The sequence below is a fragment of the Nomascus leucogenys genome, chromosome 12 (genome assembly GCF_006542625.1).
Source record: "Nomascus leucogenys isolate Asia chromosome 12, Asia_NLE_v1, whole genome shotgun sequence".
NCBI lineage: Eukaryota > Metazoa > Chordata > Mammalia > Primates > Hylobatidae > Nomascus > Nomascus leucogenys.
Window position 1 is genome coordinate 69,824,061 of NC_044392.1, and position 63,482 is coordinate 69,887,542.

At 34.3% G+C, this 63,482-nt stretch overlaps 1 pseudogene across 1 annotated transcript; it reads right to left on the reverse strand.

Moving 5' to 3' along the window:
- Nucleotides 1-37,412: 37,412 nt before the first annotated feature.
- On the reverse strand, nt 37,413-38,125 carry LOC100597215 (annotated as a pseudogene). The gene has a single exon (XR_001114181.2). The product of XR_001114181.2 is annotated as a septin-2 pseudogene (transcript).
- Nucleotides 38,126-63,482: the final 25,357 nt, after the last annotated feature.

The window sequence follows — 63,482 nt, forward strand, 5'->3', positions numbered from 1 at the left end:
TTTGTTTTTTTCAGAGGGAGTTTCACTCTGTCACCTAGGCTGGAGTACAGCACGGTGATCTCTGCTTACTGCAACTTCCACCTCCCGGGTTCAAGGGATTCTCATGTTTTGGTTTCCCGCTATCTGGGACAACAGTTGTGCACCACCACCTCCGGCTAATTTTTGTACTTTTAGTACAGATGGGGTTTCACCATGTTGGCCAGGCTGGTCTTGATTTTCTGACGTTAGTCAGGCACCAAAGTGCTGGCATTATAGGCATGAGCCACTGCGCCTGGCCTGTTACTATTACTTAAATTACATCAACAGATTTTAAAAGCTGTAGCAGATTTACAATCTGCTTTTTTTATTAGTCTCACTTCTTACATTTACTAACATTGCAACTTAGATATACTAAGAAAATACTCAGTTTTTATTTTGTTTTGTTTTTAATCCCCAAGCCACTGTGTTCTTCTTCATAAGCCTTCACTTTTTTTTCATGAATTTTGAGTGACACGTTTTCACCTGCCCCTCACAGTTGCCCATAGTGTACTCATTTTGTTCCCTCTCTAGAACTTCCTACACAAGTGGACTTTTGCCAGTCCACTATCACGTTTTAGGCTTCTCCATCGCCTTGTAGGTAAAGGATAAACCACTATCTCTATTTCAAACTACCATATACATGGGAAAATCAAACATACTTTCAGTGTTTCAGGATTCTCCTCTGCAAGAGTCCATATTTTAATATAGAGGACATAGGCTCATGTTCTCTGCTTGTTTTGCAGTGAGGGTTCAAGTGTATCATCTAAAGCCCTCTTATCAGTTACACTATATCTGGGCTGGTATTGGGAGTTAGATGAAAGAATTCCAAGTAATATATTTGAGCAATTTTTTGCAGCAACAGAAGTTGGAATACCCAGATTTTAGAGGCTGCATTTCCAGCAATAGAGTTCTAAGTTTAGTATTCGTTGTGCAAGCAACAAAAGTGGCAATGTCAATCTTCTGTAGAAGATCAACAATATCTTCATGTGAACAGTTCTGTCATGCTACTTTTGATAATTTTTCATGGCTACGAAGACTCCAATTCTGGTTCTTTACCCCTTTGATAAGATTCATGTGCTAACCAACATATTTTAGTAAAGCTAATTTCTTCTTAAATTAGCCAGAGTTACTAGCTGCTATTTCAATTTTTTGATTCAATAAAATATAAGATATGATTTTTAAAAAATTCAAAATTTTGTTATATTACTGCTTTTTATGTAAAGAGATAGGAATGCAGAAGACTTTTATTTTTATTGCTTATGTTTACACATTTATATAAACAAAATTTAATATAATACATGTCTACACCTATACAAAGTTATCCTTTGTATATACCAACCAAAATGTGATAAATCAATCCCCATTAGAAAAAATCATTCAGAATTAATAAGCTAGTGTCACCAGCAGGAAGATACTTAGTTTTAATATTTGGACAAATAGTAATAAAGATGAAATATACTTCACAACACCGAGAGAGAATTATAGACTTAGATTTAGGGCTTAATTCTGTCACTACTAACCTCTATGCCCTTTTGCAAGCCATTTAATCATTTTTTGGTCCAATTTATTTCTCTGTAAATGTATTGAGTTACATGGGGCCCTCATAATACCTCTTCCTCTAAATTTTAGACTTTGTAATACAAATTCCTAAAAGAAGTTAAGTAAATATTATGGGTTTAGCACATTTGGAATGTTAAAGTAAGTTTTTAAAGTAAATATTTACAAGTTAATCTGAAATTACAGAACTGGCCAAAGAGCAGTTTTGGAGAGTGGCCATTAAATATAGAGGAACCATACCTTATCTTAATGCTGTAAGAACAGGTAGGCCTTTATTAAAACTTCCAAAATTGAAAGCCAATTACTTTAAAAACTTTTTCCCTGCACATTCATTGCTGAAAAACAGTTAATCTATCTTTAAAAATACAAAAAAATGTCTAAATTGGCATGTGTCCTGGAAACTGTTTTTGGCAATATTAGTGAGGTAGATTGTGTCTTTCCTCAATTTCACTTTTCCCGTCTGCACCAGTTTCTCATGTGACAGTTTCTCTCTATAGGTTTCTGGCAACCCAACCAACATCAGTTGCTGTAAATATTATCATAAGAAGGAATGAAAGAAAGCTTATTTCTTTAATGTACAACTAAAATGTTCAAGTTTTAATTAATATCCAATAACTAACACAAGACAACACCTTTTTTGATAAAGCCATATGAACCTTTTTAAACAATCAAGGATTTGCCTTTATCCTACCAATTAAATCTCAGCTGACTGAATACTCCCTTTTCTTTTTCTTAGAAGAATGTGCAGATCCTAAAATAGGTACAGATATTTATTTTCTCCAAGGTTATCCTTGTTTTGCTCATTTTGAATCAGAGACCACTTAGATTCCTAGCTGGAGTCCTGATTTATTTTTCAACAACTGCAACAAGACTGCTAATATGATATACTCTATTTATTGCATTGGAGTTCCAATTCTCCCAAATCCAAGTCCTGCATTTGCCCCATTTTTGCCATTTCAGAGAGTCATGAAGACAAATTTTAACACTGGCCTCATGTACATAATATTAAGAAAGCTCAAGCAGAATTTATAGGCAAATGTGATTACCATAGCAAGTTATATTATAAACCAGTGACAGTCAGCAATGGTGGTACTACTAACTAAAGGTCATTTTATACATTTGCAGGGATTTTCTTCGTTTCCTCAATAACATGAAGCTGCTGTAACACACATTTAATGATGAGGGATCGTAGACGTTAGATTTGCTGCATGACGCCTGTCATCTGTCAACATCCATTGCCATTACCACTCACGTAACTCTTCCCGCTGCTCTCCCTTCCCCAGTATAGCCGGAATTGAAGGATTAAATCTCAGGATTTCCTTGAAGATAAGTTTGGATATTTTTATTTCGGTTAATCCAATGAGATTCTGTTGCCACATATTTGGAAGGTGGCCATAATGTGAATGCCATCTTTCCGTGACTACTGTCATTCACTGTTAAGAAAGTTGTTGTTTTCCTACATTAGATTTCATTGTCTGTTAAGTGGCTTTACATTTGTCAAAAAATAATAATAAAAAAAGAAACATAGCTCTGGCTTCTTTATAAGACTCACTGACACCAGCTTTAGGTGTCCACACTGCAGTATTCTTTGCCTAGAGACTGCTATGTCAGTGCTATCATTCCCAGATCTAGACCAGCAGAACTAGTCTTAGAAATAGAAACTTTGTAGTAGGAAATTATGGAATTGGGTATGTTTGGGGGAAATACATTTCAACAGGACCAGGCTAGAACGTGTTTCTTCTGTCATTCCAGTGCTTTTGTAAACTCCTAGTTTTCTATATTAAATCCATTGCCATTTATAATACATTTAATAGTTTATGTTTCCAGTACTAAATTCTTATTTCATTCATATTATGAACAAGAATGCTCATTGTGGTTCATGGTTCACAGAATAAAGGATTCCTCTTTATTCCATGAGATTTTTGGGTATTCTCCAAGACCTTCATTTTATTTTATTTTATTTATTTATTAATTTATTTTTGAGATGGAGTTTTGCTCTTGTTGGCCAGCCAGAGTGCCATGACATGATCTGAGCTCATTGCACCCTCCACCTCCTAGGTTCAAGTGATTGTCCTGCCTCAGCCTCCCAAGTAGCTGGTATTATGGGCATGTGCCACTGCACCTGACCCTTCATTTTATTTTAAATATATATTTATATTTGGCATATGAATATCTAGAAAATACAAATCTAATAAATAGTGACAAAAAGCAAAGCTGTTATTACCTGGGGCCCCAGGATGGAGGAATGGTTTCAAGAAAAGCAAGAGAAAATATTGAGAGATGATGGAAATGTGTTCTATTTTGATTGTTGTGGCAGTTATACAGGTGACTGGATTTGTCAACATTTAATGAAATGGATACTTAAAATAGATGCATTTTTATTCATATAAAGTATAACTTGGTAAAATCAATTTAAAATGATTAACTTCTGCATTGTGTCATTTACCAAAACGCTTTTTCATACATGAACCGTGTTTAAAATTATTTGTGCCTAGAATTTAACTGTTTAAAATATATAAATGCTATCAATTTTTGCACAGTTTTAATAGAGACAGAATTCTCCAGGAGTAGTACTGCCTTAATTGATAGAGCTTGCTTTGGAACTTTTCCAAAATATTTTAGTCTTCCTAAATATCATATCAACAGCGTTAACGTATTTGTCAATAAAACACGCTAAACTAGTTTTCATCTGTATCTTTCATATTCACAGTGATTCTAAATTTAAGAACAAACATCTGATATTACATCAGGCCTTCTAATGTAATTATGCAAGATTACTTACACTATGGAATTATATAATATCATATTAAAATACTTTTTATTTATTTCTCTTTTATATAACAATAAATTTTTGAGATATACATTTATATTGTGGTAACAGAGAGCTTTGACTGCTAATCACACTGCTTATTCATTCATTTTAAGAGTATGTAATAAGTATTGTCTGAAGTGCTTAGATTACTGCAATATTAATAATAATAATAATAATAATAATAATAATAATAAAGAAATCCCTGGCTGCACAGATTTTGTCTTCTACTAGGGTAAACTGATAACAAAAATAAATGGAAAGTCTGGGCATGGTGGCTCACTCCTGTAATCCCAACAATTTGGGAGATTGAGGCAGGCGGATCACCTGAGGTCAGGAGTTCAAGACCAGCCTGGCCAACATGATGAAACCCCGTGTCTCCTAAAAATATGAAAGAAAAATTAGCTGGGCATGAGGTCCTCTATCCTACTGACCACAGTGTTCCCTGAGCTATTAAGAACTCTTGATTTTTTGTCAGAGTGTGGGCGTTATTTTTAGTATTGCTCTCTCTTTCTTTCTCTCTTCTCTCCATTTTGCAATTGGGTTTGTAAATGATTCATTTGATGTTGCTCAGTGTAAGTCTAGATGATAAAATTTATTTTCATTTGTTTATTAAATTCTAAACACTTGCCAGAGAAAAAACGAAAATGCTGCTTTTGAGAGATTTTATTTATTTCTTCATCATGCCCACAAACTTATCTAGCACACAGAATCTTCATGAAAATTGCCTAGGCTGATTGTTTAAGATATGCATGCCTCAACTCATCATTTTAACAGAGATAATTAATTAACATTTCTGTGGGCATAGCTTGAGAAATTGTATTTTTAAAATGTAACCCAGGTGACTTTTTGCACTAGTACCATCATCCAAAAGAAAAGGAGTTTGTATCTGATTGGCCTCTATATCTGCACTCCTGGTCTTTGTGCCTATAGCTAGGATGAAGTGGAAAGGTGCCTGAGCTCCCCACTGAGGGGAAAAATAATAGTCATCCCTAATTTCATAACTAGAATACACTCTGTTTTTTCACTTTTAATGTGATTCTGTATTCAATATATTATTATCTTAATGTTGGTTCCCTTAGCCCTTTATTCGTAAGTGAGATTAGACCAGTTGTGAGGGAGATTATATTTGACAGGTTTGTGTTTTAGGGGAGTGATGGTTTTACAAATCATGTGGGAAATATTTCTTTCACTAAATTTTGGGAGAGTTGTGTAACCTGGACAGTATTTGTTCCTTTACATTTTGAAATAATCTATAAATCTTCCCTTTTTTTATATAAGAATATCAACATTTTTTTGATGGGGTTGTTCGTTTTTTTCTTGTAAATTTGTTTGAGTTCATTGTAGATTCTGGATATTAGCCCTTTGTCAGATGAGTAGGTTGCGAAAATTTTCTCCCATTCTGTAGGTTGCCTGTTCACTCTGATGGTGGTTTCTTTTGCTGTGCAGAAGCTCTTTAGTTTAATTACATCCCATTTGTCAATTTTAGCTTTTGTTGCCATTGCTTTTGGTGTTTTAGACATGAAGTCCTTGCCCATGCCTATGTCCTGAATGGTATTGCCTATGTTTTCTTCTAGAGTTTTTACAGTTTTAGGTCTAACATTTAAGTCTTAAATCCATCATGAATTAATTTTTGTATGAGGTGTGAGAAAGGGATCCAGTTTCAACTTTCTACATATGGTTACCCAGTTTTCCCAGTACCATTTATTAAATAGAGAATCCTTTCCCCATTGCTTGTTTTTGTCAGGTTTGTCAAAGATCAGATAGTTTTAGATAAGCGGCATTATTTCTGAGGGCTCTGTTCTGTGTCATTGGTCTCTATCTCTGTTTTGGTACCAGTACCATGCTGTTTTGGTACCAGTACCATGCTGTTTTGGTTACTGTAGCCTTGTAGTATAGTTTGAAGTCAGGTAACATGATGCCTCCAGCTTTGTTCTTTTGGCTTAGGATTGACTTGGCAATGCGGGCTCTTTTTTGGTTCCATATGAACTTTAAAGTAGTTTTTTTTTTCCGATTCTGTGAAGAAAGGCATTGGTAGCTTAATGGGGATGGCATTGAATCTATAAATTACCTTGGGCAGTATGGCCATTTTCACAATATTGATTCTTCCAACCCATGAGCATGGAATGTTCTTCCATTTGTTTGTATCCTCTTTTATTTCGTTGAGCAGTGGTTTGTAGTTCTCCTTGAAGAGATCATTCACATCCCTTGTAAGTTGGATTCCTAGGTATTTTATTCTCTTTGAAGCAATTGTGAATGGGAGTTCACTCATTATTTGGCTCTCTGTTTGTCTGTTATTGGTGTATAAGAATGCTTGTGATTTTTGCACATTGAATTTGTATCCTGAGACTTTGCTGAAGTTGCTTATCAGCTTAAGGAGATTTGGGGCTGAGATGAAGGGGTTTTCTAGATGTACAATCATGTCATCTGCAAACAGGGACAATTTGACTTCCTCTTTTCCTAATTGAATGCCCTTTATTCCTTCTCCTGCCTGATTGCCCTGGCCAGAACTTCCAACACTATGTTGAATAGGAGTGGTGAGAGAGGGCATCCCTGTCTTGTGCCAGTTTTCAAAGGGAATGCTTCCAGTTTTTGCCCACTCAGTATGATATTGGCTGTGGGTTTGTCATAGATAGCTCTTATTATTTTGAGATACGTCCCATCAATACCTAATTTATTGAGAGTTTTTAGCATGAAGCGTTGTTGAATTTTGTCAAAGGCCTTTTCTGCATCTATTGAGATAATCATGTGGTTTTTGTCTTTGGTTCTGTTTATATGCTGTATTACGTTTATTGATTTGTGTATGTTGAACCAGCCTTGCATCCCAGGGATGAAACCCACTTGATCGAGGTGGATAAGCTTTTTGATGTGTTGCTGGATTCAGTTTGCCAGTATTTTATTATTTTTGCATCAATGTTCATCAAGGATATTGGTCTAAAATTCTCTTTTTTGGTTGTGTCTGTGCCAGGCTTTGGTATCAGGATGATGCTGGCCTCATAAAATGAGTTAGGGAGGATTCCCTCTTTTTCTATTGATTGGAATAGTTTCAGAAGGAATGGTACCAACTTCTCCTTGTACCTCTGGTAGAATTCGGCTGTGAATCCATCTGGTCCTGGACTTTTTTTGGTTGGTAATCTATTGATTATTGCCACAATTTCAGATCCTGTTATTGGTCTATTCAGAGATTCAACTTCTTCCTGGTTTAGAAGAATCAAATAGACACAATAAAAAATGATAAAGGGGATATCACCACTGATCCCACAGAAATACAAACTACCATCAGAGAATACTACAAACATCTCTATGCAAATAAAGTAGAAAATCTAGAAGAAATGGATAAATTCCTCGACACATAGAAGATAAGTATTCTCTTAGTAGGGTTTTCTGGTGTAGACCCAAGGCAGTACCAAATTTCTTTTTCCAGTGATAATGGTTGTTTGCCTCTTCCTGGTATGGAAAAGGAAGGAGGAACATCTTCACAAAGAAAAGGTTATACTCTGCCTTGAGGCTTTTGAAAGGGGTAGAAAACAAAGCGTCCTGTTTATCAACTGCCTTCAGTTTAAAATAATCCTTATGCCAAATAAGCATATTTTTGGGTGATTTACTCTAATCTCCTTTAACCGTAAGCTTAACTTCTAGGAAATACTGTCTAATATACACACAAAGAGTTACTTCATTTGGATAAAATTCTTAAATTTGCTATGTATATTCAGAGTTCTATTGACATTTCTTTCACATTTAGTGAGACAGAGAAGTACAGTGTCAAATTAATAAATACCTTTTCTTGGCAGCTTATCGTAGGAAATGTAATTTGCAATGTTATTCCGAAACCTTGCAAGAATATATCTAAATAAGAATTGCCTTTTACTGTCTTTTTCCCCACAATATAACATAATCCTCTCACTTAAAAAAAAGTATTATTGTACAACAAAGTTTCAAGAACAGCATCAAATTACCCATAATGTCCCCACCCAGATATAATCATTGTTTTCATCTGTTTTTCATCTAATATTTAATTCATTTTTCTATTTCTTTTACATACTACTGAAATAAATATCTGAACATTTTAAAGCCTTTTAAAACTTGTTTTTTAATTGCTTTCCAAAAAAGATAAACTCTCTAGCAATAGAGTACATGTTTCTCTGTATATGGTTCACAGTATGATCAATGAAAATCAGAATTATAATGTTTTATGTATTTTCCATTTTGTTGCATTTAGGTAGTTCTCTTTACTTTTCTCGTACTTATTTTGATAAATTGCAATATTGTTTTATATTTAAAATGATCAAATTTGATTTTAGTTTTTAAAGTTAATTATATTACCCATGTGTATTTCTGATTCTGCTATTCTTTTTTTGTGGTCCTTTTTTACATTTATATTTTGGAAAAATACTTTATCTAGTAGGAACTTTTTTTTTCAATTTTTTTTTGCTTTTAATGTATTTATTGGTATGATTTTTTCATGTACATTTCCCCTTAATCTGTTACTTAACGTAAATAACACTGATTAATTTTTTAAATTTTATTATTATACTTTAAGTTTTAGCATACATGTGCACAATGTGCAGGTTTGTTACATATGTATACATGTGCCGTGTTGGTGTATATGACCCTAAACTATTTTTGGCTGAATACTTGAATACGATAGCTGGGTAACCATTTTTGTTTTTGTTTTTGTTTTTTTTGTCACACACAAACTTCTATTGTCTAACTGATACTTCTCTACTGTATCTCTCGTAGTTTTCAGACTTAATATGGTATAACGTACTTCCTCTTCTATGCAAACTGAACCAATTAAGAAACAAGAAACCATGCAATATAACTAGAACTCTTCTATTTTTCATCCATGATGCCAGCAGTTTACTCCTTTGGCCTACCTCTCAGCAATCTTGACTAGGCATATATTGGTCTCTTTGATTGATACTATTTTCCATGAGTTACAGTTTTCAGATGCTTTTGGAGGAAGTACTAACAGGTACAATAAAGGGATATATTTGGCTATCATAAATGAATTATCAGTAGAGTAGAAGGATTGCTATCATGTTTTCTTGTTGACACTGGCAGTGCCTACTGGAGCTTATAATCAAAAGATGCTAGAGGAGCCAAGCAGAACTACATCATTTTTCATGGTGATGACATTTGCATTAAATTTAAATTATTAACCTAATTTAAATTAGCACCATTTTGCTGAATTGAAAATGACTACCTGAGCCAATTAATAGGTTTCTCTGATGCTAATTTTGTTTTATTTTCAGTGAATTTTATCTCATATCTGAAATGCCATAGATTTTTTATTACAAAGTTGGTAGTATTATACAAAAGGTGTTTCCTAGAATGCCTTTTTACCCTTTTAAACCACGTGCACCAGATTTACATTTTAGAAATAAAAACGATTAACACAGAAAATTTATGCTAAGGGAATTTATAGATGGGAGATTATATTAATATTCTAAAAGAGAGATAATGAGCACTCTTCGTTAGTAGGTGTCTAGGAATGAATAAAATAACTACAAATTTAAAATGCCTACCTACTGCTACTTCTTTGAGTGTTGTACTACGAACAATATTAAACTTGATGTCTGTAAAATACTATCAAACTGAATCCAGCAGCATTTAAAAAATATTATACCATGACTAAGTAGAATTTATGTATTATTGTAAAACATCATATAAACAGATTTATAAACTTTACATCATCATTTCAATTGATGCAGAAAAATCATTTGACAATATCCAACATATTTTTATGATTAAAATCTCTCAACAAACAATGAATGGAAGGAATACATTCAATTTGATAAAGGACATTTACGTAAAACTCACAGTTTATATTACACTTAATGGTGAAAGACTAGATGTTTACCCCTAAAATCAGAAACAAGTAAAGGATGTCTGTGCTTGCCACTTCCATTGAACATTATACTGGGAGTTCTAGCCAGAGCAATCAGTCAAGAAAAAGAAAAAAAAAGGCATCCATATTGGAAAGAAAGAAAGCAAGCTGTCTTTTTTCTCATAGGGTATAGTCTTGTATATGAAATCCATTAAAAACATTAGAACTAATAATTTAGTTCAGAAAGGTTACAAAATACAAGCTTAATATAAATAGAATTTACTACAATATTAGAACTAATATTTAGAATCCATTAAAAGTATTAGAACTAATAAATTCTTAGTAATGTTGCAAACTATAAAATTGATAGGCAAAACCATTGGTATTTCTATATATTTTCCAGGGATGATTCACAAATGAAATTAAGAAAACAGTTTGGTTCATAATAGCATCAAAAGAATGAAATTCTTACAAATATATCTAACTCAATAAGTACAATATTTAACTGTAAAAGCTGTGAAAGATTGCTGAAATAAACTTTAAAAGATTTATGTAATTGGAAAAAACGTCTCATGTCAATGGAATAAAGGCTTAACATTTTTAAGAAGGTAATATTCCCAAAACTGATCTGCAGATTCAATGTCATTCCTATCTGGAATTTTAACTGACCTCTTTTTAGAAACTGATAAGCTAGTTCTAAAGTTTAAAAGAAATTGAAGAAAAAACAAAAGAATCTTAAAAAAAACACTTTCCAATTTCAAAACTTACTACAGAGAAACAGTAATCAAATCAGTGTAGTACTGGAACAAGGATAGGCATGTAGAGCAATGAAATAGAAACAAAAGTGCAGAAATAAACCAATACGTATACGGTTAAGTGAATTTTGACAAGAGTGTCAAGACAATTCAATGGGAAAAAGAATAGGCTTTGAACAAACGGTTGGGTTGCTCCAGTTGGGACAAATGGAAACTGGGTAGTCAAATGCAAAATAAAGTTGGATCCTAAGTCACTCCATATAAAAAAAATTAACTCAAAATAAATCAACAACCTAAACATATAACTAAAAGTCTAAAAGTCATAGAAGAAAAGATACGGTATTTTCATGACCATGGACCTGCCAAGAATTCTTAAATATGGCACCAAAAACATGAGCTTCAAAAGAAAAACAATATAGGTAAATTGGATTTCATCAAAATTAAAAATTTTTGTAATTCAAAGGACACCATCAAGAAAGTGAAAAACCAAACCACAAAATGGTAGAAAATATTTGCTAATAATATATCTGACAGACAAATTGTATTTCAAATGTATGACAAACACTTAGAACTCTTGAAATAATCTTGAAATCTGTAATAGAAAGACAAATTGCCTAACTAAAAAATGGACAAAGATTCTGAATAGACATTTCTCTAAGGAAAATATGCAAATATATAATCTCATGAAAATACGCTCAAGTTGTTAGTCATCAGGGAAATACAAATCAAAAACATGTGTCACCACTTACCAAACACTAGAATGGCTGAAATTAAGAAGTGAGATGAAAATGCTGTGTGGACATGGAGATATCAGAACCCTCACACATTGTCAGTGGACAGTAAAATGGTGCTGTCAGTTTGGAATATAGTCTGGCAGCTCTTAAATGAGTAAATCTAGAGTTACTATATAACCCGGCAATTCCACTTTTAGGCATATACTGAAAAAAATGAATATATATATATATACGCACACAAAAATTTGTACCCAAGTATTTATACAAGAATTATACATAATAGACAATATTTGGAAACAACTCAAATGTTCATCAACAGAGAAAAAGATAAACACGTGGTAAATCCATAAATGGGGCTAGGGGCTGTAGTTCATGCCTGTAATCCCAACACTTTGGGAGACTGAGGCGAGTGGATCACCTGAGGTCAGGAGTTCAAGACCTGCCTGGCCAACATGATGAAACCCCGTCTCTACTAAAAATACACAAAAAAAGTAGCCGGGTGTGGTGGCAGGCCCTTGTAATCCCAGTTACTCAGGAGACTGAGGCAGGAGAATCACTTGAACCCAGGAGGCGGAGGTTTCAGTGAACCGAGATCGTGCATTGCACTCCAGCCTGGGCGTCAAGAGGGAAAAAAAAAATCCATAAATGGAATATTACTCAACCACAAAAAGGAATGAAGTACTGAATCATGCCACATCAATAAACCTTAAAAATATTATGCTAAATGAAAAAAGCCAGTCACAAAATATGACATACTATATGCCATCTTGGAAATAAAGTTCAGAAGAAGGATATCCATAGAGACAGAAAGTAGATAAGTGGTTGCTTACCGTGTTGCTTAGGAGTATTGAGAGTTTAGAGCAGCAGTCCCCAACCTTTTTGGGGCACAACGGATCGGTTGCGTGGAAGGCAATTTTTCCACGGACAGTGGGGTGGAGAGGGAGGGAGTGGTTTCCGTTTGAAACTTCCACCTCAGATCATGCAGCATTAGCTAGATTCCCATAAGTGGCACACAACCTAGCTCCCTGCTTACACAGTTTACAGTAGGGTTTTTTCTCCTGTTGAGCATCTAATGCAGCGGCTGATTTGACAGGAGCTGGAACTCAGGCGGTGATGCTAGTTCGTCAGCTCCTGCTGTGTGGCCTAGTTCACAACAGGCCATGGACCAGTACCAGTCTGTGGCCTGGGGGTTGGGGACCCCTGGTTTAGAGGAATGATAGGTAAAGGGTAACAGGTTTTTATCGTGGTGATGAAAATGTTTTAAACTCGACTGTGGTGATAACTGCACATATCTGTAGACATACTACAAAGCATTGAATTGTACACTTTTAAAGGGGGCATAATATAATATGTGAATTTTACATAATAAAACTATTGTTAAAATATACTCCTTTGAATTCAGAATGTTCTCAGTGAATAGATAAGTCTGAGTTATAAGAATTCTTCATGGTTTGGTAAGGAAAATACTGGTTTATACAAAGATATCATTCATAATCTCAGATTTCTGGTTGTTCAAGTTATTACTTTGATTCTCATTCCCCAAATTTGTATTTATTTAAAAACTTTACTTGTATACGTGGATGAAAACATTGATATTGATTAATTTATTAGGGTTAATTTATTCTTGTCACACTGAGTCATACTGCAAAATGGAATACTAAATGAATATCCATATTCAATAAATATATTTCTCTTCCTAAAGTATTTTAATATATTTCCATAACAACAAGCACAAACAAGGAGCAATCAAACAATATGACCATTCTTGATTCAAAAAGGCTAAAACAAATACTTTACCAATTTTTTGCTCACACTGATAGAGGCTGAATTTCAGCTTGTTAGTAAAATATGTCATTCTCTCAATCTTCCATGTTTATATTTTCAAACATTATTTTGCCCAGTAATTATGAAGGCAAATAATTTGAATGATTAATCACAATTTATATATTTATAGAGATATTACATCCAGCTTTAGCATACAAAGTCAACAAACATTCATAATTTATTTTCTTCCTCATTATACTAAGGCAATCTGGGGCATCAAGCACCATCTCTGAATGAAAAGCTTTTTCTTTGGTAACCTGACAATAATTCATTGAAAATTATTTTAAATGGTCTATAGACTTGGTTTGCCCTCTTTTGGCAAAGTTTTGAAGTGCAAATGTAAAGACACTGGTGACAAATATGTATTTTTTCTGCTTTTGAAAAAGGTTACTGTCTTTTTTTCTTTCATTTTATAGACTTTCAACGTTATACTTCTGAGAACAGAAATTGTTATTGATATTACACTTAATGGTTTGGAACAGCAAATTTAATTAACCTCCAATATTAAAAATGACTCTTCAGTGATAAAAATACAGCTTACATAATTTTCTGATTTTTAGTGTTATGAAACTTAATATCCATCCTAAATTTTGAAACTGCACAAACTTAATCATACATTGATTATTCATAAAAGCAAGGAGAACACTAAAATTATATTATGCTTTCATTGTCTTCCAAGTAAATGGTCAATATTCATTTTTCTATTTAGTCCAAATGGTAGCTGCTGTTTTCTGACCTACCAACACATTTCCATTCTTTTTATTTTGGAATTGTAAGCTCATTTCAACATGCCAAATTGGTGTTTACATTTCAAATATTAAAAGATTTTAATTCCATAATTCTCTGTTACTTCCTTTCTTAACACATTTTTTTAAAACACAGAATTAACAGCTACAGATCGGTTTTTCTAAGGTAAGAGTTTAGTTTTAGATTAACAAAGGATAAAACTCCCCTTGATTTCATATTATAATACTCAGTTTTGTAGCTGCTTCGAATTTTGATGTAAACAAATAATCATTAAATTTTAGGGGAAATAGAAGCTTAGTAAATTACACTTTAACTGAATTCTGTTTTCTTTTACTTTATGAAAAAATTCTAATGTAGACTCTCAAAAAACATATTTCACCTTAAGCAATACAATCTTCAGCAGACTGAAATAATTTGTCTGATTCTGTGGCATACCGTGAAATTTATTTTATTCTTTCCTTGGTACAAAAATAATTTTTATGCTATATATTTATTCTGCTTTTGAAAAAGGCATTGTATATATTCATTTTTGATGTAATTGCTTTTTTATTTTCTAGCTTGTTCAATTTAATATTAGATGTCTTAGTTTTATAATTAGAATTTTTAACTAAAGAATAACAAAATAACTTCAAAGAGCATTAGTCTGAGAAATGTCTTTTAATTTGATCTTTAAATGCACATTCATGATTCTATTTCTTTTTGTGGTAAAAACATCTTCCAAAATTATGTATGATAAGGGTTAGAGTTGTCATCCTAATATTAGCGTATATTTGTTACACTTGGATATACTAAATAGTATGCTGATTTATATTACTAAGATAACATAAATCTTCTTAGGTGACCTGAAGTAAATTAGTTAATCTCTCTGCTCTATTTTCACATCTTGAAAAGAAGGATACTAATAATACCTAAAAGTAATATGATGATTAAATTAGATTAATACATGTAAAGTGCCTAGCAAAGTGCCTGGCATAAAATGTGCTCCCAATAAATATTAACTATTATTATTAAAACAATTAGACCTAGATATAGCTTAATATTAATTAACATTAGTTGTAGATCCTTGGGGTGATGTTAACTGTAGAAGAATTATAAACTAAGGGTCTTTCTTAGAATTTGATTTATTGCATTGCTAATTTCTTCTTTGTTAAAGAAAAAACAGGCTTTATGTATATTAAAATGATGTAAAAACAAATGATATTTAAACTAAAAGATTAAAGGAGAAATCAAGAACAGAAGGAGAAAATATCATTTAAATAATTAAAACATCAGACATAGAACTTGAAACAAATATGCTTAAGATACATGCCCAGTCTCATGATTTCCTAAGAAAATTTTTACCGTGAATAATAAGTAGGCTTGAAGGAAATGTGCCATGTAATTATGTATTCTAGAATATGATTGGATAATATATTTAAATAAATGTTTTTTAGTACTACTCAGAAGAGAGGAAGCCCTTGAATTACCTTGAATACAGAAAAGTTCTTCACGATTTCCAAGAAGCTGGGTAGCCTATATTACACATTACAATTTGCCAATTTGGATTTTCAATGACAAATGAAGAGCAATGATATGTCCAACTTGAAAAACAATTGTCTTTATATTATTACTGCAGAACTTCCTCCCTGAATACTGTAAGAGGGAGAAGAGAAAGGCATGAATCAGGCTGTACTTTAAAATAAAAACGATCTATGTGATTTTGATCAAATTATTGGACTACTGTGTTGATTGGTATCTTGTAGATTTTTGATGTTAAGAAATGAAAGAGATGAGAGAGAGAGAAGGAGTGGGGTTGAGAAAAGAGAAGAGTATGGATGGTGAGAATGAGAGGAGAGGTGAGAAAGAGAATAGAGAGGAAATTTGGAAAGTAGTAAACCTCAAAATGCTATTTGAATGAAACAAGATGTCCTTCATAAAGGATTTAAGCACTGTCAGTTCAAGATGGCCAATTAAACAAACACAGTGGCCCCTCCATCCTAGGAAACCAGCGTAGAATTAAATTCTTAGTGAATCAGAGACTTAAAAAAGGCAGATGAATTACTATCTCTCAAATAATAAAAAATAGATTATTTTTTCTTATGTTCATTGCCTAAGGTAAGCAGAACTAGAAGCTATTTGTACATGCCTTCTGTCACTACTTACACATTATTTGTGTGGTTTCATTTTAGGTACATATACTGTAAATTGACATTGATTTTAATGATGACTCTATATTTAATTGGTGAGCTCATCCTGTTGATCTTCATTGTAGTTTGTGAAATGATTCTATTCCTTGTGTTTTCTTATTTTTTCTTTTCCATATCATGGTTTAAGTTATATATTCTTCCTCTCTGTACACATTCTGAACCATTCAGTTTTTCTTTTTTTCTGTTATTCAATTATTTATTTTATTTTTATTCCATTTGATGAACACTTCTATTTATGAAAGTTGTGCATTATACATCTGTTCCTTTGATCATTACATTCACTTTCAAGTCAGTGTTTCTCTAACCTTAATTTTCACCTCTAAAAAATTATAACAATTGTAGGTGAGAATTTTTAAATTGTACACAACTCACCTTGTTTCATTTTTATCCAAAAAACCAATTTTTTTCTTCAATTATGAATTTACTAATTTTCTCATCATTTCTTGTATCTTATTTCTTGCCCCTGAGTTTACCAAACTTTTCTCAGCAGTGTATCCTACAATAGTGGTTACTTTCAGGGGTTTCAAAGGTGATGGATTTTTAACAATTTCTTAAAATGTAAAAAAGTTGTAGTTGCTGGGAATCACTTTTAACACAGTGCCGAGGTGGGTGGATCATGAGGTCAGGAGTTCAACAGCAGCCTGGCCAACATCGTGAAACCCCTTCTGTACTAAAAATACAAAAATTAGCCTGGTGAGTTGGCACACACTTGTAGTCCCAGCTCTTCAGGACGCTGAGGCAGAAGAACCCTTGAACCTGGGAGGCGGAGTATGTAGTGAGCCGAGATCATGCCACTGCACATCAGCCTGGGCAACAGAGCAAGACTCTGTCTCAAAAAAAAAACAAAAAACCCAGAAATGTAGAGATGTAATACGATAAAACCAAGGTACTTATTTCCCAGCTTCAACAATTATCAAAAGTTTAGTAATCTTGCTTTATTTATACATTTCTTACCCATCCCACCATCCCATTTACACAAATTTAAAGTTCTTAATTATGTACAGTATTTTAATATAAATCATGATGTCATGTAATTTCTGCTATTATTACGTCACTTTAATTGATAGTAATATTGAAAATTATATGGTCACCTGGCTATTATCACATCTAATAATTTTAGAAATAACTTCTTAATATTATGTATTATGCGGTTCATATTCAAATTTCCCGAATTGGCCTTGAAGGGTCCCTTGAAATCCGATTTTTAAAATTAAAATCCAGGCCAGGTGTGGTGGCTCATGCCTGTAATCTCAGCACTTTGTAAGGCGAAGAAAGGAAGACTGCTTGAGCTCAGAAACTTGAGAACAGCGTGGGCAATAGGGCAACACAGTGAGACCTAATCTCTACTAAACAAATAAAATAAAATTAGCTGCGTGTGGTGGTGTGCACCTCTAGTCCCAGCTACTTGAGAGGCTGAAAAGAAAGGATCTCAGCGCTGCAGTGAGTTATGACTGCACCACCGCACTCCAGCCTGGACAACAGAACAAAACTACGTGTCCCAAAAAAGGAATGAAAATTCAAACAAGCTCCAACATTCTCTTTGGTTTTCCATTGCATAATCCTTTTCTATTATCTAAGAGTCTTTTTATCTTCCCTATTTTTTACTGATGGAAATGGATAATTTGTTGGAAATTTTTGCATTCCTTTTGGCATTGTTTAGCATAGTTCTATCTCTTTCATTTCCTTCAAACTGATAGGTGATTTGTGCATTTTCTGTTGCATCACCTACATAAAATTATAATGATATTTGGTAGCATCCATAGAGTGAAACTAAGATCAATTTGTGATTTTAATTTGTGAACATAATCCCTCCATTACAAAGCTAATATTTTTAGCATCAATTTGTGACAGCTGCAAATATGAATGATAGTTTTGGCAGAACAACAAACTCTGGAATAAAAGATTTTGTTTTTCAGAATTAAAAGACAATTGTTAAATGTGCTATCAACTGAATTCTAATCTTTTAAAGTATTTTTATTTTCCTTTTTATAGAAAGTTTTGCAGTATATATTCCCTACTTTTGGCACTTTAAAATTTAACTATTATGTGTCAAGATGTGGATTATGTTAATTTTTGTCTGTTTGTTGTTGTGATCTTGACCTTAAACCATTTAAGTCTTTCTTCCGTTGGGATAATTTGTTTCTATGATTTCTTTATATATGACTCTGCCCTATTTTCTCTTTCATTATTTTATTTTTCAGTGCTAACTACTGAAAGAATACCTCAATCTGATTTTTTTTTATTTTTCATTTTTATTTATTTATTTATTTAGTTATTTTTTGAGACGGCGTCTCCCTCTGTCGCCCAGGCTGGAGTTCAGTGGCACGATATCGGTTCACAGCAAACTCCGCCTCCAAGGTTCAAGTGATTCTCCTGCCTCGGCCTCCTGAGTAGCTGAGATTACAGGCGTGTGCCACTTCGCCCGGCTAATTTTTGTATTTTTAGTAGAAACGGGGTTTCACCATGTTGTCAGGCTGGTCTCAAACTCCTGACCTCATGATCCACCCACCTGGGCCTCCCAAAGTGCTGGGATTACAGGCATGAGCCACCACACCCAGCCTCAATTTGACTTTTTATAATTACTTTTTATTGGTAGAATTTTGTTATTATTATTTCTTCCTTTTCTTTTTCCTCCCTCCTTCTTCCTCCTCTTCTTCTTCCTCTTCTTATTCTTATTTTTCTTCTTGTTATTATTACATAATGATTATGGCAAATATTATTCTGCCATAAGAATATTAGCTCATTCATTTATCTGGACTTTCATATTTCTTATTATTGTGTTAGTTTATTCATAGCAGTAGAATATAAAATAAAAATTATATAATATATGTTGTATAATTTTCCCTTTATTTAGAATAAAAAATATATGCACTTCAGTATTTTTTTTTACTTTTTGTTCTCAAAATCTATCAATTTATAGTATATGGTGGATATTCAATAATCTCTAGTTAATTTTATTAAAATGTCTGAAACAGACTCAGGACTCTAAGTAACTAGAAAACTCTCATAAATAGATAACTATTATAATTATATGATAAGTAAGGTTGGAACTATGGTAACATGACAAAATTAAGGACATTAAATGGGCCTTCGTGCCTGAGATCAGAGTTTTCAACATATCTAGGATGGCTGCTAAACCCCGCTGGTTAGGTAGTTACGATCTTCCCTTGAGCTCTTCTTCTCCAATTGTTGTCTTACTCTCACAAGGCTGAAGACTGGTAAGGTGGGAGAAGCCAAGGTGAAAAGTCCAAATCCTTGGGTGGGCTATTTTAAATGAACTCAGCTCCAAGGGTTTAAGGAGTAAATTCTTAAGGAGTAAATTCCTTTCCCCAAAAGGATAAGCTGCTTCTGGTTCAAGAAAAGAAATTCTTCATATGATTCTCATCAAGGCTTATGTTTTATAACAAAAATCTTAAAATATGAAGAACATCAATAATAGTGTACATTTGCGGGAGCTTTCCTTCTATTTATTTAAGTTCTAGGAAGGTAACTTAATGGCTGTGGTTAATATAGATGTCTGATTAATAATGAGTTCCAGCTATATCCACAGTCTTACACTCATCCCCTGAGCTATGGCTTGCCTTCTATAAAAATGAGAAAGTAGGAAAACCAAGTATCACAGAGTTTGGATTAGGATTCCAAGTCCTTGAGGCAGAGGTACAGGGCCTAAAAGCAATAAAGATTTCTGCTTCTTTATTGTCCAGGGAACAATCTAGCTTCATCAAAATATATGATGAGCATGAAAATAGAAAAATAAACTCATCCTTTGACAATAAGAAGTTGAATTTTAACAGCAGTAAGCTTAATTCTGATTATTTAGCGAGGTGATAGAGCACTATTGAATATATTGCATAAGCTCGATAAATATGCATTCTATGATTACTACAAAGTCTATAATACTGTAGGTGCCCCATTTTATGTTTTATAGTATGGCCATATGAATTTACTTCTCTGTAGTAAAATAGTTTGTTAGCCGCATTGCTTTTGAATGTATTACATACAAATAGGTGTTTTAGAATATCTAGGTGCCTGTAAAGTTCACTGAAGGTATTAGAAAGATGAGACTTAACTTACGTAAAACGTTTAAAGCAAATTAGATATTCTGAATGTTATTTAAAATGGCAATGAAACAGATAGCTCAGTTCAGAAAATTATTGCTTGTTTCAAAATGTATGAGAATTAATTACTATAGATTGTTGGAGAATAGAGAGAACACCTTACCACGTACTGTAGAGAGAAGAAATTTGAGTTGGTTCCTGAAACATGCTTCAGATTTATACTTGCTAAGAGAAAAGTGGTGGCAACTGTGGATATGTGAAAGTGGGAAGACTAAAAAGTATGTTCTGAGGAAGTGATTGAAACTTTTAGCCTGAGTGAATTACATTTTAGAGTTTAGGGACTCTGATAAGATCATTTAGTCTTCATTTTTGAAAGCTTTGAGTGTCAGGCTCAGAGTGCAATTTATCCTGTAGGCAATAGGAAATAACTAAACATTTTTGAGCTGAGACGTGATATGATAGAAGGTTCATTTTAGGAGTATTGACTTATCATAGTATGAAAAATGAATTGCAATATGGAAAGAGAATAGCTCTTGAAGAAGAATTGAGAAGTTATCCTAGAAGAGAGTTTAGGCTGTACAGGAATCACATAATTCATTTTTAAAACTGCTAAATAAACATTCAAGCATGAAGAGATAACAGTAAAGTACAAAGTAGAGAATTAGGAAATGATTATAATTATAATGGATAAGAGTCACTAATTAGATTTTTTTTTGGAAAAAGAAAGAATCATAAGCCCTCTGGTGGTACCAATAAAAATAAAAATTTGGTTATTTCATCTGATAAATGTACAACTACTTTTAAAAATAATAAAACATCTATAATTTTGATAGCAAATTTATAATCTCCTGAATTTTATATATATAGTGTGTATATATGTACACACACATGTATATATGGCAAAGATATAAACTTTCTTTCTAAATATTCCGTATCTTGGAAGAAGTCCACATTGCTTCCATATTTTGATATGTATAGAAGCATCCTTTAAGTAATCTATGTGATTTCAAGTGATTAAACATCACGGTCTTCCATTTGTTGAGGGATGAAAAATTATATTAATTTTTGCAATATGAAAACTATATTCCTCAATGAAGTGAAAACTATTTTTAGGGAGTATAACAGACTTTATGAAGTTAAATATTGCTGATGATTCTAATTCAAGTAAGGAGGAAAAAAACTCTCTTGTCACAGACTCATTTTTCTATAAGGTCTCCATGGGATTGTCAGAAGGCATGCAGAAGTATATTAGACCACCACCTTATTTATGACATGGCCCACATCTACAAGAAGGCTAATTGGAGTAGGAGAATATAAAATGCTCAGCACGTTCAGGACATTTATTTCAATGCATATATCACATTCCTTTTTTTTCTTGGTGACAAGCTAAATCTTTCCTAGTTCCACTGTCAAAATTGCCATGCCATGGCATCAAAAACGTGCATGAATTCAGGAGATTTTGTCTAAGATTCTTCAATTCTATGATAATATACCTGTAAATAGTGCACTAATAGGAACCGAGAATGCAAAATAAAGCCAACAATAGTCAACTTTATACATAATTCAGGAATATCTCCCCTTCCTATGGAGATTTCCCCCTTCAGTTGAGCCATGTAATTGATTTATAGCCCATTTTGCTGTGGTTATCTCTGATTTCTACTTTCGACTTGTAATTAGTTGAGTAACATCTTTTGATTTTTCATGCATAGTCTTGCTTAACTCACCCAGATAGGTGAAAATTTATCATATTTATTGTACATATTAATTCCATAAATCAACTCTCAAAATATATCCTATGTTATCATTGCACATGAAGTTTCTGATTTTTGTTGAAGACAGCAATTCAAGCACGTATGTGATTTCTTCCCCCTTTTAAAATTTGCATTGAAATGGACAAATGAATAAATGAGAGGGGAATATTTTAATTTTCATTTTGAAACAAATGTATAAATAGTATATGATAAGATCCACTGGTTAGAGTCTTTGATAAATTGAGTTTTTCTCTTTTCTTTTTCTTCTGAAGATTAATCGAGCTTCAGATAAGGATCAAAATTGTCAGTATTTATGTATGTTAAGAAAATAACTTAAAGTGAGTAGATAGAATCTCTAGCAGAATCAAAAATAACCAAACCATCTGAAAGGCTGAGGGAAACTTTAGAACAATTGTGGAAATAAGTCAAGCTCAATTATATGAAAAATTTGGAAGAGCACCAAGTTCTAACATATGTATATTTCAGGGTCTAAGATGTACTAAAAATGGTACAGCTTCATTTGACATGAATAGAATAGTAAAAAAGCAGGTTCTTCTTGTTGAAAGCTCCAAGGCCGGATAGTCATCCCAGTTATAGAACTAGGAGTCATAACCTAACTAACCACTAATTGTCACAACAAGTATGAAGAATGAAATATCTAAGATGGTGGTAAGTATATAATGCCCATTTTCCCTGGCATTATGTCAGGTCTCATTTGCAACGAGCCAGTGGGATCACATATCAAACACAGATTCATCTGAGATGACAAAGAGTACAGAATAAATTTAGGGGCAGTTGATAGGCGTATGAATCAACCCTACAGCTGGATTTAGGAATGTGGAATGCTAACACACTTCAAGGTAAATATGGTATGAGAATCTTAAAGAGGGAGAAAACATCTTCTATCACATTGTTTTTTGATTGAAGGTACTCCTTGCTAGGTAGAGAAGTGAGTAGGGTGTAATGACTTACTAATCACAAAAGAAACAAAAAAAAAATAGTTTGCCATAGGAATAAAACTACCTGTCTTTATCTCCTCAATTTTCACAGCTCATGAAACTTTGCTATAGAAAACAAAAAGAAATCTGTGAGAAAATACATTTCTATTGCTTAAGCCACCCAGCCTAAACAGACTAGTACAAAAAGCCTCTCTTAGAAATGATGAATATTCAAATTATTAAATAAAATATTCAATATAAAAATATAATCTAAGATATAAGACAAAGTATACCCAATGAAATGGATTTACCACAAAAAAAGCAGAAAGTATGTATGAGAGAATATGGGTGTGTGTGTATGTGTGTGTGTGTGTTTGTTTATGTGTATTTAAAAAGCCAAAAAATGGGACTAAAACAGATAGGACAAAAACTAGAGACAATAATGCAGTAGGAGAAAAACTAAGGACATGTGACATCATAGAAAAACAGATGAATTGAGAGAAAGGAGTAATCAACTGTATGAAATCTTACAGAGAATTTGAGAAAATCAGAGCAATAATTTGACAATAAATTTGTAACACAAAACTTGACTCATTCTTGGCAAAATCATTTTAAATAAAGTGAGAAATATCAAAGCCAAATGGGAGGAACACGAGGAATATCTGGGGCATGTGGAAGTGGAACAGTCCAGAAAACTTTTTCAAAGCGCTTTTCTATGAAATACACCAGAACAATAAGATTATAGTTGGAGGAAGGCATGATGTCAGAGGATGGCTGTTGTTATTTTAAAAGATGTTGAAGCATTGTATTGAAGGAGATGCTCCAGAAATAGGCTAACATGAGACTGGCCAGCAGTGTGAATTTTTAGTGTCCTTTTGTACCGTGGAAGCTGAAAAGCTAAAAACAACATTTCCCACTCTGTCTTATAGACTATTCTGCATGAGAATTAGATTCTGGCAATGAGATGTGCTATTTGAAAAGCAGAGTTCAGGTGGAAGACATTGTCATTCTGTTTCAGCTATTTTTTACTACCCAGACGGATCATGGAGACATGGATTTTTCTGTGATAGAGTTCCAGGGTCAGGTGATGAGTATCATGGGTCTAAAGAAGCAGTTTCAGGGTTGAGAGCAGTAGCTTTTTGATCCCTAGACTGCATCCATGATGGTGTGTGCTGTGACATGACAGTTACAATAGAAGCTTCTTGATTATCTATTCCCCCATTGTAGCACATGTAGTAACTACCTTTCCTTTGGTTATTCTTGTGGTCTTTTTTTCTGGGAGTCATTCCTTAAAGCCAAGACAATACAGACTGTTCTCTCAGTCTCAAATACATTAAAGTAACTTATATTTATTCATGAGTGGATATAGGTTTCATGAGAACTATTTGAAAGTCGATTACAAAGGATAAAATACAAAATTTTTCATATAGAATTAGAAACGAAGGTAAATATTAGAATGAGAAAAAATGACAAAATATAAATTTTAAAAACTATAAAACAAGGGAGATCGAGGCGGGTGGATCACCTGAGGTCAGAAGTTCAAGACCAGCCTGGTCAACATGGTGAAAACCCGTCTTTACTAAATATACAAAAAATCAGCTGGGCACGGTGGTGGGCGCCCGTAATCCCAGCTACTCGGGAGGCTGAGGCAGGAGAATTTCTTGTACCCGGGAGGTGAAGGTTGCGGTGAGCCAAGATCGCTCCACTGCACTCCAGCCTGGGCAACAAGAGTGAAACTTCGTCTAAAAAACAAACAAACAAAAAACAAAACTATAAAACAATATCACAAAGTGTAGAAAAATTAATATATCTTAAAAATATGTGTTTTACATACTTCTAAACATTTTCTTTTTTGGAAACACTAACTTTGATCACTTCTTCATATGACAATAACTTTTTAATATCATTTTATGCAGAGACAATAGAAATAATTTATTTCTGCCTCTAGCATGATTGCTTGAATACTCTTTTTAATTTTGAGAGTTATATGCATAAAACATGATTTTACATAAAGCCACATCCATTATTTGTAACACTGTTATCATTTTCCGCCTTTCAAAACAAGAATTCTGAAATTCTGATAAACTCTATTTGGCACAATTTTTATCTTCAATAGATTTATAATACTTATATACCGTATGTGTGTACATATATGACAATATATTCATCACACACACACAAATTTACATATGTATGTGCACACACATAACGTATCTAATTTTATTTGATGCTTTATAAGTATATTTCTGACATGAAGAGCTTCTGTTCTGCTTAGACATTGATGAGGAACACATCGTTACTTAGACTTTTGCACACGATGATTGAAATACTTTTGTGTCTATATACTTCAACTATTATTTAATCCTCTGTTGCAGACATTCTCCTAGTGACAGGAGCCATAGTGTTTGTTTATATCTTGATGTAAATGCTGGCCTTGAACTTTCATAGGGTGAGTTAGGATTTTCAAATGTTGGTGATTAGGACTATCCCTCGATGCCGTTTCTAAACTGAAAGAGTTAGCAAAAGTTTAACTTTACTTGGAAATGATCCATATAAATGTATCCCATCAAGGCTAAATAAGTTAAATTCAGTTTTTCCATAAGTAAATCTCCAAATATGATGGAGGAGAAGGAAGAGAGAAAAGGGGAAAGAGTATTAATATGCAGATAAAATATCTTTATTTGGAAATTTTTAACCAAGAGAATATAATGCAACGTCCTCTCTTAAGCCTTAAAACCAGTACAAATGAAAGCCTCTAAAACAAGCTTCATTAGCCTCATGGCAAGTCGGCCTCTCCATATATTTCTATCATTTCTGCTTAAACTAGTCAGAGTGGTTTCTGCTTCTTGAAAATAAACACTATCATGAGGCAGAAATTAACATTATTTTATGTACCCTTCACCTTAATAAAATTAATTTTAAAAACATCAATGGCTACCTTAATTAGATTGAAACCTTACTTCTCAATGGCTAATCTAATGGCTTAGATCACTCTGCATGTTTCCTGTTCCTTTCCAAACTCCCATGTTGGTACAATTTCAACCATGCTTCCTGTAAACTACTAACACTGATCTCTCTTCTCTCCTCAAATGTGGCCAGACAATTCTGACACGAAGAGCTATTGTTCTTGGGCCTAGAGCTGTGCTGTTCCAATAGAGTAGACACTAGCTACTTGGGGTATTTTGAATTTAAATTAATCAAAGACAATTAAACTCTCATTTCTCAGTTAAACAGCCATAATCCTAGTGCCAGGTGGCACATGTTCCTAATGACCAGCATATTGGCTATCACATATATTGAACATGTTCATCATTGCTGGAAGTCCCAATGGTCGTTGTTGGCCTAGAATATTTGGCTGGAATTTTTCATACTGACTCATTGTCATCATTTTCGACTCAGATATCTGGTTGCTGTAGTTATTGTCACCGTCCACTCTAACCATTAGCTTCCAAACCCTATTATTTTTCCTTCTTGCCACTTACTACTAATCTGAATATGTATTTATGTATATGTATTTGTATATTAATATTTTGTTCTTTGTTTTGATGAGTATATGTGTGTGTTTGTATATGAGAGTTATATCCCCAGAATCTTCTAGGATGCTTCCTGGACATATTATAGGTACAAAAATATTTGAAAACCAAAGGATAAAGAAAAAAAGAATCAATCTACTGTCATCTTGTTATTCAAAAATAGAAGACATTGCTTTTGAATAAAATACATGATAATTAACAAAAGTGGAGTAACGAAGTATATATCTGGTACTACAGAAAACTGGATCAGTCTAAAGGATTCTTATAGGTTAAGATGTGAATTAAAATTCAAACTCAAAACACAGGTCCTGTGCAAATATATCAAGAAACAAAAGAGATTATTATTAATTTTATTCAAGTAATTGCTTTTGTTATGTTTATTTTACTTGATGAGTTTTATTCAATGCCTATCATTCTATGCCCATTGCTTGGTAATATTCGGTGAAATGTTATTTTATTTATGTACTAAATAAAATAAAATAAATAAAACAATATTTCCTCATTCTTTTCTACTAAATAATATGCACTTAAAATACTGCTAGATTCAATCATTTTTCTTTATTAGTATTGAAACAACAGACAAACATATTTCAGTAGTTTTGTTTTTAACTTGTTTTCAACATTTGGAAAGCTGTTTTTAAAAATGTTAAAAGTTGTTTACCCAGTCCTTCTTCCCTTAGCTCACCTAAAAAACTATTAAGTTGTCCCAAATTTTCTTTAAACTCTCATGCCATCTATAACGTGATGACCCGTATTCAGTCTTTTCTATGTGAGACAGATACTGCAGTCAGGCAGTATTTTACTACTCCATTTACTTAATGTTTTTCTCTCTGCCCTTTTCTACATTAACAACATAATGCTATCTTTATTGTCTTTCAAGGCCAAAATGAAATCCCTCCGCAGTGAAACTACCCAGACAGAACAAATGTTTTCTTTAATCTGCACACACATGAACAACAAGTACATCTGAACTCACTCTTTTAAAATATAGCTATTTGTTAGTAAGTTTATTCTATTAGATTATAAGTTGTTTAATACTAATGGGGTTATGTTCTACCCATCATTTTCTCAGGATCTTCCCATAGTAAGTCCTTAATTACTACTCCTATATCAAATACTAATGCTTTCGTTTACAATAAATAGAAGGTATTCATGCAGTTTTAAAACACAAAATGATCAGGAGGATAATTTTATATTTAGTGAACACATCAATACATGATGTGTTTAATGTATTGAAAATATATTGCATGTGAAAGCTTCCACTGTGTTCACCAAAATGATTTTCTGAAAATGTCTTTGATTACTGTATTTCTATAAGAGACTTTAGACTAAAAGGATTATTTATGTATTTTTCTAATTACAGAGTCTATTAATAGCATGAAGTACATCTGTCACTGAAAGGTAGGGTAAAACTGCATTCTATCGCTTCTTATTTATGTGAATTGCCTTTGAAGTGAAAACTTAGAATACAATATTTGGAAAAATATAGAGGACATAAACACTATCACCTTGCTGATTCATTGCATAAGAAATTTCATTACAGAACCCATAATTTCATATAATCCATAATTTAGAGAATTTAAGAATTCTATTACACAATGTTTTGAGTTGTTATTTATTTTTATTATTTCAATGTAAGCTTTATTTCAGTTTTAATGATCATTGACACTTTAAAAGTTTAGTTATTACTGTAGACAAATTTTTAACATGAAGTTTACAATAACAATTTAGTATTTTTAAAAAGACACAGCAAATATATTTTAATATCCAACTGTGATCATCTTGAGTATGATACATTAAATAGCAAAAATTCAGAAGTTATTTTCATTTTTATTATGGTATTTGTTAGAGTGTGCATTATATTGCAAAAGGAGGTTGCTACCCCTTAACCTGAATATCAGTGTAGCTGGAAATACAGTTTCTCAGGTTTTCTTTTCCTCTGATGATGCACTTTTATTTCTACCACAATTACTGGTTTATATATCCTAATTCCATTATTTCCTTTACACATTAATATATTTTTCTACTTTCAGATTTCTTAGGTACTATTCTTCTATTGCATCTGACATTGATAATCCAGAGCTGAAAGCTTTCTTATGACTAACTAAGGGTGATGGATAAGGAGAGAGAAGCTGAAGCAAGACAAAATCCAAACTCATTCATCTTACTCCTTACAAGACAGAGTCATTTTCTCATTAGTGCTTTAATAAATGTAATTTTAATTAGAGTGCATCATTTTATAGAATATGTCTGAAACAGAGATAAAGAATATCCTGTTACTTCATTGATTTAAATAAGTGTAATAATAAAAACTATAAAACAACTAAATAATATATATTGTAACTTATAATCCACAACCTTTCTATTTTCATAGTTCCTGACATAGAGTAAGTCCACAATTAAATATTTATTGAAAATAAACAAACTAAAAGAAAACATTTCAGAAAAATAAAATTAAATATGATGTGGATATTTAAGCTCACTGCAAGCTCCGCCTCCCAGGTTCACACCATTCTCCTGCCTCAGCCTCCCGAGTAGCTGGGACTACAGGCACCCGCCACCATGCCCGGCTTATTTTTTTGTATTTTTAGTAGAGATGGGGTTTCACCGTGTTAGCCAGGATGGTCTATTTAAGCTAATTTCATGAGAAATAAATATATATTGTTAATTCCATCTGAAAGGAATCATTATCACTAATTTCTTTTAGCACTTTTTAGGAACTAAATATGATTATCTAGGCATATTATACTTATGGTCAGTTTTTATTATTATACAAATCTTTATTTGTGTATATGTGGTTGGGGGTGCTAAAACAAGCATCATTATATAAACTTTTAAATAATTTTTATAGATGTCAAGCAAAATGTGTCTCCACTGATTAACATCCATGTTATACATTATACACGGTTTCGATTTTATAAGGCCAAACTTTTCTTAACTCTGTGCAACATTTTACACTTCCACCAATGATGTCCAAACATTTATAGTTGTCTATAGTTTCATTAATATTTGGCATCACAAATGACTTAACCTTTGCCAACTAAATGAATTAAATTACATCTCGTTTGAGTTTTAAATTATATTTCCCTGATTACTAATGAGACTGCTCATTTTTATGTTTCATCATCATTCATATTTTCTATTTTGTGAAATGACTGCTCATATATTTTGCTCATTTTGTTTTTTGTTATTGTCTATTTAAAAATTTTGTTTTACAAGAATTTTTTATATATTCTGGATTTTAATAATTGTCAGCTCATATCAGTTTATGGTGATTTTGAAGAACACAATTTTGGAATTTTTAAAACCCAATTTTAAATGTGTTTATATATATGTGTGTGTGTGTGTGTGTGTGTGTGTGTATTCTGACATTAATAATCCAGTACTGAAAGCTTTCCTCCTAACTGACTGACGGAAATGGATAAGGGGAGAGGAGCTAAAGCAAGACCAAACCCAAACTCATTCATCTGCCTCCTTACAAGAGGGCTTGTTATTTTTGTTTAAGAAACCATTCCATAATCAGAGACTTTAACATCCATCTATATTTTCTTCACAAAGTTTTAATCTACCTGAAATTGGTTTTAACACTGTCAGAAATTATCTTCTGCACATTGATTCTAGCTTCACAGTACCATTTAATATGTAGTTTAATTTTTCCATTAATTTGACACATATTTAATATGCCAAGGTGTTTCTGTATGTGTGGATGCCATCTCTGAGCTCTGTGTTCTATTCCACTGGTCATTGCATTGTATTCATTAACATAAATTTACTATTAATTCCTACATTTGGTAAGAGAAGCCTCATGTTTTATTGTTTTTCTTTAGGATTGTAGTTGGTATTCATACATATTGCCACTTCATACATGTTTTAGAATTAGTTTATTTGAAACTCTTTTAGGCATTTATTGGTTTACCATTGAATATACAAATTAATTAGGGGAGAACTGTCTTCTTTACAATATTAGATTTTTTATTAGTTAACATTTTCAGTACATTTAGTTTTTCAATATTTTTCAAAAAAGAATTAAATATTAATCATAACATATTTAAATATGTTCAGCATTTTGAAAATCACAGTTTTCATCTATTTTTTGTTGGGGTAAAATACAATAAAATTAATTTGGAATCTTATCTGTATATCTTAGTAAGTTATTAATTTTTAAAATCATGTATATTATTTTTAATTTTCTATGTAAACAATCATTGTCTACTCAAGATTGAATCAGTTTTTTTTTCACATTCACATATAATCTACTTATATTACTTGTTGCACTTACAAAACTTCCAATATGTTGTTGAATAGAAGTGTTGAGTATAAGTATTGAACGTTTCTAAGTTGAAGAGTCTTACAAAAAAAAAAAATTGGTAGAAATGCTTGACTTGATTTGATTCTGCAGTTCTTAGGTTTTTTTAAAAAAGTTAAATTAAATTATGAATGGCTGTTGAATTTGATCAAATCATTTTTGCAGATAATCAGAATATCATATTCTTCTTCCTAGATCAATTTTATACTTTATAATACTTATAAACTTTCTAATGTTGAGTCACGCTAGCATTTTTGAAGCAAAACGTGATGAGAATTTATTATATTTTATATGATATTGGGTGAATTTTACACTAATATTAATATGCAAGACTAACTTGCAATTTTCTTTTTTATATTCCTCTTGCCTGTTTTTGATAGAATATTGTTCTGGCCTTACAAAAGTAATTTTTAATATTTTTTTTATTTTTACTCTCTGGAAAATTGCATATAAGTTAGATTGGAAAAACTCACTATTAACTTAAATAAGCCTGATTTATTCATGGTGCCAAGATTTAAAACTGATTGGTGCGTTTACAATCCCTGAGCTAGACACAAAAGTTCTCTAAGTCCCCACTAGATTAGCTAGATACAGAGTGCTGATTGGTACATTTACAAACCTTGAGCTAGACACAGTGCTGATTGGTTTATTTATAATCCTTTAGCTAGACATAAGGGTTCTCCAAGTCCCCACTAGATTAGCTAGATACAGAGTGCTGATTCAGGCAGCCTGTTTTTAGCTAGATACAGAGTGCTGGTTCAGGCAGCCTGTTTTTATTCCCTTATCTGGCCCCACCCACGTCCTGCTTATTGGTCCATTTTACAGAGAGCTGATTGGTCTGTTTTACAGAGAGCTGATTGGTCCATTTTGACAGGGTACTGATTGGTGCGTTTACAATCCCTGAGCTAGACACAAAAGTTCTCTAAGTCCCCACTAGATTAGCTAGATACAGAGTGCTGATTGGTACATTTACAAACCTTGAGCTAGACACAGTGCTGATTGGTTTATTTATAATCCTTTAGCTAGACATAAGGGTTCTCCAAGTCCCCACTAGATTAGCTAGATACAGAGTGCTGATTGGTGCATTTACAAACCTTGAGCTAGACATAGAGTGCTGACTGGTGTATTTACAATCCTTTAGCTAGACATAAAGGTTCTCCAAGTCCTCACTAGACTTAGGAGCCCAGCTGGCTTCACCTAGTGGATCCCGCAGGGGGGCTTAGGTGGAGCTGCCCCTAGTCCCACGCCGTGCATTCGCACTCCTCAGCCCTTGGGCAGTCGATGAGACCAGGCACTGTGAAGCAGGGGGCAGTGTTCGTCAGGGAGGCTGGGGCAGTGCAGGAACCCATGGTGCGGGGGAGACTCGGGCATGGCAGGCTGCAGGTTGCAAGCCCTGCCCTGTGGGGAGGCAGCTGAGGCCCAGTGAGAATTCAAGCACAGTGCCGGCAGGCCAGCACTTCTGGGGGCCCGGTGCACCCTTCTCAGCTGCCGGCCCAGGTGCTAAGCCCCTCACTGCCTGGGGCAGGCGGCACTGGCCAGCTGCTCCGAGTGCAGGCCCACCAAGCCCATGCCCACCCGGAACTCACCCTGGCCCGTGAGCCTCACAAACTGCCCTGGTTGCCACACATACCTCTCCCTCCACACCTCCCTGAAAGCAGAGGGAGCCAGTTCTGGCCTCAGCCAGCCCAGAGAGGTGCTCCCACAGTGCAGTGGCAGGCTGAAAGGCTCCTCAAGCACGGCCAGAGTGGGTGCCGAGGCTGAGGAGGCACCGACAGTGAGCGAGGGCTGCCAGCACACTGTCAGCTGTCAATATGAAATTCCAGCCAGCCACCAGTAGCAGTATTGCACCTCCCTGGGATGAAGATCTTGGGGACAGGGGTGGGTCACCATCTTTGCTGTTTGGGCAACTTAGCCATTCCAGCCTGCAGGCTTTGGAGTATCTGAACCAACTGAGAATGGAAGGAACTCCGAGCACCACACAGCTGCTCTATGAAAACATGGCCAGACTGCATTTTTAAGCAGGTCCCAAATCTTGCTCCTCCCACTGAGTGGGACTTCCCTACAAGCCACTCCCATCAGTGTTCTCCACCTGACAGGAATTTAAAGCCTCACTGGAATCTTGGGATAGAGCTCACAGAGGGAAGGCTGGACCACTGTCTTTGCTGTTTGGGTGACTTAGACTTTCTAGCCTTCAGGCTTTGTATAGTCCATGTAAGGCTGACCTGGAACAGAGGGAGTACCCCAGCAAAGCACAGCTGTTCTGTGAAAATGTGCCAAACTGCTTTAAAAAGTAGGTTCCTGACCCAGTTCCTCATTACCAGATGGAGCCTCCCAACTGGGGTCTCCAGCCACCCCTGCCAGTGCTCTCTGGCCAACAGAAATTTGAAACATCCCTAGGATGGAGCTCTCAGAGAGAGGGTCAGGCAGCAATTTTTGCTGTTTGGGTGGAAGCTATTCCAGCCTTCAGTCTTTGGAGAGTCTAAGGTGATCCAGGGCTGAAGTAGAACCCCAGCACAGCACAGTTGCAACTGCAGCAATTCTCCAACAAGAGTCCTTAGCAAGGATGAACTAGATGGAATGACAGAAATAGAATTCAGAATATGAATACGAACAAGTATCATCAAGATTCAGGAGGATGGCAAAGCCCAATCCAAGAAAAATAAGGATTACCCTAAAGTGATATAGGAGTTGGAAGATTAAATAACCCATATCAAAAAAGAACCTAACCGGTCTGACATAGCTGAATAACACAATACAAGAATTTTGCTATGCAATTCACAAGTATTAACAGCAGAGTAAATCAAGCTGAGGAAAGAATCTCAGAACCTGAAGATGAGTTATCTGAAATAAGACAGTCAGGCAAAAATAAAGAAAGAAGAATAAAAATAAATGAACAAAACCTCCAAGATATATGATATTATATAAAGAAGCCAAATCTATAAATTATTGGCATCCATGAAAGGAAGAGGAAGAAAGAAAGCAACTTTGAAAACATATTGAAGGATATTGTCAGTGAAAGCTTCGCCAACCTTGCTAGAAGGGCTACCAGTCAAATTCAAGAAATAGAGAGAACTCCTACAAGATTCTACACAAGACGATTATCCCTAAGATGAATAATTGTCAGATTTTTTCAAGGTCAAAATGAAAGAAAGAATGTTAAAGGCAGCTAGAGAGAAAGGGCAGGTCACCTACAAAGGTAACACCATCAGGCTAATGGCAGACCACTCAGCTGAAACCCTGCAAGTCAGAAGAGATTGGGGGCCTATATTCAACATTCTTAAATAAAAGATATATTAACCCAAGAATTTCATCTCCAGCCAAACTAAGCTTCCTAAGCAAAGGAAAAGTAAGATCCTTTTTCAGATAGGCAAATGTTGAGGGAGTTTTTTACCACCAGACCTGACTTACAAGAGATCTTGAAAGGAGCACTAAATATAGAAAGAAAAGACTGCTAACAGCTAATACAAAACACACTTAAACACATAGACCAGTGCCACTATAAATCAACCACACAAACAAGCTGGCATAATAACCAGATAATAACACAATGACAGAATCCAATCCACACATAACAACACTAACATTGAATGTAAATGGGTTGAACGTCCCTCCTAAAAGACACAAGTGGCAAACTAGATAAAAAAAGAAATACCCAATGATATGCTGTCTTCAAGAGATCTGTGTCACATGAAATGGTGGCCATTCACTCAAAATAAAGGGATGGAAGCAAATTTAACAAGCAAATGGAAAACAGAATAAAGCAAGGATTGCAATCCTAATTTCAGACAAAACAGACTACAAACCAACAAAGATAAAAAAGACAAAGAAGGGCATTTCATAATGGTAAAGGGTTCAAGTCAACAAGAAGACCTAACTATCTTAAGTATATATGCACCCAATACAAAAGCACTGATTCATGAAGTAAGTTCTTAGAGAGCCACAAAGAGACATAGACTCCCACACACTAAGAGTGGGAGATGTCAACACTCCCCTGACAGCATTTGACAGATTATCAAGGCAGAAAATTAACAAAGATATTCAGAAATTGAACTCAACATTTGACTAAATATATCTGATAGGCCTTTAGAGAAGTCCCCACCCCAAAACAACAGAATATACATTCTTCTCATTGTCTCAAGGCACACACTCTAAAATGGAACACATAACTGAATATAAAACAATCCTCAGCAAATGCAAAAAACTGAAATAATACCAAACACACTGTCAGACCATAGTGCAATAAAAATAGAACTCAAGACTACGAAAATAGCCAAAACCATGCAATTTCATGGAAATTAAACATCGTGCTCCTGAATGACCTTTGGATAAGTAATGAAATTAAGACAGAAATCAAAAAGTTCTTTAAAACCAACGAGAAAAAGGTATAACATACCAGAATCTCTGGGACACAGCTAAGGGAGCATTAAGAAAGAAATTTATAGCACAATGCCCACATCAAAAAGTTAGAAAAAATCTCAAATTAATGATCTAACATCACAATTGGAAAAAAAAAAAAACAGAAGTAGGAACAAATCAATCCCAAAGCTAGCAGAAGACAAGAAATAAAAAAATCAGAACTTAAATGAAGAAAATGAAGACACGATAAACAATTTAAAAGATAAATATATCCAGGAGTTTTTTGTTTGTTTTGAAAACATTAATAGGATAGATAGGGCTCTAACTAAATTAATAAAGAAAAAAAGTGAAAAAATCCAAATAAACACAATCAGAAATGATAAAGGAAATGATACTCCTGACCCCACAGAAATACAAATAACGATCAGAAACTACTAGGAACACCTCTATGCACACAAACTAGAAAACCTAGAAGAGATGAATAAATTATCTATGCATACATTCTCTCCAGTCTGGACCAGAAAAAAATTAATTTCCTGAACAGAGCAATAATGACCTCTGAAATTAAGTCAGCAATAAATATTCTACAAATCAATTTTCTGCATATGGCTAGCCAGTTCTCCCAGCACCAATCATTGAATAGGGAATCCTTTTCCTATTGCTTGTTTTAGGTTTGTTGAAGATCAGATGGGTTGTAGATGTGTGGTCTTATTTCTGAGTTCTTTATTCCACTCCATTGGTCTATCTATGTTGCTTTTTGTACCAGTACCATGCTGTTTTGGTTACTGTAGCAATATAGCTTGAAGTCAGGTAACATGATGAAGGCAATGCAAGCTCCTTTTTGGTTCCATATGAATTTTCAAACAGTTTTTGCTAGCTCTGTGAAGAATGTTGATAGCTTGACGGGAATAGCATTGAATTTGTGAATTGTTTGGGGGCACTATTGCCATTTAATGATATTGATTCTTCCTATCCATGAGCATGGGATGTTTTTATGTTTGTTTGTGTCTTCTCTGATTTCTTTAAGCAGAGTTCTGTAATTCTCAAGGTAGAGATCTTTCACCTCCCTGGTTAACTGTATACCTAGGTATTTCATTATATTTATGGCAATTGTGAATGGGAGTTCATTCCTGATTTGGCTCTTGGTTATTATTAAAAACTCAAAAAACAACAGATGCTGGTGAGTTTGTTGAAAAAAGGAACATTAATACACTGTTGATGGAAGTGTTAATTAGTTCAACCACTGTGGAAAGCAGTATGGCAATTCCTTGAAGAACTAAGAGCAGAACTACCATTTGAAAGAGCAATCTCTGATTTACAATAAGAAAACTGGAACTCATGACTACTTTGATTTTCTCTGTAGCACAGGATAACCAGTATTAGTGGAGAACACTACAAAAAGTGGCTTGCAGTGAGTTTTTTGCATAGTGGTTTTAAAAACAACCTAGCATCAGAATTAAGAGACTTATTTAAAACTCACCTCTGAAAAAGCTGTTTAAGTATAAAGATATATCTCATTAGGAAATTCTATTATGTTTTATTTGGTTAACAGACACAATCGCAGATGAATCAACAGTATAGAATTATAGCAGCAAAACTGGTTTTAGGTGTTGTGTACAAACATAAAAGCAAGGAAGCAAAGAGTCTTCCAAGTGGTGTGATGTGGTAAGCAGATGGCCTTGCACCACGTCAGTGCATCTTTCTACATCACTAGGCACACGCCTCTACCACTCAGGAACATTATGGCTAAACCTGAATGTTCTAGATATAAATCAGGAGTGCTCATCAATGGTTAGTCAGTTGTTAAGTCAGTTAAATCAAAGAAATTCAGTATTAAGTATGCATGCCGATTCTTGGAAATCAATTCTAACATTAGTGGTTAGGGAGAAAGAAAAGGAAAACATTCACCTCACAAAATACAGAGTATAACAGAGCAATGAAATACATATGTTAAAAGAACTTCATACATAAAACACATCAAAAGTCTTTTAAAAATTAAATTCTCAGGCACAGGTACTGTTAAAACGTGGATGGCACCCTCCCAAGGATTGAAAACACACAGCTGGATCATGCATCTGGAATGTTTTCTTTTTTATCCAGGAAAAGTGTTTTCTCTGACTTTTTGATATGTGCACATCACCTTACACGTGGTGCCCAAGAGCCCCGCCATCACCATCCCCGCCCTGCATCTGCATCTGCATCTGTGCCTGCATCCTTGCGATCATCTCTTGCATAGGGCAGAGCTCAGCTTCTTTTTCCAGCAAAATCTGGTCTTTATTCATGTCCTCATTCTCCAATTTCCTGCCGCCTCTCTTGAGTCTCTCAGAACGGAAGTTTTCATAATGAAGGTCCTGGGTCACCTCCTGGAGATCCTGCATGTGGGTGATGAGCATGGTTCTCAGCTTCAGAAAGTCATTGTGCTCTGGGTTCTCCACCTCCACAACACCCCAGGGTTAGAGGTGGCCTCTGACCTTCTTTCCTTTGGCTTCAATCAACTGATTGGATCCAACCACAGAGAATGAGATGCTAGCCTTGAGAAGTCTAGTCTGCTCTTTAAAATCTTCAACTTTATCTGATTCTGCATCAGGTAAGTGATAGATTTTGATGTTACATTCTTCAATTTCATCCAGAATCCTTTTCTTCAGCCACTCCCGTTCCTTCAGGGTGAGAGTATCAGCTTTTGCAATGACAGGCACAATAGTCATGAGCTCCAGTTTTCGCATTGCAAATAAGACTCTTACCTACAAAATGAGATTCAGTAAACTATTTTTACTCAACCAAATTAAAAAACTTTTAAGGAAAATTAACAGTTGGTCTATTCAGAATCCAACCTTTTTATATTTTATACTGCACTTTAGTGTATTTTCTGTAACTGTAGGTATAGAAGATCTACCTCCCCTGTGGAAATTGAGGTCTGTTGGTGGGCGTGCCCCTGAAGCCCAGCTTGCTTTGAAAAGTGTTCCCGCCCTAAGGCCTTGGTGCCCTGAACCTCTGATGCCTACCGGGTTCTCCTGATTTGGCTTTCCTTTAAATACTCTCTTTTTGAGTGGTTTTCTGATGGGAGGAAAGTAGCAGTAATCATTTTTGTGTGTGCAGGCTGTCTCATTTATTTTTAGCCATTGTCATTTCATTCATTTTGTGTAATATAAACTGTGTGTCATGTCAAAGTGAAAGACATTTCAAATCTGTAGCATAGGCTAGTGGGCAGGTGTGCACAGTCGAAGGCATACTTGGTCTGTTTTCTGTGCACTGTAGCCTTAGTGTCACTTTTCTTCTTGTGTCTCCCTGTGGTACACTCCAGCGGTTGCCTTTTTTATCATTTCTGCGGAAGTTGGGAAATTCAACCCCAGAAAGTGACAGATGAAAGGAGACAATGGTTTTGTAGGGAGATGGAGAAAATGCTTAATCTGAGGATGAGACAGGGTTTTTTGGTTTTTGTGGGGGCTAGAAATACATAAAATGAGGCAGTTAAATAATAATAGTTATGAAGGTGTGCTACAGAAAATAATCTGGTGTTCTTGCTAAATTTGCCCTTTGTTGTTGCTTAATTGTGAATAGCCAAAAGCTATACGTTATGGCTTATTGTTTGAAGGTAACTAAGAAAAAGTGTTCCATGACTTCAGAGTACATCCATGCAGAGTCCATTATTTGAGTTTGACATTTAATAACTTTGCTGGAAAATCTGTAAAAAAGAGAAACAAGTTTGCTAGTGACTAAGCCCCACATACACGAGTGAAAGTACTTCAGGTGTGCTGCCTCCTGGTAACAGCTATGCAGGGAGGGAGGACCCACACTGCTACACTTATGCTCCCCTTTGGTTTTACTACCCAAATCTAAATAGATACTTTTGATAATAGATAACTGCTCTTTTACTAAGAGATAGTCTCTACCTATAGAAATGTATTTTGAAAACACTTATTTTACACAGCAATTTTGTATCCATTTAAACTAACCTTTTATCAATAAAGCACTATTGTTTAGATATTTTAAAAAATGAAAGAGCAATCCCATTACTGGGTATATACCCAGAGGAGTATAAATCATTCCACCATAAAGATACATGCATGCAAATGTTTACTGAAGCACTATTCACAATAGCTAAGACATGGAATCAACCAAAGCGCCCATCAGTGACAGAGTGGATAAAGAAAATGTGGTATATATACACCATGGAATATTGTGCAGCCATAAAAGGTATGATATTATGTCTTTTGTGGGAACACAGATGGAGCTGGAGGCCATTAGTGGGCAAACTACGCAGGAACAGAAGATCAAATGTTGCATGTTCTCACTTACAAGTGGAAGCTAAATGATGAGAACTTATGAACACAAAGGAGGATACATCAGACACTGAGGTCTGCTTGAGGGTTGTAGGAGGGAGAGGAACAGAAAAGATAACTATTGAGTACTGGTCTTAATTTCGGATGATGAAATAGCCCAGGTATTCCTGGGCAATGAAGTAATCTGTACCACAAACACCCGTGACATGAGTTTACCTATGGAACAAATTTTCACATATATCCACAAACCTGAAATAAAAGTTTAAAAAATTATCAAAATATCTATCATGCCTTCCAATGTCTTGCTTAACTATAATAAATTTTTTTTCAAATCCCTATTTTTCTAGGAAAAGATGAATGGAATACTTTTTATACTATTACAATATGGAATAAACCTGTGAAAATCAAACATTCTACCGTTTAGTAGCTCAGTACTTATATGGAATCCTGTACTTGTTTTTAGCATGAATATTAAATACTATTTTAATTTTCTTTACTTCTCCAAAAGCTACTGTCTTTTATGTGTCTCATTTTTACAGAGATTCTCATCTCTACTCCAAACTTTATAAACCCAAAAGCCTTTTAAATATTTTATAAGGTTGTTTTATTCTGCTTTCTTTAATGCCAATTCATATTTCCTTTCCCCTTTTGGAGTAGTTTGGCTCTCATCTTCATGAAGCTGTAGCTCAGCCTCTGACACCCTCACTCCGAAACCTGACAGAAGTCTACTATGAACAGATGCAATTTGTTAAATAAGGAAGTAAGAAAGAAGTCCAATGTTATTAACTAATTTTATCTAGAAACAGATATTTTTAAAGAAATGCTTTCAGAAAGAAAATGTGCCAGTTGATATTCTTAGATAGTATATCGTACTCATCTTTTATTTTATATAAATGCAGAGAATTCCACTTCTGGACAAGATGGACTTGTACTGGATTTATCTTACTATGTGAAACAACTGAAATTGTACAAAATCTATAGAAAAAAATGAGTTACAAGATACTATATGTCAGGTAACAGACAGCAGTGTCTACTGGTGGAAGAGTTTCTTGACTTGGATACAAGGAGAGAGAGTCAAGGCTGAGCCTGGCAGATCACCTGAATTGAGCTGCAGACAGACTGATAAAACCAAGAAGCAAGGATTCTCAAGGGAGAGTATCTCAGAGAAGAGTGGTGGACAAAGATAGAAATCTGGAGATCTGCATAAGATCTCCTTCAGGTACTCAACTGACTATTGATTCTTGCATGAATGTACAGACACTATCTAACACATGGAAAGAAATAGTCAAAAGGATTAGAACTAAAAATGCTTTGTGTTCATACAGGTCAGAAATAGTGTACGTTTCCACTAGTCAGAATGGAAAGTATCAAGATGCATGGGGCATGGGGTGAAGAACACAAAGACTCTTACCTTAGTAGTAGCAGATAATTAGGACTAGTCTAAACTCTGCTCCAGACGTGAAGAAAAAAATATCTTAAAGTCAATGCACAAAGGATCCAACTATTTCCATGTGAATTAATTGCATCCCTGAACAAAACTTCACCTTTAAGGAATATAAAATTGTCCAACACCAAACAAAGTAAAACCCATAGTATGTAACATCCAGTCAAAATTTATTAGGCATGCAAAAAGTTGAAAACATCAACGTGTCATGAAGAAATAAATCAAAATCAAACCAGAACTGAAATAGATATCTTAAAATCAGATAAGGAAATCAAAATAGCTATTATAAATATTTCATAACTTTTTAAACACATGGAATATTTATAATAACCATTTTGATTTTAGTTATAAATATAATACTATTTATAATTATATAAGTGTAATCATATAAATTATAATTGGGATCTATGTATACACATACATATAAACACACATATATGTATATATCTTCCAAATTAATCTTATAAAGATGAAAACTTCAATGTGTGATGAGAGTACTCCACTAGATAAAATAAAAAACTGATTAAATATTGAGTAAGAATTAGTGAATTTAAAAATGTATCAAAATATCTCAAAATACGAAATACTTAAGGATAAATCTGGTATATAATCTCAATATACTTGGACAAATGATTTGACTAAATCCAACACCTATGCCTGTTCAAAATTCTCTATAAGGTAGGAGTGCAAGAGAATGTCCTAAGTAAGATAAAGGCCATCTATGTGATGAAAAAGTGAATGTTATTAACCTAAGATCAGACAAGGATATATATTCTTATCACTTCTAGTCATCTATTCATACATGTATGTATTATTCATATATAAGCATTATATGTAATGTGTGTATATATATTCTATACATAATGTGTATATATATATATATAAAGTATAGAATATATATATATATATTCTACTGCTACATGTGATGTAAACTGTGGTAAAATTTAAACCTGTTATAATCAGTCATTCTTTAATTTTGTAACTCAATAAATTATGGTGATTATGATTCCTACTATTCAAATAATTATAATGATAGCTAGATTTAGAAAGGAGTGTCAAAAATATTTCCAGATATAATGTTGAAATATTATGGTATCTGCAGTCAAAACATTGAGGCAAATTGATAGCAAAAATGAAAGAGATATTCAAGAGTGACTTTTTCTGCAAATATATTAAAATCTATGTCATAAATGTCAATGATTGAAAGTTTAAATTATACAAAATCTTACTTTAAAATCTTTCTTTTTTACTATAAAAAATCTTTTTTCCAAATGTTAGATAGTGTCTGTACATTCATGTAAGAATCAATAGTCAGTTGAGTACCTGAAGGAGATTTTATGAAGATCTCCAGAATTCTACCTTTTTCCACCACTCTTCTCTGAGATACTCTCCTTTGAGAATCCTTGCCTCTTGGTTTTATCAGTCTCTCTGCAGCTCAATTCATCTATTTCACTTGGTGCATTGTTCATACAAAATATTATTTACAAGGTACTAAACATGATGCAGAGAAATTAAAAGAAACGAACATGTGGTGGTATGTGGGTGGCTTTAGGACTCCTGTTTCAACACTCAAAGACAATTTCTGGAGTTCCAAAATTACCTGGCAATATATCCCCTTCCTATCTTACATAAGTTCTGTTGGGTTCAATATAATTTTGTGATTTGTCCACAGATATTATGTAGCATAAATAATGACAAAATAAACATATAATCGATCATATAACTTTTAATTATGAAAAGTTTTTAAAAATTCAATAATCTTAAAGATGCATGATTTATTTATAATTGTACAGACAGACCCTATTCTTAGGCAATAAAAATAGAAAACTTCAGTTAGCAAATACCTTTAAATTACTTAATGAACTTCTTTCAAAAGTTTCTGTAACCTATAAGTTGACTTGCTGGAATATTTCGCTGAATAGGTAATAGTAAATTCATGTGAAAGTATTACTTAATTTGGAGAATAGATTTTTTTGTATCAAAATAAATATAAAATATGTATTGTTTTATTTTGATAACTCATGTTCAAACACCTTGTAACTGGAGAGAAGTCTAATCAATAAATATGTTGTAATGATTCATTGGAAGCACAAGACAATCTGAAGAACAATGGAATGTTGGGAAAATGACAGCTAAAAAAACAAATTGGAGCTGTCAGCATGGTGGTGATAATGCAACTGCAAGCTAACATGGAAAAGGTCAGGTAAGGGTTACAAATAAAGGCAGAGAGTAAGTCCTATTCAGATTTAGATACAATAAAGTGTCACTTAGCAGAGTTGGAAGCATGCTTTGATGTGAGGTTACACAGCGTACAGAAAGAACAAGTAAAAAAAATTGCCTGGTCATGGGTGGAAAAAATAAGAGTCCTTCTTGTTAACTAAAGCCATTCTCTGGATCATCTCTAGATCTGATCGTCACAATGGAAGAAAAATAAAATATAGCTTTAAGTAGTCAGAGTTTCACACAATGAGAAGCATAATAGATCATATAGCCATAAGTACAATTACTTAGTAATGCCACGAGCTTCAGGTATTGGTACTTATACTGGAAGTAGAGCCAGGTTTTATTTTAATTTTGGGGTGGTGGTTGGTCTTATTAAGCCTAAAAGGTTAATATAATAAAAAGCCAGAATCAATTTTCATATTAATGAATCTAATATTTAAAACTTTATGATATGTTTAAAAGATTGTGTAGTTTCATTTTGTCAGTTATAACCTCTTACATAAATTTTCTCCTCTGCCTTAAACACTGAATTGATATTTGATCGTCTTTGTGATTAGATAGAAAGAAGAGGAATACGAAGACAAGGGTGAGAAAAATTGATTTACTTTGTCATCATGTAATATAATGACTATATTATAAAAATTAAAATATACATAATGTATTTTCTCAAGTCGTTGGCTTGTTAATTTGTGCTGCCTTAAAAAATATAAAGTTTCAAATTTTAAAATCTTAAGAGAAGAAAGAGGCAAGGAAAGTCTTTGGTAATTGACATTAGTTTAAAAAGTGTAGTATAGTAGACCCTTTTAGAAAAAATTAAAGTGTCACTGGAGAAAATATATGTAAATAGGAAAAATATATTGAAAAAGATGCTATGATACCTGGGGGTAACCATGAAAGTAAAGAGGAAAGCTGCAAATAAAAACTCAATTTATATGATTATCTTTTTCCCATTGATTTCTAAACAACAAGCATTTGCTTTGGACTTGTTTCAGTTGTGTAACAACCATCCCATTTCTTGATGATTTATAGTGATGACTTACTGTTTGTCAGCCTCATGTGGGTTTACTGGACTGTTCTGTTCCATGTGGACTTAGATGGGACTTTAGGGCAATTGTATCCAACCTTAGGCTTGACTGAGGGTTAAGCTACTGCTGTTGACCAGAGAGGCTAGATTCTCTTTCAGTGGCCTCTTCTTCTCGTTGCTGGAGAGTCCTGAGAGCATAAGGGCTGGGTTCCAAAAAGCAACCTTCAAGGAGGGACCATTTCAAGAGTAAGATAGTGATAACTGCCAGGCCAAGTAAAAGTCCCATTTGGGAAAGAAAACTTGCCAAGGGCCAGGATGCAGAAATGCATGGTCACCAAAGGTCTTCATATAGCATTTTGTATATAAACAATGACAGCCAGTGGTCTTTAAAAATGATTTAATTTTGGGCCCGGCACCGTGGCTCACGCTTGTAATCCCAGCACTTTGGGAGGCAGAGGCGGGCGGATCACGAGGTCAGGAAATCGAGACCACGGTGAAACCCCGTCTCTACTAAAAATACCAAAAATTAGCTGGGCGTGGTGGCGGGCGCCTGTAGTCCCAGCTACTCGGAGAGGCTGAGGCAGGAGAATGGCGTGAACCCGGGGGGCGGAGCTTGCAGTGAGCCGAGATTGCGCCACTGCACTCCAGCCTGGGCGACAGAGCGAGACTCCGTCTCAAAAAAAAAAAAAAAAAAAAAAAAAAATTTAGTTTTATAAATATAAATGTCCTGAGACTTGGTTTGATAAATATAAAAAGTGACCAATGCAAGGAATACCCATTTAAAAAACAAGGGAAAGAGGTTGGCAGAATAGCAGAATGATAAAGAGTCTGATTTCTACTTTATTCTAAATTAATATATACAAATATTCTAGCAATTGACTAGCTTTTTGAGATTAGTGTGTAATCTCCCAAAGTATTTTAAATCACCAGTACCCAACATTTTGGGCACCAGGGACCGGTTTCATGAAAGACAATTTTTCATGGGATAGGGGAGGGAGGTGTTTCAGAATGAAACTGTTCCACCTCAAATCATCAGGTATTAGATTCTCATAAGGAGCAGGCCATCCAATCTCTCACATGCACAGCTGACAATAGGGTTTGGGCTCCTATGAGGATTTAATGCCACCTCTGATCTGACAGGAGGCAGAGCTCACCTACCACTCACCTCCTGCTGTGTAGCCCGGTTCTTAACAGGTTACCAACCAATACTGATCTGCAGCCCAGGGAATGGGGACTCCTGCTTTAAATTATAAAACTTAATTACATGGTAAGTTTTAATGTATATGTTTAAAACTTTTGTTTTGGAATGTGTGTGTGTGCAGATATACTATACACTGATAATATGTTAAATGTAATCTGCTAATACTAAAAACTCACAACTGTATAGATGGATATCAAGACAATATACAGCACCATGAAAATTAAGCAGTGTATAAAACATATTTAAAACCAACTGAGAAGAGAAACATCAAATTTCTAGTCATGTCACTTACTGGGGGTATTAACCAGCATTTATGGTTGAGCACATGAGAAATCTGACTTACTTAAGCATTAAAAAAAGCATTTACCAATGCAGAAATGCAAAGAAACCTGCAGAAATGGGCATGGATGATAAAACAGGAGTAAGAGGTGGCAAAACATCAACAGTCACAGCAAACATATTCCAGGACTCTCCAGCGGGGCCACAACACTTTTGGCCATAGAGATTGCAATGCTGTAACCACAGGCATTGGCTTTGGATGACAATTGTCAGGTTTGCTTGTCAGTGCTGCCACTGCCTCTCTAAGGACATGATATTGCCTCATTGCTACTCTATCTTCCTTGAAAATGACTGCAGTGTGGTCCGTGCTTCTGGTTGTCACTGGCTCCCAATTCAGTCTGGTTTCCTGCTCCTAGCTACAAGTGGTAGTGGACCCTTTTTTTCCTACCAAGATTTTATAGGAAGGAAATAGGGCTTTGTGGCTTCTTCTTTTCCCGTCCTTCCTGATGTCCCTCTTTCCTTGGACCAAACAAACAAAAACATATTTTGAAAAACTGAACTATTTTTCTTTTCTGAAAACACATTTTAGTAGTCTAAAATGGATTTAAAATTCTTTACTAATTCAATTACAATGCATAGATTTATTTTATAAATTATTGATTAATATAATGAATAGATCAATGGAAAGATCACATTAGCTGAACATTCCTATGTGTTTTTTATTGTAACATTGAGGTTCTGTCTCAAACCTACAAAAGCAAGAAGTAACATGCAATTCAGAAACAAGGAAAATATAGTAAAATAGAAATACGCTATTATATTTGACAGAGTGGAAAACTTAATAATGAACAAATAGAATTCCCTTAAAATCCCAGTTATTAAGAAGTTTATTCTTAACTGAGTGCAGTGGCTCACACCTATCAACTCAGTTAATTAGGATGCTTAGGCAGGAAAATTGCTTGAGTCCAGGAGTTTGAAACCAGCCTGGACAACAAAGGGAGGCCCCATCTCCAAAAATATGCAAAATAAAATCATTTTGTGGATGTTGTGGTGCACACCTGTAGTCGTAGCAACTCAGGAGGCTGAGGTGGGAGGATTGCTTGAGCACAGGAATTGGATCAATCACATCCCAAACCTCAGCATCACACAATATACCTATGTAACAAACCAGCACATGTACACAATGAATATAACACAAGGAAAAAAGTGAAACAATTGTTCACAATTTGAATAAAAGAACTTTTCCTTTATACTGTTTTTTCACTCAAGCAAATTTAAATGAAATGGCAAAATGCAATAAATTATTACTCTTGTAAGTGAGCTTCAAGGTAGTTAAATATGAAATAATGAAATAACACATCATAAAATATCTAAAAATAAAAGGCACAAAAATGTATAACCTGAATTTTATCATAAGGAATAATTAAATAAAAACAGAGGGACATTGTACAAAATAACTGGCCAGTATCAACATCATGAAAGAATAAAAGGACTGTGGAATATTCCAGAATAAATGAAGCTAAGAAGATATAACAATTAAATGAATTCAGACACAGAAAAAAAGACAGTAGAAAGAGAAAATGACAAAATGAGCATACCATGTGTGGATTAATCACTTTACAGCTTCGCATCACTTCTAACTTCCCAGTTTTGAAAATTGTATTCTTGCTATGTAAGATGTTAACATACGGGGGAGCTGAGCATATGGCATGTGAGAATTCTTTGTCTTGATTTTGCAACATTTTATAATTGCAAATGAAAATTAAAACTGTTTAAAAATTAAGTTAAATAAGTCAAATTTTATAAATTAAATAAATGAACAAGCAGAATAAATATAATTGAAATCATGCACCTCTATAGACTGTTTTTTTCTAACTGGGTTAAATATATCTGGAACTAGACTTTACTTAACATAAACATTTTGTGTATTGGTACAAACCTTATTTTTGGTGTCTCAAATATTCACAGAATTCCAAAACAAGTAGATGCATTTAATGGGTGTTCTGTACACAGACAGTTTAAAGTATATTCAACACGAAATTGAGATAAATAAAGATTTTTAAGTTATACTTTTATTTTCAACAGGTTTCTTAATGACATAAAGTAATGAATAATAGGCCGGGTGCAGTGGCTCACTCCTGTAATCCCAGCACTTTGGGAGGCCGAGGCGGGCGGATCACGAGGTCAGGAGATCGAGACCATCCTGGCTAACACGGTGAAACCCCATCTCTACTAAAAATACAAAAAATTAGCTGGGCTTGGTGGTGGGCGCCTGTAGTCCCAGCTACTCGGAAGCTGAGGCAGGATAATGGTGTGAACCCGGGAAGAGGAGCTTGCAGTGAGCCGAGATTGTGCCACTGCACTCCAGCCTGGGTGACAGAGCCAGACTCCATCTCAAAAAAAAAAAAAAAAATGAATAACAAATCATGAGCCTTTTTAAAAGGCTAATAAACAAAACACACATATTTTATTTATATTCTTCATTACCCATAAAACAAATTGTAAACTCTGAGGTTAAATGGTGCAAACCTGTGGAAGACATGAGGTTTTGGAGGCCTGAACGAAAGCAACTGCTCTTAAGATGCACACAATGGACCAATAAGAGGAAAATTTAGGGTGCAATATTTCAGAAAACCATGTTTTCCCTAGAATAAAAGAAATAAAATAGTGAGTTTGTTCTTCGCCCCCAATCTATTTAAAGCAATTTGTCCCATCCCACTGCTGATATTTTCATTTAAAATTTGTGACTTTTTGTTATTTTTGTTTGTTAAAATTTAGGGTGTTAAAAAAATCTATATCTAGTTCACAACTTAGTCAATGTAAATTTAATTTTCACATGAGGATTGTCTTGCTTCTTGAAGGTTCTTCCCTCTCCCTCCTTTACCTTGGATTGACATCCATGTCTGAGCAAAATTGAGACATTACTGATGGCAGAGGGGGCCCGTCTGGACAGGCCACTGCCATGAGGCCAGGTGCAGTGGGGGAGGCGTGGCTGGGGCTGGAGCCCGGTCCTGGAAACAGGCGGGAGCCCCACCTGCTTCTGAGTTTGAGGGGCAGGATTGCCACCCTCTTAGGCACAACTGCAGCTGTCTATTGGCGGCTGCAGACCTGGGCAATTCTGCCTCACAGGGACCTGTGAAGCTGACCTCTCCGTGTAGGATCAGAAGTGCCTGATTCCACTACCTGGCCTCTCCCAGCTCTCAACACCCCTCCGATTTCGGAACAAAGTTGAGACTAAGCCCCGGTGCTGTCACAACCCAGCCGGCTGTGTGTGCACTTGGGAAAGTGCTAACACACCATCCCCCTGCCTCACTGGCCCTCCCCAGACATTGATTAGCTGTCGAAGAGCATGGGAGGGCCGTGGGGGCACTGAGGGCAGCTCCACGTGGGCCTGCAGGTGCCCCTTGGCACCAATAGCCAGGGAGCTGTGGGCATTGTGGACGGCAGTTTGATGGTGGCAAGATGCAGATAGGCTCCTGGGTGGAAAGGGGCGGGTCCAGGTGAAGCTCCACCTTCAAGCCAGGGATGACCTGAATCCTGGGGACGAGGCTACCAGTTCTAGGGACCAGAGTGAGAACTTACGGTGTTTTGTCTGGTCCCACCATGGCCGCCCATGGACCAATCAGCATGTACTTTTTCCCCTCTGAAGCCCATAATAGCCCAATCTCCACTAGACTTAGGTAGACAATTGTACGACCTGCCTGTGGATAGGAGCTTCCCACTTCAGGTCTCCTCTTTGCTGAGGGCTGCATAGATAATGGGATAACCTGTCTGAGAATAGGAGCTATGAACTCCAGGTCTCCTTTCTGCTGAGGGCTGCACAGATGTGGGGATAACCTGCCTGCAGATAGTAGCTACCCACCTTGGTTCTCTTGAGAACCTTTGAATAGGAGCTACCCACTTTGGGTCTCCTGAGAACTGTTCTGCCTCTCAATGAAGCTCCTCTTCACCTTGCTTGCCCTCCAGTTGTCTGCTTACCTCATTCTTCCTGGACATGAGAGAAGAGCTCAAGACCCAGTGAACAGCAGGACTAAAAGAGCTATAACACAAACAGGGCTGAAACACACCCCACCATACACACTTGCCACATTGTGGGTGACAAGGAGAGAAGAGCTGTTGCTCTTTGGGGACCTCAGATCTAGGGGTTCCCCAAGCCAGGCCTGTGACATCCTCTTCGGGGTTCTGGAGTTCCTGGCATCTCCAAGCTTTTGGTGTCACCCCTTCCCCTTGTCCAGGTGCAGGTGCCCGCAGCCCATGTGCAATATACCTGGTGTAGCTGCAGCCTCGCATGGAGCTGGAACCTGTCACAGTGCCTGGAACTGCCTGCCCCAACTCAGCAGCCAGCATGCCTGGCTGTGACAGTGGCTGACCACCTCACTCACTCGCCCACACACCCTTTGCCACTCTGCACCTGGACTCGAGCAGAAGGTGCTGCCAGCCACAGAGGTTTCTCTCAGGCAAATCAAAACTCTAAGGATCCTGTGACATTACAACATAAGGTAATGGTCAGTGTGTTTTGGTCCCTATTTTCTCTCTGCTGATTGCCGTCATTGGCTTATCTTGTTGCATTCTGTTTTGTGAAAGACCTCCAAACGTTTCCTTAAAAAAACTGCACATAATCTGATATAGATTATGTTTGGCAGAAATCCCTCTGGGATGAGGATACCCCTGGGAGACTCAGCTACACCTTCTTTTTAAGACTATCAGGTGGAATCATGCTGTCATTCCTTCGATGGCTCTGTTGTTTTGTCTCATGTTAAGATATTCTCCGGGAAGCAGACAGACCCACTCTCATGTAACTTCTGTGCCTTCATTGTCCAGAGAAATTGTTACTATCCTGTTTCACATTATTTGAGGACATACATGAGAAAATTAGGGGAAAAGTGGTGACTGCAATCCTTCCTCTTCCACATGGCCACAACCTCTACCATTTCTCTTCCGTTACTGTGTCTCCTCTTTCCCTTCGTCTTATAGAGGAGTATTTCCCCTTCATTCAAAAAGACTGCCTATCACGGATTTCTACTCAGGAAAAGAAAAGTAGCAGATCTTTCTTTTTCCTTAGATATAAAATCATTTAGTAGGAAATCCTCTCATTCCCTATCCAGCACTCTATCTTGGCTAAATAATGAAGCTTTTATGTGTCGTGAATTCCCACTTTACATTTCAAACTAATGTGTTCCAAAAAAACGGATAATAATGTGGCCTGGTTCAATTAAGATTTAGTGAAAGTAACTTCTGACTTTGAATAATAATCTACAATTTATTAGTGAGGTAAAATGACAGCATGAGTTCCGCTGCATATTGTTGAGAATTGTAGATTTATCAAAATATGATTTCCTATTACTGTAACTTCCTATCCTTCCCCCCATAGGTATTCTGATTGGATTCTCTTATCCTGTCTTCTTACACAATGACATGAAATAATCAAGGGATGTCCTACTTTTTGAGGTGTAGTACCCCACTCAGCTTGCATCAGCTCAGACTTAAATGTAACAATCTGGAAGTGTCATGGATATGGGGCAGGATTGCTAATGGTTAACCACCACTAGTAGTTTTATCTGGCAGGTATTTGTTTTCACAGAAGCTGAGTTTTATTTAGTCTTGACTCATTGAGCCTGAAATGCTTAGAGACACTTCAGGGAATGTAGCTCCCTGCCATTCAAATGGCGGGGTTCTGTAAATGAGTTCCTTAGGTAGATGCCAGCACATGTTGCTTTAGATTGCATGATTACATTTTAAAATCTACCAAAAAATTATACGACCGGGTTTTAAAATGAAAAGGAGTATTAGTGGCTGCCCTGAGGACCTTATAATTGATGGAAATTTATCATAAAGACATTTAGGATTCTTAACCCTTCCATATTTTTATTCTTAATGTTTCAATATTTTGTTAACATCACCACATCTGTATATATTAGGACATACTGGTTTATTCAGCGTTAACAAAAACAATGCAATATCATAAAATAATTAATATTTTAACAGCTGATGGTAACAAATGTCACCTTCTTGAGAATATCTAAATCAATATGCAAGTTTTAGCATTGCCTACATTTAAAAAGAAAAAAATGCTAGATATATAATTAAAATGTACAGCAAACATAAATACTTATGAAATTTTATGCCATGGAATATAAAAATTCAATTAGAAACATGTCCTCAATGAAAATCAGAAAAAATCCCCTCAAACGTATGTATTTTAAAACATACATCATTTTGCCTCTTTGAAATGGGAAGTAGAATAAGATGTTTACATAGATAAATAAGTAAAATTTTTTGAATCACATGTATTTCTTAAAACTTTTTTAGTCAGCATTATTGTGGTATAATTGACATTTAATAAACTGCATATGCTTAAATTGTACAATTTGACATTATGGCATATATATACACCATGAAACTATTACCAAAATACAGATACTCAATGTGTGTGTGTTACTACATGTGTTTCCTCATGTCCTATGTAATTATTGTAATTATTCCTTCTCTGCCACAACTATCCCTGTCATGAAATGTCCAGGAAACCACAGATTTTTCTTTGGCTATGCAACAGTTTGCATTTCTTGGAATTTTATACAAATGAGATCATAGGGTATGTACCTTTCTTTGGATTGTATCATTCAGCATAATTAGATTTCACACAAGCAACACAGCGTTTGAGTTCCTCTGTTCCAAAAATTAATATAAACTGTCTTTTAATTTTTAGCCATTCAAGTAGTTGTACAGTAATATCACATTGCAGTTTTAATATGCATTTACCTAATGACTAATAATGTTGAGCCTTTTTTTCAGGTGCTTACTTGGCATCTGAATATCATCTTTGGTAAAATACATGTTTTTATCATTGAACAATTTGATTTTTTAATTGAATTATTTTCTTTTTATTGAGTGACTGTTTTTTATATACTCTACTTCCACTTATGTATATTATTAGATACTTGATTGACATTTTACTAAAACAGTTTAAACTTTTTTTTCTTATTTTAATGAGGTTCATTTTCGTAATGTGTTAATTTCCTAGTCTAATGCAAGGTCACAAAGGTTTCTACTATGTTCTTTCAAAAGTTTATAACTTTAGCTCTTATTAAGGTATGTGTTCCAGTTTGGGTTAATTTTTTATATTGTGTGAAACATGTCTCAGTTTGTTTAATTTTAATTTTTACATATGCATTTCCAATGGTAAATTCTCTGCCTTTTAATTTGTGTATTTAGACAATTTACATTTAATGTGATCATTGATTTGATTAGGTAGAAATCTATCATCTTGCCATTTGTTTTACATTGATCTTACTTTTTTTCTTCACTTCTTTTTTCTCTTTATTTTTGTGTTTTAGTGATTAATTCAATAAATTGTATGCTTCTATTTTATCTTCTTTGCTGGTTTAGCAACTATAACCTTTTGTTTTATTTTAGTGGTTGCTTTTCTATTTATAGTATAGATTTCTTATCTTATTATTATCTACCTTTAGGTAATATTATAACACTTAGCCTATAGTTTAATACTATAAGTAAAAAGGTTTCTTTTCTCTCCATTAGACTTTTGTGGTAATATTGATATGCACTCTACACAATACATTGTTATTATTATTGTTTAAATAGTTGATTATATTTGAAAAATATTTAAATAGCAAGATAATGTATTCATTTTATCTGGATATCATATATTTACCAAGGAAGCTGTGATTTCTTATTCTGTCCTTGGAGTATATCCATATTCCCATCTTGAATCATTCTGCATTTTCTTAAAGGAATTCCTTTAACATCTTAAAGCTGGGTATGCTCATCACAGATTATTTCAACTTTCGAATGTCTGAAAGTCCTTATGCTGCCTTAATTTTTGAAAGATATTTTCTCAGTATAAAACTCTATGTTCACATAAAGTTTTTTCTTCCAATACTTTAAAGAAGTTATTTTCATACTTTAAAGAGGTTGTTCTATTCTCTTTTTACTTGCATGCTTTTAGTAAAAATTTTGTCATCATCCCTATCTTTGTTTCTCTATATATTTTTCTTTGGATGTTTTTACTATCACCTGATTATAGGTTTTGAACGATTTATTATGATGTATATTCATTTAGTTTTCTTTATATTTATCTTGTGCTTGAAGTTTGAATTTCTAGAAGTCTTGAGTTTATAGTTATTATACAATTTGTAATATTTAGAGTTATATTATTTTAAAGATGTGCTGTTCTTTCTATAAAAACTAGACATTTTAGGACATTACCAAGTCTTAATTAAGAATTTGGTGGGTTTGGCGAGAAGCATACCATGGAATAGTTAAAGACTATATTTCCTGATTGACTTGAAGAAAGAAGGATGGTTGAAGGTAATCTTGAAGTGTACACTGTAATAAATTAGAAAAATAAACTAGCTTTGGTTATGCCAAATTTGAGATATTTTGTTAACAATAGAAACCATTTAAAAATGTATGTCAAAGCCATAATTAACTCAAGGCACTCAGAAAGAATTCTAGGACTTGATGGGAAGAAATTTTTAAGAGGAAAACCTGAAGTGCAGTCTGGATAGGAGGATGAAAATGTGTGAAAGATTTTATGATATACTTAAATCTTTTGTTTTTTCACACACCTGATTCAATTCATCCAGAAATGATTTTGATCATGGCTTAAATATAACCAGATTCTAACCACTTAACACCTCTAGGGGTACCATTCTGAGCCAAGTCACCCATTAACTTTTATTAGGAAATATTCTAACTCCATACATTATCTCTCTGCTTCTGCTCTTGCTTCAGTTAGTCTCTACTAAGCATAGCAGCTACACAAATCATTTACAAATTCTAAGCCAAATATTACAATTTTCTTACCAACATCCAATTTATTTAGTGTAAAATCCGATATTCTTACACAGGCCTATTAGGCAGGCCATGTATCTAATTTTCCATTATCTCTTCGACATTATATTTCGCAGTTCTCATAGAATGTCTGCTCCTAGAATACCTGACTCCAGTATTTCCTCTGTCTAAAACATAGATCCCCAGTATCACTAATATAATTCTTATCCAAATGTTTTCTTTTCAATAGACTACTTACTAGCCTATTTAAAATTATTTTTATACTTTGATTTTCTATAAAATATGTAGCTTTCTATCATACTATATAATTTATAAATTTATTTACCAAGAAGAGGATTTTTGTTTTGTTTTCTTCACTGATATTTTTTATTTTTTACTTTAATTTTAATATTTTATTTTTGTGGTTACATAGTGGGTATATATATTTATAGGGAACATAAGATGTTTTGATACAGGCATGTAATGTGAAATAAGCACATCATGGAGAATGAGATATCTATCACCTTAAGCATTTATCTTTTGAATTACAAAGAATCTAATTACACTCTTCAGTAATTTTAAAATGTACAATGAAGTTATTACGGCCTATAGTAGGTCTTATTTATTCTTTGTATTCTTTTTTCTGTACCTATTAACTATCGACACCTCCTCTCCAGGCCCTTACTACCCTTCTCAGCCTCTGGTAACCATCCTTCTATGCTCTATATCCATGAGTTTCAATTGTTTTGATTTTTTAGATCCCACAAATAAGCGAGAAAAGTCAGTATTTGTCTTTCTGTGCTGTCTTATTTCACTCAACATAATGATCTCTGCTTCCATCCATGTTGTTGCAGATGACTGGATCTCCTGCTTTTCTGTGGCTGAATAGTACTCCATTACGTATATGTACTATATTTTCTTTATCCATTTATCTGTTGATAGACACTTAGGTTGGTTTCAAATCATAGCTATTGTAAACAGTGCTGCAACAAGTATAAGAGTGCAGATATCTCTTTGATATACTGATTTCCTTTCTTTGGGGTATATACTCAGTAGTGGGATTGCCAGATCCTAGGATAACTCAATTTTTAGTTTTTGGAGAAATCTCCAAAGTGTTCTCCATAGGGGTTGTACTGATTCACATTTCCATCAACAGTGTATAAGGGTTTCCTTTTTCTCTATATCCTCATCAGCGTTTGTTTTCGCCTGACTTTTGTATATAAGCCATTTTAACTGGGGTGGTATGTAATCACCCTGTAGTTTTGATTTGCATTTCTCTTATGTTCAGAGACGTTGAACACCTTTCCATATGCCTGTCTGCGATTTGTATGTCTTCCTTTGAGAAATGTCTAATCAAATCTTTTGCCTGTTTTTTAATCAGAAGACTGAAACTGGACCTCTTCCTTACACCTTATACAAAAATAAACTCAAGATGGATTAAAGACTTAAATGTAAAACCCACATTATTAAATATTTTCTATAGAGTCATTTGAGCTCCTTATATATTCTGTTTATTAATTCTTTATCATATGGTAGTTTGCAAATATTTTCTCCTATTTTCTGAGTGGTCTCTTCACTTTGTTGATTGTATCTTGTGCTGTGCAGAAGTTTTTTAACTTGATGTGATGTAATTTACCCGTTTTTGTTTTGGATGCCTATGCTGTGGGGTATTGCTCAAGCAATTGTTGCCCAGATCAATGTCTTGGAGATTTTCCCCGATGTTTTCTTTAGTAGTTTCATAGCTTGGAGTCTTAGATTTAAGTCTTTAACCCATTTTTATTTGACTTTTATATATGGCAAGAGATAAGGGTCTAATTTCATTTTTCTGCATATGGATTTGCAGTTTTTCTAACACCATTTATTGAAGAAAAGACAATCCTTTCCCCAGTGTATGTTCTTGGCACCTTTGTTGAAAATGAATTCCTTGTAGTGTGTGGATTTATTTCTGGGTTCTCTATTCTGTTCCACTGGTCTATGTGTCTGTATTTATTCCAGTGATAATGCTGTTTTGGTTACTATAACACTGCGGTGTAATTTGAAGTTATGTAATGTGATATTTCTAAAGAAAAATTAAAAAGAATAATAAAAAGAGAGGCAATCAACAGTAATAGAGAACTATCAGAAAAAACTGAATCAAATAATTAGAAGTATTGTGAGATAATCAAATAAATATAATGCATAGAAAGTTCATATTTTATATTGCAATAAAAGTTAATACTTACATATGATGACTTTAATATTCAATACAAAATATATAAAATAATGTAACTAATGGAATGAAAAATAAAGACATGATTATATAAAAGATAAACTTAAAATCTGAAAATAAAAGCTAAATATTAACAAATAAGAGACTATGTACTAATAGTTTAAAAGTGCATACAAATAAATAACACTAAAATAGTTAATTTTAGTAAAAATAAAGACTTAAAAACAACTACAATTAAATAAGTCAAAGTAAAAAGGAAATTATTTAAATTGAATAGCTGTGGCATTAGGGTCAATAAGATTGAGTAAAAATTCAGAATTTTAAGTCTTCAAGCAATAGATTTAATTTTCTAAGCCTTGGATTCTTACATGTAAAATAGAATAATTTTCCACTTTTTAACTTAGAGATTGTTAGGAGTAAGATAATGCACTTCATGAATGTAACATGGATCTTAGCACATAGTAAATTGTCAACAAAGGATTGTTATTTTTATAGTAGAACAAGCTATTCTAAAAAACGAGCCCAGGAGAGTGAGAAGTGGATTGTAAATACCAATAATAATTTTGCATCCAGAAATTGTTGAAGGTATGTTAAAATGTTAAACCGTATAAGTTTTTGTGTAAGTTTATGCAAGTATAGGTGTATAAAATTTAAAACTGAAAATACAAATTAAATCTTAATAATCAGAAATTAGACCTACTGAAACCCTAAAAGTGTATAAAATAAAACACATTAAATGGTACTTATATCTTATCCCCTATGCCAAAGGGAGCCACCTCATCAACTACCAAGAGGTGATCTAACAACGCTCAGCTTTAGCACTCCTCCATAGCCCATTAATAGAAAGTATTATTTATGCCCCCAGTTACCTTCTCCCAATAGTCATAGTCACCTTCCTCTTGAGTTCATTGTTGTGTCCTATTTCTTGAGTAGTCCTTTCTTTCTTGCCTTTAAATATCTGCATATATTTAGCCATTACAGCCCATTTCCTGGGAGGACTGTCATTGCATTCTAAAATCCTCTAGTGTTTCATAGCACTATCACTATCTGCAAGTCAGAATTGCCTAGGCAGCTGTAATGAATCAAAAAAAAAAAAAAAAAAAGCAAACAAGCAAAACAAATGAAATAATCCACAGATTGCCAGACTACACCACAGGTCAATTAAGTCAGAAACTCAGTGAATTGGTTCCAGAAAATATGTTGTATATCTCCTCAGGTGATTTTCAGCCTACATTGAGAACAACCACTTTGCATCATGTATAAAACACTCTTGATGGGTATCTTATTTTAACATTTGATTTTAGATAGGGTAATTATTTCTCTTTCCATTTGCTCTTTATTGTTAGAGTTTCTTTATCCAAATTTTGTACATAGTTTCTATTTTTTTAGAGTATGAAAGAAAATATTACACCTTTCAATTTAATCTTCAAAAAGTCCAGCAGAGCAGGTCTAATCTAATACACATGGTGTTTCTTTCTTTCTCAAATAGCAGAGTGTGACCCACCAAAAAATATCTCCAAAATACTATTTTTTTGTTTGTTTTTGCATTCCTATGCTTATACTTATATAACCTTTGGTGCCTGATTTCACGTAGCAATTTTACTCAAATCTCTCACCATCTGCATTTAATACATGAAAGAAAAAAGATTTCAGTGATCCAAATGGATGCTTTGAAAAGTGTATTGGGAGGAGGGAAGGACTGATTTACAATGAGTATTTATGTGAATCATAGGAAATACAGCAAAACAGTTATTTGCTGATCTACTCTACTATTATGAATGTATTTATTTGTGCATGTGTATGTATATGTGAACCTTTAAATTAAATGTGACACTACCTTTCTAACCACGGTTGTAGAAAATCAGAAGCAATTACTTAATTAGATAGATCTCAACAATTTTTAGGAACTTCACATTTTCTGCAATCATAACTTCTCAATGTCGAAAATATAGAGCGCCTCAGTTTTAAGTTGTGGTAAAATAATCTGGGCACCATTCTAGAATTTACCTTCTAAATTTGGCATTCTAATTTCACCTCATAGCCCTGCCTACAAACATGGTTTGAAATCCCCTGCCTTTGTATGGGGGTCCTTAGTCTTGACTTTATATTAAATCACTCGGGGTGCCTTAAAAAGAATACTATGACACTATTATGGATTAATTAAATAAGAAAATGGGAAATGGTGGAATCAGTGCATCATCATTTAGTGCTTTTTCCTTGACTTTTTGCTTTTTTTCTTTTTCAAAATATATATTTACTTCTATTATTAAAATGTTCATCCAGGACAATATTATGTGAAATGGTTAAATTAGAGTAAACATGGTAAGAATTCTAGGTTATTCCTTTTTTTATAAGAGCAAATCACACAAGTGCTTGCCCAAGTTATTGGGAGGATCTACATGCTGGAAGAGACAACCTCAATATTTTCTTAATGGAGGGTATGGGAATATAAATAAATTTCCATAATTACATTCCTGGTAACATGGATATAAAAAGCTGGAATCATCTTCTCTAGAAGACTGATGGGAAAAGTCGAAGCAATTATGAAGAAAAGGTCAGTAACATTAAGCAACTCTCAACAGCCCTGCTAGAAAAGCCAACTTTATTTAATTCTCATAACTATTGAAAAAGTTGGCAGTGAGTATAGGATTACAATAGGTATGCAGTAGATTTCTTCAAAAGATTAAAGAATAACTGTTGTTGCTTTAACTGGGCTTCACAGACAAGTAATATTTAAAATACTTCAAGTTGACCTTTAAATGGAAGAACAAAGCTGAAATGCCAACCAACTAATCCATCCCATGTGTTCTATGTTCCTATTTATAAGAGGAAATCTTTAGAAACATTATTTCAAAGTCAATAAAGAAGCTATTTCAGAAACAAAATATTTAGAGTAATATTTACTGAGTGTGTATGTAATTTATTTAAACTTATACACTATTATTTCAATTTTACAACTTTATTGTGCAAATACTGCTTTCAATTGAACATTTAAATATTTCTGTTGAATTGTATGTCAGCATTTTAGGACGAGATTATGAATAGCTTGTGAAACTTATTAAGTTCAGATCTGTGGTTCATAGGTCGGCCTCACTGATGACAGCCTTACAAAGGACACTTTTCTATGAATATAATCTATATTTGCTATTATAAATATTGGGTCATAGACCAAAATAGGATAAATGTAAATTCTAGGGAAAACTTATTAATTACAAGCAAGTTATTTATTGGCTAGTAGCAACAGAATCTCTCTCTCTTTCTACTATCAATCTATCTGTCTATCTATCTATCTATCTATCTATCTATCTATCTATCTACCTATTTATCTATCTACTCTCCTTCTCTATATTCTCCCAGCAGATAATGACTGAAATGTCATTTTATTCCAGAAATATAATTATTTTCCACATTGTAAAGCTTATTTAATTATAACATACATAACGAAAATGACAAAAATCCTAAAAGTGTATAGCTAAATACATATTTTCTAAAAACCTAAATAAGCCCATCTAAATGGCATCCAAATCAATGACACCACATAACTTTCAACCCAGAATTTCTGAATATGCCTTCTTTTAATTATCTCTTGTCTTCCATCCCATAATTCTCAGGAATATTCATTTTACTATCTTTTAAAAGGACAGGTAGGTTTGTCTGATTTTTGCATGTTATAGAAATTCATATGGAACAAAAAAAGAGCCCACATAGCCAAAGCAATCCTAAGCAAAAAGAACAAAGCCAAAGGCATAATACCAGCTGATTTTAAATGATACTATAAGGCCATAGTAACCAAAACAGTATGACACTGGTAAAAAACAGATACATAGGTAAATCAAACAGAGTAGAGAACCGATAAAGTGATACACCTGCAACCAGTTGATCTTTGATAAAGCTGATGGTAACAAGCAATGGGTAAAGGACTCCCTATTCAACAAATTGAGCTGGGATAACTAGTTAGCCATATGCAGAAGAATAAAACTGGACCCCTTCCTTTCACCATAAACAAAAAGTAACTCAGAATGGATTTAAATGTAAGACCTCACATTACAAAAATACTAGAAGAAAACCTAGGAAATATCCTTCTTGATATCAGCTCTGGCAAAGAGTTTTTGGCTACATCCTCAAAAGTAATTTCAACAAAAACAAAAATTGACAAATTGACTGATTAAAGAGCTCCTGCACAGCAAAAGAAACTACCAACAGAGTAAACAATCTACAGAATGAGAGAAAATATTTGTAAGTCATGCATCTTATATGGTTTGGCTGTTTCCCTGTCCAAAATCTCATTTGGAATTATAATCCCCACAGTTCTCACGTGTCATGGATGGGACCACAGATGAAGGTAATTCGATCATGAGGATCATTCCCCAGTGCCGTTCTCATGATAGTGAGTGAGTCACACAAGATCTGATGCTTTTCTAAGCGCCTGGCATTTCCCCTGTTTGCCCTTCTCCTTCTTGCTGACCTGTAAATAAGGTGCCTTGTTCCCCTTTGCCTTCTGCCATGATCATAAGTTCCCTAAGGCTTTCCTAGCTGTGCATAACTGTGAGTCAATTAAACCTCTTTCTTATATAGATTTCCCAGTCTTGGGTATTTCCTTTTAGCAATGTGAGACAGAACTAATACAACATCTAACAAAGGTCTGATGTCCAGAATTATTTAACAATCCATTTCATTATTATTTAATAATTAATGAATTAAACAATTCAATAAGCAAAATACAATTCCAATGAAAATCAGCAAAGGACATGAACAGACACTTTTCAAAAGAAGACATATGGTCAGGCACGGTGGCTCACACCTGTAATCCAAACGCTTTGGGAGGCCAAGGTGGGCAGATCACGAGGTCAAGAGATCGAGACCATCCTGGCCAACATGGTGAAACCCTGTCTCAGCTGGGCATGGTGGTGCATACCTGTAGTCCCAGCTACTGAGGAGGCAGAGGCAGGAGAATCTCTTGAACCTGGGAGGTGGAGATTGCAGTGAGCTGAGATCATGCCACTCACTGCAGCCCAACAACAGAGTGAGACTCCGTCTCAAAAAAAAAAAAAAAAAAAAAAAAAACAAGTGCAACAAACAAGAAAAAAAATTTAGAATCATTAACCATCAAACAAATCCAAATTACAATGAGATATCATCTCACACCAATAAGAATGTCTGTTATTAAAAAGTCAAAAAATAACAGATGCTGGCAAGAGTATGGAGAAAAGAGAATGCTTATACACTATTGGTTAGAATGTAAATTAGTTCAACCACTATGGAAAGCAGTTTGGAGATCTCTTAGTGAACTTAAAACAGAGCTACCTTTCAACTTGGAAATCCCATTCTTGGGCATATACCCAAATGAAAATTAATATTTCTCCTAAAAAGACACATGCACCTGTATTTTCATTACAGTGCTATTCACAATAGGAAAGGCAACTTAGGTGCCCATCAATGGTGAATTGGATTGAAAAAATGTGGTTCCTGTAGGCTATGGAATAATACACAGCCATACAAAAAATGAAATCATGTCCTTTGTGGCAACATGGATGCAGCTGGAGACCATTGTACTAAGCAAATTAATGCAGGAACAGAAAACCAACTACTACCTGTTCTTACTTACATACACAAGTATGCATGGATATAAAAATGAGAGCAATGGACTGCTAGAGGGGGAAGGGAATTAGGGAGGAATGGGCTGAAAAACTACCCATTGGGTACTATGCTCACTGCTTGGGTGATGAGATCAACCTTGTCCTAAACCTCAGCATCACACAATATATCCATGTAACAAACCTGTGCATGTATCCTTGAATCTGGAATAAATATTGAAATTATAAAAAACATAACGTTGTATATCATAAATATGTATTGCCATTTTTCAATTAAAACTAAATTTTAAAAAGGAAGAAAGAAAGAAATATTGTATCGTATGTATTACTCTGTCTTAATTTTCTTGCTCTACATTAAGTTTGTGAGGGTCATCATGATTTTTTGCTGTAATTGCAGGTTTTCCATTCTCATTGCTGTGTAGTATTCCATTGTATGAATTATCACGATGTATTTATTAATTTTGCTGTAGATGGATATTGCATCTTTTAAAAATAAATCCAATTAAGTCAAATCAGCATTAATAATACTCAGTATTACATTAAATCAGTGTTTACATTGCTGAGTTATTGGTGATTGCAAACTATCAAAGAAAGGCTATTGAGAATAGCATCCCTGTAAGGCTTCTAATGTAGAAACCATATTTCATAATAAAACCATATTTCAATAATAAAATATAGCACAGATTAATCCAAAGTGTTGAAGAAATGCATTCATTATGTGTATGTATGCCTATATTACAATAGTTGAAAGGGACAAAATGGATGTACTTATGAACCAGAACATGCCGACATCGTCTCAGATAAAGAGAGAAACTCACTGCAAGAATATGACTAAAGTAAGAATCTGCTGTGAAGAAATAAGTGTCTTTTTCATTGAATAGAAAGGATATTTGGGTTGATAGAATGACAAACTGTGAACAAGGGCCAAATATGGTACCTTTGGGTGTTCAATATGTATTAAAAGGCACGAGGCAGGTTCAGCATTTTGGTAGTCAAAGTTGGGAACTACACATTGGAAAAGTGGAGGAAGTATAAG